Here is a 72089-nt window from a genome sequence, read left to right on the forward strand (position 1 = left end):
CTTGGAGCTGATGCCCGTACCTGTTGTTTGGGAGGACGAGCACATGATTGAGCATTAAACACTGTATATTGTGGCGGTCCCACAGAGTACTGAGGAATTGGTGGGGAATAGTAATGTTGAGGGTAGCTGGATTGCCCCTGCTGAACTTGCACATAAGGGTGCGATGCCCCTCTTTGAACTTCCCTGGATCCCGAAGTCATCATGGACCCTTCATCTCTCTTCTTTCTATTTGCCAAACTTCCCGACCCATTTTGGATAGCTTGGGTGGTGGCTTTGAGAGCAACTTGACTTACAATTCTGCCAGTCTTGAGGCCATTTTCGATCATTTCTCCTATTGTGATCGCTTCCGCAAAAGGTCTACCCATTGCAGACATCATGTTCTGAAAGTAATCAGGCTCTTGGGCCTCCAGAAAAATAGTGATCAACTCGTGGTTATCCATGGGTGGCTTAACTCTAGCTGCTTGCTCCCTCCACTTGATTGCATACTCCCTAAAGCTTTCAGTCGGCTTTTTCTTCATATTGGACAGGGAATTGCGATCCGGCGCAATATCTATGTTGTATTGAAATTGTTTGACGAAGGCTTGGGCCATGTCGTCCCAGACATGCCAGTGAGAGATATCTTGGTCAATGAACCATTCGGAGGCTACCCCCACAAGACTTTCCCCAAAATAAGCCATCAGTAATTCTTCTTTTCCACCTGCACCCCTCAGCTGGTTGCAGTACCTTTTCAAATGGGCGATAGGGTCGCCGTGTCCATCATACTTCTCGAATTTTGGGGTCTTGAACCCTGGTGGCAAATGGATGTGAGGGAACATGCATAGATCACTGAACGAAACACTTTTGTGACCCCCTAGTCCCTGTATGTTCTTTATGTTCTGTTCAAGACTTTTCATTTTCCTGGCCATCTCATCCGGCTCAACCGTCTTGGCAGGCTTTTCATTTTCCACTGGTGACTCGTACTGAGGAGTCTGATTACATGGAGCAGAGACCCCGAAAGCCATATTTGGAGAGTAGTATTGGCCATCATAAGCATGAGATGGTGGCTCGTTGATTGGCCTCGTCACAGGAGGTGGAGGCGGGATTGTGTATGTCGGTGCGCCAGACACGACTAGAGGAGTGTTCCTGACCGGTGCGACTGGAGGTCGCACATTAGAGGTACCAGGAGCAACGTGGAGGCTGTAGTTTGGCACATACCCTGGTGGTAGAATGTGGTCGCTCGTTGCATGGAGCGGTGGTTGAGTAGCCAGGGGTACGGTGGAAGTTCCCTCTGAGGGACCCCGGGGTAGAGGCTGACCAGACACCCAAGCTTGATATACATCAGACAATTGTTGTCTCAATTTTCTTATTTCCTCCGACTCTTGTTCAACTGATTGACCCTGGGGGTCGTCACTGATCAGCTCGATCTCATCATGGTTGGCCATTACTACTGCTCCCTTAGATCTAGTGAAGTAATGGTCTGTTGCAAGTTTCACCACAAACCAACCACCTTAAGCTTACTACGTAAGAGACAACAAACGTGTTAGGGTTAAGCATTTTATAGATATGAATCACACATAATGTGCCGTGCTCCTATCATTGTCACTATTTCTAACATACTTTTGGAGGATTCATGTTTCATTCCGGCTTATGAGGTTGCTTCTTATTGACGCTCTTATTTTCTTCTCATTTTTTTTCACTCACGCCTCATTTTGATCCCTCATCTTAGAATCATTGAAAAATATTTTGATCGAACCTTTTTTGGGTTGCCTACATATCATATCGTTGCATGAATCAGATCATTATGTAGTTCAGGGGAAAATAATAACAATTTTGATTTTTTTTTATTATTATTCAAATTGACTCTAAAGACATAAGTATGACTGAAAATGCGACAAATATAAAATTAAAAATACGACAAATGAAAAATGAAACTAAAAACTAATTGACTGCACTAAAACTTTAATCTTCAATGGCATTCTTTCTTAAACTGATATCATCAATGGTCTGCATCCCTTGGCCTCCACTCTCCCCCCAACATCTCGTACAAATTCTGAAACACTCCCGGCAATTGTGGAACGAGGGCACGTGCCTGTTGACCAACTTTCTCATTGTTTAGATGACGATGATCGTCATGAATATATGCTGCTTTCTCTGCCAATTGAAGTACTTGCTCTCTAGCTTGCCCCATATTCACGTGACAATTCTGCAACCATATCTGGGTAGTGTTGAGGGCGTTACCCATCTCAGTCTCGCGTCCCTCGTATTCTTCAATACGGCGGTTTAGCACAGCTCTCTCAATCATCCACTGACGCCGCTCTACCTCAAAATCTGCATGTTGATGACCTCCCTTATGCCTTTTTATTTCTTCCAATTGTGCAAGAAACTGACCCTTTGAGCGTATCCAATGGGCCCTTTCTCTTTCAAACTGCTCTCTCTGCTGATCAAACTCCAATTGTTGTTGGTGCGCATCCTCTTCAATGATACTCAAGTCTTCTTGCAGCTTATGCATTTCAGCATTTTTATTTGCCTCAACTCTTCTAACTAAACCAATAGTGCTTGCCAATTCTTCTTCTAAGCGGGCCGCCTCATTTTTAGCATGCTTTAGATCTTTATCCATGCCCCGTAAGGCCGATTGATAATCTTTCTCAATATTTAAACGAATCTGAGCGACTCCGGCTTGCAGTTGGGCTTGTTGTTTAGATATGGTCATCCGGGAATGCTCCAATTCCTCTTTTAACCTTTCTATAGCTCTTTGATCATTTCTCCTCCTGTTGGATCCTTCAGGCCTATCTCTAAGCGACGAAGGGTCATGAAACCAGGTAATATATTCAGGGATCACCTCTCCATGATCTCGGTCTTCTACCATATCATTCAACTCCGAGACTTTACTTGCATACCAAATTTTCATAATTTCTTCTTCGTCATGAGGTTGATCTTTACCAAAATCATAACAGAACTTGCTCATATCTCGTGTTGGTGGCACCTCCTGTAGTCGTGCAAATTGGCGCATTACCCGAAGTGGAGCATAAGACTGAACACCATCCAATCCTATGAGTACCAAATAAGAATGGTATGCAGACTCACAAATGACCTCTTTAGAGGAGAACCAATCGTAGTTCCAAGTGATCCGTTTGGCAGACAGAGTAAGAAGTAGTTCTTTCCAGGCGCCAATCCCCTCTGGTAAGTCACATTCGTCAATTCTTTTCTGGTGATCATAAGTATGATTGGGCCATAGCTCACTAAAATTAGTGATCGTAGGATGACGATAGAAATGCTCCAAAAACCATATCTGTAACAAAATGTTGCAACCATCAAAGTTTCGCGCGCCCATTTTACATCTAGTTAAAGCACGAAAAATGCAAGAAAGAATCATAGGGACCAAAGTATAATCACCCCCTTCTGAGGTCAGAGCCTCAACTACACCTGCCAAGCGGATGTCAATGCGTCCCTCTCTTTCCGGGAAAACTACACGCCCCAAAAAAGTGACCATAAATGCAAACCTTCTATGTACCTTCCATGTTTCCTTATCTTCCTTTGATTTCAATTTTTCCACATTCCTTTCGAAATTGCATTCTAGGCCATACAACTGAAACAAAAAGCCCAACTTAACCCATTTGCCTCCTAGACCTTCATATTGTCCGTAATTTATGTTCAAAAGCTTCAGAAACCTACCCTCGTTCACATTTTTTGGTACTATGGGCCTTTGGCGGCGAAGATTGCGGCCCCACCCCTGGAAATGGGCGATTTCCTCCAAGGTCGGAGTCATTTCACAGTCGGTAAAACGGAACACATTATTTTCAGGATCCCAGTGCGGAATCAAAGCTTCAATCACATCCCTCCTGGGCTTTATCGTAATCATGTGAACCAAATATCCCAAGTATTTCTTTATCTGGTTTCGCTCATATTCCTTAAAGTCTCTCCACCAATCCCACAACAACTGTGGTATCTGATCGACAATCAGAAAATCTGGTATCCCTTCTGATCTGGGCCTCTTTTCAGACTTACCTCTTTCCCCACTCATGGTATACCTGTCTACCCAGACACGGGGTTAGGCTTTGATCAAACATACTATTGACACACAAAAATTCTGATTTTCAGGTTTTGACTCTATAAAAGAATATAAATAAATAAATAAATAAATAAATAAAAGCTAAACTGTGGGACTATAAAAAAAATATTTCTGGATTTAGTATTTTTTTTAAAATTATTTTCTAAGGAAAAAATTATAAATAGGGAATTAAGGAAAAGGAAAATATTTTTAATTTTTTTTTTGGAAAATTGGGGCCGGAACCGATGAGGTTTGCCTACGTATCTCACATCCGGTGAGAATCAGACCCGCATAGTTCGGTCAGATCGACTATGTTCTTCTTCCTTTTTATGAAAATTAATCTTTAAAAACCATATGCACTAGACCACATCATTTTTTCTCTGTTCGTTCAACTGATTTATGCTAAAGTCAGTCGACATGCAAGCCTCCCAAATAATGCAACAAGTAGCGCATAACATAACATAATGGTCTCAACAAGGCCTGTCCTAAAACAGAACTCGGCCCCTGTGTCGAGCGCTGCTAAGTCAAATACACATGATGCAAATAAAGCGTAGCCTACTAGGGATATTCATTGTTTGTGGCTTGTTCTTCTAAGTTTGTAAATCCTAAAGGAGATGGTATCTAGACCTGGCTTACCCGGACGAACAACCCGAGCCGAGGAGCGTCAAGCGTCACCAGTAGTAGAACAGCACTGGCTAGCTAACGGCTCTCCCGCCTAAACATGTGTGACTAAATCCTTCACCAGAAGCTGGTAGGCTAACTGGCTTTATCTCAAGACAGAAATTTTGTGATGCCGGTATACAAACACAACATAACTAATTATGAGAAGACTCAGAGGGATGCGAGAGAGGATACAATTTATATGTACAGTTCAATGATATCAAAACGGTAAAAACTGGATAAGTAACATATTGGGCCCAAATAAATCACAATATATACAAAAATAAATAAAGCCAAATAAAGTCAATGTGCAAGCTCGAATTCTCTGTTCCCCAGCAGAGTCGCCAGAACTGTCACACCCCCTTTTCACCCCACAAAATAATAATATGTGCGTTATGGATTGTGGGTTAAAGAATTTTTTTAATTAAAGTGACAATTTTGAAATAGAGATTATTTTATTTACAGAGTCGCGCACTCAAAATTGATTTTTTGGGTGTTCCAAGTCACCTTTTATTTGAATCCCTAGTCAAAGGAATGTTTGACTCTATTATTATTGGTCTGCAAAAATAAAGTCCGGGTAAGAAATTCTGTTGACCGGAGAGAAGGTGTAAGGCATTCCCCGAGTCCTGTGGTTCTAGCACGGTCGCTTTATTGACTACAACTTGGCTTGGATTAATTTTGGCATACTGTGATTTATTGGTTTTCATATTTTATCTATCCGATTTTAATTATTAAAATATGAAATTATCTTTGAAACGGATCACATGTATGTAAATCCGTTTTATTTAGTGCACTAAAATCATGTCACGCGTACGTGTACACAATTAATCACGCTTTATTATTTACTAAGATTATTTTTGGTCAAAGTTACGCGAACGCGTACCTTGATTTTTTTTGGGAATCATAATTATGTCACGCAAACATGTACATAATCACGATAATAAGTTTAAAATGCGCCTAAATGTGTACTAGCGGTATTCATTATTATTCCTAAACTTTGAGATTATTGTAAAGTCATGTGGTATTAAATTATTTGTGGGATAAGTACATGATTTTAGCTATTTTGAAATCGTAGTGTCATTTACACTGTGGTTTCCGTTTACACCTTAAAAGTTAACTGTTAATCTAACAAATAAAGATACTATTTTGACAACTATATGAAGTACGTAAATAATTCACGTTAAGAGATAAACAAGGATATGTCTAAACAATTAACAAAGCTTTTCAACTTTAACTAACAGTTCACATAACTTTTTATTTTTTTTATTTTTTATGTTTAAACTTTGGATTTTAAATTTTAAAAAAAGAAAAACATATACTTATTCAACAATCTTCAAATAAATCAGAAATCCAAAAATAATAAAATATTCTATGTGAACTAAACATGTAGATGCAAAATCAATAACAACAAAAATAATTAGTTAAGAGGTGACCACTCCGATGTAGTATTATTATCAAAAACAAATGCTACAAAACAGAAGCTGACCTTTAAATGAATCAACCAAAGACCTCAAACGCAAACCTCGAACAGGGGGCCTCGACGACCTTGACGGACTGAGCTCAACTTAAAAGAACAACAACAATTAATGAAGGTGGAGCTACTGCGTTATAGTGAAAGAGAGCTGGCCGGAGATGGTGAAACTCCGGCGAAACGCCGGCAAGACAGTGAACTAGCGGAAATGCATTTACATGACTTCAGAACTGATTTTAAGAGTGGAATGGAGAAGCCACAGCTGCTGCGTTTTGCTAGATCTGTTGCTGCGTTTTATGCTGTATTTGGAGGGCTTTTGGAGGCGATTTCGTGGCAGCAACTATGGTGGCTTTAGAGCTGCATTTTTGGGGGCTGAGTTTGAGGTTTAGGTGGGCTTCTTTACAGCTGGTTATGAGCAGCAGTCTAGTCGTGGTCGTTGGAGCGACACGACTAATTTTTTGAAGCCCCATTAATGTAGGTTTTGGTGTGTTTTTATAGCCGAAACAGGCGGTATTTTTGGGATGGTTTTATTGTTGGCTTTTGGGTGAAGAACCTCCAGCTTTCATGGCTATTTTTGCTACCTTTTTAGAGTGATTTCAGCTGTCCCCTTTGAGTGATTTTTGGACCTCGTTTTTAGCTCAAATTTGCTGCCAAAAGGGTCCTGGTTTGTTGGCGTTTGTGGCTAATTTTGGGCATGGGATTTGTGAGTGGGGAACAAGCATGAGAGACAAGGGAAAGTAGAGTGTGAAAGATGGAGTAATAAGTGAGATAAGTGGGGGAAAAATTCGAGCACAGTCAAAAATTAGGTGCTCACACTTTTCCCGCAAACTGGATCGGGGATCCATGGGCATGAAGCAGTTTTCCAAGGCTATCCATAGCCGCAATAACAACACTTGCACGTCTAGCATCCACCTGTGAACCTGCATCAGTAAATAATAATATACCATCTTGGTGGTTTGTTAGTTGAGCCGCTAAGCAAATTCCATTTTGAGGAGAAGTAGATGAGCAAGTAGACAAAATATCCTTATATTCATGATACTTATAAATAATATCAATCGGTTCGAACCTATCATGATTAAAGTACCATGCATTCCTAGCTTTCCATATTTGCTACATAATATTAATGTCACGATCCAATTTCTCCTATAAGCCGTGATGGCGCCCAACGTTACCGCTAGGCAAGCCAACCTTGAACTAACTTTGTGATTATCTCTTTTAAAGATTTGAAATAGTTGATTTTTAGTTTATGCATAAATAAGAAGTAAGAGTTTAATGAAAATGAGAGATCAAAATTTTTAAAGCAAGTGAGATAAGTAAAATAACCCAAAACCATCAAGTGTCTACTAGCATAAATCTCCAAGACCTTGTGTCATAAGTGTATGAATTACTAGTAGAATATACAAAAGAGTACTACCCTACTGTCTGAGACGAAATAGACAAAAAATAAGGCAAAAGAAAGACTTCGGCTGTTGCAGAACGGGCTCGAAAGACAGCTCACCGCAAAGTCTCGTAGTAGTCAAGGATGCGCGCCGGAATGATATCCAGATGCACCTACCTCAGATCATGCATATTCAACGCAGAAGTGTAGTGTGAGTACGTAAACAACATGTACCTAGTAAGTATCTAGTCTAACCTCGAAGAAGTAGTGACGAGGGGTCGACTTCAACACTTACTATGGGTCAACAATAAAATATATAAAATTCTAATTTAAACATGGGATATATATATATATATATATATATATATATATATATATATGATAATAGAACTCGGAAGCAGTAATAAATAAATAATCCTTTCACCGATAGTAAGTACCAAATTAATTTTCCTCATTTAACCATTTAACCTCTCAAGCCAATAAAATAATATCAATTATAATTGGGCTCCCAGTATTATTACGCACGAAATATGCCGAGGACGTACGACCCGATCCAAAATACATATACATATACTGTGTGCACTGCCGAGGGTCGAACGGAACGAACCATAGATATATTTATTAATCTGCCGAGGCGAACGACGCGCTCCCATGAGAGTAGTAAAAATTTACACTGCTCGCGGAATATATTTTCGACGCTGTTGAACATAGATTTCTCAAGTTATCATAATATCCCTCAACTTTTTCCAAAACAAGAAATTCAACTAGAAACTTTTAAAAATATTGAAATCCTCAACCTCAACTCTATTCATGGCAATTAGTAAGCATAATCAATTAACGGTGTCAACAAAGCATGGTGTAATCCTAAAACTACCCCGACATAAGCATAATTAGTAGCTATGTACGGACTGTCGTCACCTCGTGCGTACGTAGTCCCCACAAATAGAAGCACATGTTAATTAAATTCACCCAAGGGGTTAATTCCCTCTTAGAAGGTTAGAAAAGAGACTTACCTCGTCTCAAAACCTACTTCCCGGTCCAAGATTGTGCTTAAACCCTTAATTCGGTGCCAAACAACTTGAAACTAGTCAAATATTATATAAAATAGTCAATACATGCTCCAAAGTTCATATCCTAATTATTAAAGTGATTACTCAACCCCAATTGAAGAATTCCTAAAATTCACCCTTCTCCCCTCCGGACCCACGTGCCCGGATTCCAATTTTTTTTTGAAGAAAGTTGTTACACATAACTTCATGAACTCAAATATATGATTTTTCACTAAATTCCATAACCATTTTCGTGGTTAAATCCCATTTTTATCAAAAACCTAGGTTTTCACCTAAACTCATGATTTTCACTAATGTACATGTTAAATCTATCCCTAAACTATGTATTTAACTCACATTGTATAGAAATTACTTACCTCAAAGAGTTAGGTAAAATCCCCTCTCTAAGAGCTCTAAGAATCGCCCAAGCAATGAAATAAATGAACCCAAAATGGTTGAGTCCCAACAATAAATGATGGTTCTGCCCAGCAGAACTTCCGCACCTATGATCATTGGGCCGCATTTGCAGCGCCGCTTCTGCGGCACTAGTCCTGCTTCTGCAGAACTCCACATGCCCAGCGCAGGCCGCATTTGCGGACGGTATCCCGCTTCTGTAGTCCCGCTTCTGCGGCGAGCGTGCCGCTCCTGCAGCTCGGGCCGCTTCTGCGGTTTCCCCAATCGCACCTGCGCGTTCGCAGGTGCGCACGATCACCCGCATCTGCGGTCCATGGCCAAACGCTCCCAAGACGCTTCTACGGTAAAATCATGCACCGGCGGGATCACACCGGCTACCAAAAGCTCGCAGGTGCGGGCACACCAGAACTGGTGCACCAACAACCCTTTTTAGTCTTAACTCAATCTACGCATCGTCCGAATGGCATCCAGGGCCTCTGAGGCCCCGTCCAAACATACCAACAAGCTTGAAATCGTAAAACGGACTCGCTCGAACTCTCGGAACGCACAAACAACATTAAAACTAAGAATCACACCCCAAACCAATTGAATCAGAAATATGAACTTCAAGTTCTTCTAACTCACTCCCAACGCGCCGAAACATACTTAAACTACTCGGAACGATACCAAAATTTGCGTGCAAGTCTCAAATGACATTACAAAACTATTCCCGATCTCAGAATCCAAATTAGACCTCGATAACCCCAAAACCTACTCCAAACCAAATTTAAAGAAGTTTAAACCTTCAAAGAGCCAACTCTCACTATTAGGCGCCGAAACGCCCTTGGATTATCCAAAACCCGATCTGAACATACGCCCAAGTCCGAAATTATCATACGAATTTATTGGAACCGTCAAATCTCGATTACGAGGCCGTTTACTCAAAATATTAACCGAAGTCAAACTTAGCCCATTTAAAGCCAAACCATGGATTCAAGTGTTCCGATTTCAACCCGAACTTTTTCAAATCCCGAACTAACCATCCCCGCAAGTCATAAATTAGTAAAAGCACATACGAGGAGCCTTATTTAGAGGAATGGGGTTCTAAAAAGTAAAATGACTGGTCGGGTCGTTACATTCTCCACCTCTTAAACAAACGTTCATCCTCGAACGGGTCTAGAATCATACATAGAGTGGTGAATAAGTGTGAATATCTGCTACGCATGTCCTACTCGGACTCCCAAGTCGCCTCCTCGACTTGTTGGCCCCTCCACTGAACGTTTACTGTGGAAATCCTCTTGGACCTCAATTGGCGAACCTGCCTATCAACAATGACAGCTGGCTCCTCCTCATAACCAGGCTCTCATTTAACTGAATCGTGCTGAAGTCTAACACATGTGACCTATCGGCATGATACCTCTGAAGCATAGACACGTAAAAAACCGGATGAGCTCCCGACAGACTCGAGGCAAAGCAAGCTAATAAGACCATGTTAAAAGCTTTTATATCCCTAAATCCTAATCCTCCTCTAGATATAGGATCACATAACTTTTCATATTTCTCATAATGTATCTTTCTTTTTTTCTTTCCCCCCACCCCCCTCCCCCCTCCCCCCAAAAAAAATTTTTTTTAGCAAAAAGTGATGTGATTTCCGTACATAGACCATCCGGAATTTGGAAGCAAGATAAAGTATATGTAGGGATTGCCGAGAGAACCGACTTAAGTAAAACCTCTTTACATGCAGTACTTAAAAACTACCTTTCCACCTCTTGATTTTAGCCTTACCTTTATCTTTAATAAACTCTAGCATCTTCTTTTTGAGCGGCCGGCAACCGCATGTAGTCCTAAGTACATTCCCATCTAATTCCTTTGAATCTTCCTAATAAAGAATAAATTTCAATTGTTTCATCATCATGTACATTCATACTAAAGTGAATAGCCGATTTATCAAGATTTATCACTTGTCCAGAGCTTTGCTCATATTTTCTTAATATAGCACACACATTGCTCGCATTCCTAGTATTAGCTGAACAAAATATGAAAGAGTCATCGGCAAAAAACAAGTGAGTAATAGTAGGTCCATTTCTATTCAGCTGTAATCCTTGAATTTTACCTTGATCCTCAACAATATTCAATAGAGTAGAAAAGCCTTTCGCACAAATTAAAAATAAATAAGGTGAAAGTGGATTCCTTTGGCGAAGCCCCCTAATTGGTTTAACAGATCCTACAATTTATCCATTTGGATTAAATCTATATGTAGGAGTAGAGATGCATTGCATTATCCAATTCACAAACCTATTATGCAAATCCACACGTAAAAGTATTTTTTTAATATAAACCAATTCAACTCTATCATATGCTTTTGACATATCCAATTTTATAGCCGTAAATTTCTGTCTATCCCTTCTTCTGTCTTTTTGCAAATACATAAATTCATGAGTCATGATAACATTATCTATAATTTGGCTATGATCGATAAACGCAGCTTGATTTGGAGATATAATGTTGGACAAAAATACTTTTGCAAGAATTTTAGCAATAATCTTATAAAAAGTAATACATAAGCCTAAATTGAGATATTCCAGTTGAATTTTTAATTTTTGGAACCAAAGCTGCTAGAGTTTCATTCTATTCAGGAAGGATATATATTACAATATTGGAGAGGTACTTTCTATTCGTGGTATTCATATAGGTATGTCAAGGAAATATTACAATATCGGAGAGCTACTTTCTATTCGAAGTGCATATGCATTAATTTTTTTCAGAAAGCTATATTTAACGTGAGGAAATGGTTTTATGGTCAACTACAATGTGAATAAAAAAAAAGATATTTTTAGATTTCTTGTGTGTTAATTTTCAAATTCTTATGCATAAAAATAAAAATTTCTTGTAAAAATAACATAAAACTAAAAACTAATTTATAAAAAACTACAAAATCAATCGATCCGACTATTCATTTGGACTAGGGGTGTCAATGGTTCGGTTCGGCTGGTTATTTTATAAAATTTGTACCATATCAATTTTTCGGTTATTCTATTATGTATAACCAAATTAGACTTTTCAAAATTGTCACAATCATGCAGTTTCTCTTCGGTATCGGTACGGTTCGATTAATTTTCGATATTTTTTTTAAATGTCATTTAAAAGTCATCAATAGAACTAGAATGCAATAAAATATGTTCTTTTATAGGACTTAGCAAAACTCTCTAGACATTTTTACTGTTTAAAGGGTGATGAATTAAAAAATATAAAAGATGGCCAGAGTATAGATCCCTCAACTATTCTACAGTAACGTAAAATAAACTAAGCAAAAACAAAGAAAATATAAATCATATGAGTGGAAAGATATTAAGCAACCTCAGACTCAAGAATAAAGTCTATAGAAGATTAAATATTCAAAAAGATAGATCTAAATTATATGAAAGGAAACATATTCAATACACTGTAGTTTGCTACTCGTAATCACTAAAATACTTTGTGTCTTGCCAATGAAGATGCTGGAAATAACTTAGTTTAAGTAAAAGTAGCATAATGAATTTAGGAATTAATATTTTGAGTTAAATTACTCGTTGACTTGTAACCGTTTTCATAATTTCAAGGCCCAAAGAAAAATTTAATAATTTATTATTTTTAAACTTACTATATAAATATATTTTCTACATGTAAAATTTATTCGGTACGGTTCGGTATTTTTTCGGTTTATTATTGTAAAATAAAAAACCTACCCTAATTATCGGTACGGTTATAGATTTATATAAAACCTACTTTTTTAAAAAAAGAAACCTAAAAATTGGTTCAGTGCGGTACAGTTCAATCGGTTTAGTCGGTTTTTAAATATTCATTGACACCCCTAATTTGGACCCTTCATTGAAACATTGCATTGGGCAAAAAGTATAAATAATATATATGGTATATAAATATAAATTATTAAATGACATTAACATAAGAGAAACTTCTAGTATTATGTCAAAAATGAGTTAAAATTTATGGTGATTCCTTCATTTTTTGAATTCCCTAACTCCGCAACTAGCTGTCGGAGTATTATTTAATACTTAACTCCCGTTTGGCCATAATTGTTTTTTACTTTTTCAAAAATATTTTAAAAATATTGTTAATATTTGGTTGTGAAAAGTGATCAGTTTTTTGGTAGTTTTAAAAAATGAATTTTTCAAGTTTTTGAAAAATTTTACTCACAAAACTTTAATTTTTTTTGAGTAAAAATACAATTTCAACTTTCAAAAATTATTTTTCATCTCATCTTCAAAAACTCTTTTTTTTTTCTTCAAGTCTCAATCAAATTTATGTACGCTGGCTTACATTGTTGCATAATTGAGGAAGATTTGGTTTTGTCATTCATTAGAAATATATATTTCGCAAAGATCAATTAAAAATAAAGCGTAAGAAATTTATAAGAGCATTTTATTTTATTTAATTCGTAGGTGGATATAAAGATCATTTTGTCATCATTATTGTTGTATGTCTATACGAAATTTGTAGTAGTATATATAATATCATGCTTTGCGCTTAATGGTGTAAAGTCCTAGATTGCCTAACGAAAATAACGTAAAAAAATATTGAACATTATTGGAGTAGTTTTGTAATTTGTGTAATTATCAATGGACAAATGTGATGTGAGAGACGTGAGGAAAGAAGAAGGAAATTAAGAAAGTAAAATAGTACACTGCTTAAAAAAAGAGAGCAAATAAGAAAGTAAAAATAGTACACACACTGCTTAAAGAAAAAGAAAAAGAAAAAGAAAAATAGAAAACCCAAAACCACCGCATCAGTACATGTACAGCTGAGCACACCCACTACTCCCCCCCCCCTCTATACAACACGCTTCCTTTCACATTCACATTCCTCTCTAATCTTATCATTCATCCGAACCTTTCGCTCTCTCCCCCCCTACCCCCACTCCCCAACTCCCTAATCACTTTCCTTTGTCCTTTCTTCACCGTCTGTCGCCGCCGTCCGCTTCTTCCCGCCTTTCTTGCCCACCGGAAAGAAGCTATTTCTTCTTTGTTGAGCTAAATTATCTGAATTCCCGTTCTAGATGCTTCAAATTCACGAGTCCTTTCCTTAGTCAACGCTGAAATTAGGTGTGGGTATGTGGCTTGCTGTTAATTTGTATCATGGTTGTCGACTCTTTGTACTCGACTTTTGGGGTCGTACCGAAGCTGATTAGTGATTAGTTCTCATCTTTCTTCTTTTTTTTATTTCTTCTCAATTTTGACTTTTGATCTGTAATTCAAACTTGTCCGATCATCAATCACCTAAATCTCCGGATTTAGATCTTCAAACGCGCGCGTGCACACACACACAAAAAGGAGCTTAGATGGAAGCGAGTGTGGGAGAGCGTTATTACCATATGGGAGGACCGGATCTGCGAGGATTAGGGAAGAGGAGCTTAGAGTGGGATGTAACTGATTGGAAATGGGACGGAGATCTTTTTATTGCGACTCCTCTTCGTCAAAACCCTTCTAATAATTACCAAAGCAGGCAGTTTTTTCCAGTCGAAACTGGGAATCTGGTGGCTTCATCCAACAGTTCATCTTCCTGTTCAGATGAAACAAATCACGGGATAGAACAACAACGGAGGGAATTGGAGAAAAGGAGGAGGGTGATTGTTGTTGATGAAAACGAATCCGGTGGGACCCTTTCGTTGAAGCTTGGTGGACAAGTTGAGCCTGTAGCTGAAAAGAGGACAAAATTGGCTGCTGCACAACCTGTTACTTCTACTCCTACTACTACCAGAGCTGTATGTCAGGTTGATGATTGTGGGACCGATCTAAGTAAGGCTAAAGACTACCATAGGCGGCATAAAGTCTGTGAGATGCACTCCAAAGCTAGTAGAGCTCTCGTTGGGAATGTTATGCAGCGTTTCTGCCAGCAGTGCAGCAGGTATTTCTTTTTTACTTTATACAAATGACTAATATAACTGATCTATATAATCTGGGATTGAGTTGTAGTTGAATGATTAATTGATTGATGGCTAGTCTTGTGAATCCTTTTAAAAAAATTCGATCTTTTTCTGCGTTTGGTTGTTTGTGTTTGGACTACTGATTTCTGAATAATTCTGTGTTTATTATTCCAAAGATTCTGCTTTGATAAAACACGGGTTTCATCCTAGCCCGGAATAATAAAAGAATGAAATGGGTGCGAATAGAGTAATAATGATGTGAATGACTAATATAACTGACCTAGAATAATCTGTGAATTTTGAGTAGTAGTTGATTGATTGATGGCAAGTCATGTGAATCCCTTTAAAAAGAATTTAATCTTTTTCTGTGTTTGATTGCTTCATCTTGGGCTATTGCTTTTTCAATAATTCCGTGGTTATATTCCAAAGATTCTGCTTTCGATACACAGGTTTCATGCACTTCAAGAGTTTGATGAAGGAAAACGAAGTTGTCGTCGACGCCTAGCAGGGCATAATAAAAGGAGGAGAAAGACACAATCAGAATCTGTAGTGAACAACAATTCATCGAATGATGGACAGGCTAGTGGTTATTCCTTGATGAGCCTGCTAAAGATGCTCTCCAATATGCACTGTGAGTAATTCCTAGTTTTCCTTCTGCTATGTTTTGACTTTGCAAATAGTTTTACATTATTTTATTGGTTCTGAGAATTTTGCTTCTTGTGCTATAGTGAGGATTCATAAGCCGACCCCAACTTGTTTGGGACTGAATAGTGGAAGTAGTAGTAGTAGTTGTTGTTGTTATTGTTGTGCTTTAGAATTAACTGCAAGGTGATGATTTTCATACATAGCAGCCAGCGGAACTAACCACACTGAAGATCAGGACCTTTTGGCTCATCTACTAAGAAGCATTGCCGGCCAGGGTTCGTTGAATGGGGATAAAAGCTTATCTGGACTTCTGCAAGAATCTTCAAGCATGCTGAACAATAGGTCAATCCTTCGAAATCCAGAATTAGCTTCCTTGATCTCAAATGGTTCACAAGTACCTCCTAGAGCCAAAGAACATCAGTTCACTAATTCGGCAGCTGAGATACCTCAGAAAAGGTTAGATGCACATGACGTCAGGCTTGAAGATGCGCGGACGGCTTCTTCTCAAAGCCCAGGCATTTTGTTTCCCCCAACTCAAAGTAATTCTCAAGCTTATGCACCAGGCAGGGGAAGTACCACTGGCAGGAGCAAGTTGATTGACTTCGATTTGAATGATGTTTATGTTGATTCGGATGACAATGTGGAAGATATAGATAGATCTCCTGGGCAGTGTCCATCTTGGTTACAACAGGACTCTCACCAGTCAAGTCCACCTCAAACAAGTGGTAATTCAGATTCCGCTTCTGCCCAGTCACCTTCCAGTTCCAGTGGTGACACTCAGGTACTCCTATAATCATCTATGGTTTAACAGTTTTGCTTGTGCCGCAAATTTCGTTTTGTTGGTTTCTTCTTTTTTCGTTCTTTACTTTCTACTTTATAATCTTGTTTTTTATTGAAATGGTTTATTTGAAAATAGGATCAAGTTATCTTTTCTCAGCTGGAAAGAGACTTAGAATTGGGAACATCTTTCAGTGGACTAAGTTTGATAAGGGGACAGAGGCAATAGCTTGAATCATAATAGTTTTCTCGAATTCTTTAGCCTGTTGAAACCTATCAATGAAGTCTCTCTTTCTGTGTGAGAAATACGTTGCTAACATTAGATCCATATTTATACTTTTGGTGTCTGAGTATTATAAAGTCGATTTCTGTCTTAAGTGGTAACACTTGAGTTTCTATTTTCATCTTTAGCTCACCTCTTTCTTTGGTGGTCTATTCTTGCTTTTGAAATATCCCGCTAACATTGTGATAAACTTTCTGAAGCTGATTTGTGGAGATTTCTGGTTTTCTCCCCTTCCTTTCATTGGAGGTTGATTTCTGCGCTCTAGCAAGTTCTGTCTCGAGTTGTCTCTGAATTTGCCTTGTCTATCCTACTTTCACCTTTAACTATCTTTTACGTTCTTTTCACATACAGTGAGTAAAAACAGGGGTAAGAAAGTGAGGGAATTAAATATTCATCAAGAGTGCAATAATTATCGTTCCCTGGGTTTCAAAATGATCATTGAACTATTTAATGTCCCTTGCTGGTCCTTTTCTCCAAGATTGATACTAGGCAACTCGAACAAGCTGGTTGCTCTGCAATCACAGAAGCTCTAGTTCCAGTAACCAACATCAAATTTTTTACTACTATTTAATTATGGTTTCTCAGAACATGCGGCATGCCAGTTTCTGAGTATTGCACATTGGTCTTATTTGATGATGCATTATGTAGTATAGATGAAGGTTGAATGTCATCAAATTGCCAGTTCGCTCAGTATTATTAAAGGTCATTTTTTGTTGTTTAAAGTGATGCGAAGCAAGGTGTTATCGCTTCATTGGAAAGTTATGTGCTTTAGAGAGGTGTGTGATTCAAACAGGTGATGTGTTGAGTGATACCAACAAGATGCAGTTGATTTTTTGAATCTCAGCTTTGAGGAGTTAGATTAATAAACAGCATCATTGTATTTCGGACGCTAAAATTAGTTTTTTAATTGATACTTGTTTGTGATAGTACTCATTCATATACGCGTTATACTTTGTCCTTTTGTAAATTTTGTACATCCCTTCTAAGAAGGGTGTGCTTTACTTCTCCCGTTTCACTTCAAGCTTCGCTGACCTTGTCGCTTCTTTGTGCTTTTTACTTTAAAAGCACTCTCTGCCAACTCATATTTAGTACTTTTCAGTGCTCAAGTTTGTGGTTTTATTATAAAAGAAAGAGCATCTTACAAAATGAAAGAGAAGGAAGATGACAACAACCAAGACTAGTTAACTTGATATCCCTTTCTTTTCCGAACTGAAAATTTATTTTTGTTGGATGCAGACACGCACGGATCGGATTGTTTTTAAACTATTCGGGAAAGATCCTAGTGATTTTCCATTTGTCGTACGAGCTCAGGTATTTCATTATCTTCAGTACACATGGTTCTTGTTTTGTTGTACTCCGTGTTACTTTTTCTCTGAAATGCTCTTTGAATTGTTTGAAATTGCAGATTCTTGACTGGTTATCTCACAGTCCTACTGAGATTGAGAGCTACATTAGGCCTGGTTGTGTTGTGTTAACAGTATATCTGCGGCTTCCCGAGTCTGCATGGGAGGAGGTACTGCATGTTCATTGAAATCCAGTATTATGTAGTGGGCTGTCTGTGGAATCCTGTTTGACATGTAAATTAATTGCTTTGTACAGCTTTGTTATGATCTGAACTCCAGTTTGAGTAGGCTTTTGGATGTCCATGGTGATGATAGTTTCTGGACAAAAGGATGGATTTACATTAGCGTGCAGGACCAAATCGCATTTGTGTGTGATGGTCTGTTCGAATCTAATGTCTTCTTCCATTTAAAGTTCCTTCCCAAACCCAAAATATAAAATCAGCTTCACTAAATCTTTTCTGGCGATTTTTGCATCAGTACTGTCCTTCACTGAGATTTTACTTTGTTCTGTTTATGTGCTGCAGGGCAGGTTCTTTTGGATATGTCCTTGCCCTCTGGGAGTGATGAGCACAGTACAATTTTAAGTGTCAGACCAATAGCTGTGCCAGTATCTGGGAGAGCTCAATTTTTAGTCAAAGGCTATAATTTGTCAAAGCCATCCACAAGGTATGCATCAATCATCATTATTATGCCTGTGATATTGCACAAGCTTCTTTTTCTGTTCTCCCACTGAGGAGGATTTTGGTGGTATATTCCTAGCAAAATATGTTAGTGAAGTGCAGTAACTTAAGTCTTTGTTTTTCTGCTTTCATTTTTTGTTGGCAGGTTACTTTGTGCTTTAGAAAGTAATTACCTGGTTCCAGAAGCTAATAATGAGGTAGAAGAACATGTTGATGGCATTGACAAGGATGATAATCTCCAATCCCTTAATTTCACATGTTCAGTTCCAGCAGTTAGTGGAAGAGGATTTATTGAGGTGAACCTTTTCTTTCATCTTGTTTCTCTTTTTGAACATGATTCGTCAAAATTGACTAGGGGAGGTTATTCTGTCTCTCATTTTCACTGCTGTTACCGGCCAAGTTTGGTCAGTACCAGCTCTTTTTCTTTTATTTTTTGAAAAGGAACCTTTTTACTGTCTTGAGGAAGCTCGTCATGATTTTAGTCTCTTAAAAAGTTCAGAAATGGCTCAACAGAGTAATAAAAGTTTATTAACTCCTTGCGAGATACAGAAAATAAAATTGAGAACACCAAGTCAAATGGATTACATAAATTACTACGGTACAAGATGTTGAGACATTTATCACTTTTTTCTTAATTATAAAATGACCATGAGGTAGTGCATATATTGCAGAAATGTGAGTCTTGCGCATATCATCTTAGCTATATCAGTTGCTTTTATTTCTACATTACTGTGTGTATGCTATAAAAGATATCTGGTGCCTATATGATGTGTACGGTATGTAACAGTCGCAATGTTATGCATTTTGTAACTTCAAAAGAATCTGACACATTCCCGTTCAAGCGATGTACACTCTAGTCATGCTGAGATTCTTTTGTTTATCCAGGTTGAAGATCATGGACTCAGCAATAGCTTCTTCCCTTTCATAGTTGCAGAGGAAGATGTTTGCTCTGAGATCCGTATGCTTGAGAGTGAACTAGACTTGACTTCAGCTAATTATGTCAAGGGACAGATAAATAATATGGAAGCAAGAAATCAAGCCATGGATTTTATTCATGAACTGGGTTGGCTGCTTCATAGAAATAATTTGAAGGCTAGATTAGAGCATTTTGGTCCTGATACTGTTCTCTATCCTTTGAAGCGGTTCAAGTGGCTTATTGATTTCTGCGTAGACCATGAATGGTGTGCAGTAGTTAAGAAACTGTTGAACGTTCTTCTTGATGGAACTGTGGGTGCGGGAGACAGTTCTTTCTTGAAATTTGCTCTCACTGAGATGGGTCTTCTGCATAGAGCTGTGCGTAGGAATTCTAGGCCTCTGGTGGAATTGCTATTAACATATACTCCAGAGAAAGTAGCAGATGAACTAAGTTCTGAATACCAATCCCTGGTTGGGGTTGACGGGGAATTCTTGTTTAGACCTGATTGTGTAGGGCCTGCAGGTTTGACACCGCTTCATGTTGCAGCTGGCATAGATGGATCTGAAGATGTACTAGATGCATTGACAGATGATCCTGGAAAGGTATTTAATTCCTCTTTTTGTAAACCTCGTTCTTATCCAACATCATTCTGTCGGATGCAGTTATTACCTTTTTTGTGACGCTATGATCTATTTAGTTATCTGTAGTGACTAAACATGCTAAAATTACCCCATGCAGGTGGCAATTGAAGCTTGGAAGAATACTCGTGATAGCACAGGTTTCACACCAGAAGATTATGCACGCTTGCGAGGACATTATTCTTACATTCACCTGGTGCAGAGGAAGATTAGCAAGAAAGCAACCAGCGGACATATAGTGGTTGATATTCCTATTGTTCCATCTGTTGAGAACAGCAACCAGAAAGAAGAGTTTGCAACCACCAGCTTAGAGATATCAATGACTGAGAGGAGACCCATTTCTCGGCCCTGCGGGCTATGTCATAAGAAGCTGGCTTATGGTAGTCGGAGCCGATCCCTATTGTACAGGCCTGCGATGTTCTCGATGGTGGCCATGGCGGCCGTATGTGTTTGCGTTGCTCTTCTATTCAGGGGCTCGCCGGAAGTTCTGTACATTTTTCGTCCATTTAGGTGGGAAATGGTGGACTTTGGAACAAGCTGATTTTACCACCCCAATAAATCTGATAAAAAGTATATTAGTTACTTGTACCAGTACTCGTCTATATGAAAAAAATGTAGGGTCTGGGATATGCTGTAGGAATAGCCCTTCAGGCAGTTGTTATACCAAGTGTTAACATATTTATTTTGTTTGATCAAATGTATCTTTCCATTGGGACCTCGTAACCAGGTCTCAAACTTTCTACGTCGTTTAATCTGCCCTTTTTAACTTTACTTGCATTTTGGTAATATTGGATACTGTAAAAATATAAAATTTATTTGTGAAACAACAATACTGCGTCCTTTTCTTTTTTGGTCGTAAGATAGAGCTTACGGTACTCTTTCGGTCCCATTTTGTCCTTTTAATCTGTTCTAAGAAATTGCACCTTCCTTTTTCCAATATCATTTAATTTTAGTATTTTTATTTTATTTTTGACGACATGAGAAGAAAAAATTGAAAAGACGTGTAATGATGGCAAGCTTATTGGTACTTTGTAACCCTTCCTTTTTAATTAATGAAAACCTATTTGGTTGAGCATTGAGTATAAAAAAAGAAATGAATACTTTTAAATTTGTGGTCTTAAGCATGTTCTAATATTTGTGTTGTAAAAAAAAATTCATTAAAGATAAAAAAAAATTAAAAAAAAATGCTAACATAAATTAAAACAGAAAGAATATATATTTGATTTAATGTGACTTTTTTTACATTTATTTTATTTTTTGCTCCTAATCAAGTACATTTATATAAAATGGGACGAAGGCAGTATGAAGGGAGTATGTAAAAGCTGGGGAAATAGTCAAAATCAACGCAACTTATTATTGGACACAACTGATTATTTGGACTTATGCAGGTCATTTTCTCTTTTCTTGTTTATTTACTTTAATACCTTTTTCCACCGAAAGGATGCCACGTAAGTAGCGTCTGTTATTTACTTTTCGGGAATGGATAAGATTTTGGCGCCTGTGTTCGATCAATGTTATGCCAACCAATATAAATATTGATTTACGATAGGAGGTCAGTTCAATAATTTAGTTTTATTAGACAATTCATATTTGATTTTATTTTGCGATAGCATCTTTAATTCAACCAACAGTATAAACAGACGTCGTTTCTTGTACCAACACAATCATTGTGAACGGATTCCGGAGCCAATCTACTAGGTACGGATTTGGCCGAAAAACTCATTAAATATATAAATATTTAATTGAGAATCAAATAACCAAGACGAGCTATGAAATACATGATAAATTTAAAACTTGTAAAATTTAAATTCTAAATACGCTTTTAATTATATAAATATAAAAATAAGTTCTTATCCTCATTGACATAGTCAAGTTCTGATGCATGCATAAGCAACAACCGATCTTGACTAAATCAAAAGGATAAACCATTCTCCTATATGTGTGAGGTCACACTATTTAAACGGTGAAAACTTATTTGCATGAGGTGCATGTGTAATCAAACTGACAAAATTAAATTGCTTGGTTTAACATAAATACCGAGTTCAAATAAATATTGGCGAGTAGCTAGGTTATTTTTGGCTTGGTTGTAGTGAAGGGAAACTCACTAGGCTGGGATGACAAACTATGGCTCGACAATAGTTCTGCTGAAGTTAAAAGAAAAGAAGGTTACAAATTTGATTCTCAAAGTATTCTTTTGGTTGCGCAAATTTTGAAATAAAAAAATAAGGTAAGATCAAAATCGTGTGAACTAACAGTTACTAATTAGTTTTCCTTCAAATGCTCTTTTAATATATTCTTATTAATTCTTCCCACAAAATTTTCAAGTTCTACCAAAAAGCTAGCTACCTGTTTTCCCATTTAGCTGCATAGATAAATAGCATGGCCTAGGTCTTTGAAGTAGAGAAGATTTAGAAGAAACAAGAAATGGTAGAATATTGTGTAACAGGAGGTACAGGTTTTATTGCGGCTTACCTTATTAAGGCCCTACTACAAAAGGGTCATATTGTAAGAACCACTGTTCGTGATCCAGGTTTGTAAAAATCTTTTCTTTTCTCCATCCTTAAATATGAATACTTATTGAAAGTGTTTTTTTGTTAGCAGAAAATGTAGAAAAAGTGGGATTCTTGTGGGAGCTAGAGGGTGCTAAAGAGAGGCTCAAGATTATGAAAGCTGATCTTTTAGTTGAAGGTAGCTTTGACAATGCTATTCAGGGAGTTGATGGAGTCTTTCATACTGCTTCACCTGTATCTGTCCCTTACGATGACAATGTTGAGGCAAGTTTTACCTTAGTACCCTACTTGTTCTTTTTTTTGTTAGATTGTCCCCCCATCAGTTAATTAAAAGATTGGGTTGTTATCTCCTTATATGGTTTTTAGACAATTCTAACATCATGTCGGGTTGAGTTTGACCTAATATTCATTTTCTTATCACAGTACGAGAGCCAACCCTAACGTATTCTTGATTTCCTTATTTTTGGACCCCACATGTTATGTTATACACACTCCAGTTACGACAGTTGACAGGAGTGGGTGGATGTAGTGTAAAATTTATGGGTTCATCCGAATATAATAACTTTGGCTAGAACTTTGTACATGTGTTAAGAAATATACTAAATAAATATAAATATTATATTCCAACCTTGTAAATCAAATGGCTGTCTTTTACGATGACAATGTTGAGGCAAGTTTTACCTTCACCTTCTTTATTTTTTTCTTAGATTGTCCCGCGTCAGTTAATTAAAGGGTTGAGCTGTTATTTCCTTATATGATTTTTAGGCAATTCTCACCTCATGACTTGGCTTTTCGGGTTGAGCTTGATCTAACATTCATTTTCTTATTACCGTATGAAAGCCTATTCCTATTCATGGTTTACTCAATATTGGATCCTCATGTTATATGTATTATACATGCTCCAGATATGCAGGGGCACATTTATAGCCCCAATATGGAGCACTCTCTTCGTCAAACTAAATAATTTATGTACTATTTTTTAAAATTAGTCTAATATTGTCTGTTGGCGCCCATGTCCCTAAAAGATCGAATGGTGCATTTGGTTGAATCATAAGCTATTTACCTTGAGGAATAGGGATTGATTCCCACTTAATACTAATTTTTCTATTTTTTTAGTGGTGCACCCATGTTCAAGAAATCTTAAATCCGCTTCTGCAGATATGGCAAGGGACAGATGTTGTGTATAACTTTTGAATTCATCCGAATCTAGTAACTTTAATTCGTATTTTGTTATGTATTAATAAAATCACTAAATAAGTAATAAATTAAATGAATTTGGTTAGAATTTCGAACTCAAACCCATAATATTCAAATTCTTGATCCGCCTCTGAGTTCTGGGGTTGTTTGTTAAATTTTCTTGCATTGGTCGAAAGAATAAACTATTATTTCTTTATATAATCTTGGGCAATTATCACCGCAAGAGCAACTCGAATTAGCTCACATCTATTCTCTTATCAATTTTCAATACAATGACGCCACACCTCTTAAATTCTTCATTTCTGCTTTTGAGTAGTGAGAGTACTCTCCTCAAACATTCAATCAATCAACTTAACCAACTTATACTTGCAGAAAACACTGATTGAACCAAGCGTAAAGGGTACTTTGAATGTCCTGAATTCATGCAAAAAAACAACCAAGTTGAAGAGGCTTGTGTTGACATCATCTTGCTCTTCAATCAGATACAGAGATGATGCCCAACAAGTTTCCCCTCTCAATGAATCCCACTGGAGTGACCTTCAATATTGCCAAAGATACAATGTATGTATGGACTTCAAATTCTTTTTTTCTTGCTACATAGAACAGAGAAACCTCATGAGAATTGCTTGATATTTAACTTTGTTTTGTTTGACTGCAGCTATGGTATCCTTATGCTAAGACTATAGCAGAAAAAGAAGCGTGGAGAGTAGCTAAGGAATGTGGTATCGATTTGGTGGTGGTAAATCCATCCTTCGTTTTGGGTCCTTTGCTTGCTCCTCAGCCCACCAGTACATTGCTAATCATATTGGCTATAGTTAAAGGTTGTATTTATTGTCCATACAAAGCAGGTCGACTATATGAATCCCCACGGACCATATTTCCATTTATCATGCCATTATTATAAGAAATGAGGACAAAAAGTACTAGAAATTCAATATATTTTTCACTGGCATATAACTTTCTGACATGACTAAAAACTGCTGGAAAATATAGGACCTAACTTAAACGTACTAACATGACACAAGATATTTTCAACTAAATGATACTCTCCGTTTCAATTTGTTTGAACATTTTTAGAGTAGGAGGGTCAAATTGAATAAATATCAGTGTGAATTCGAACATATATTCTTTAAGTTTTTTTAAATAACTTTTACATATTTAGAAACTAAATAAAAAGTAGTATAAGTCACAACAATTAACAATTCAAAATATTTAAAAACTATGTGCAAAAAATATGGTCAAATAAAATCTTGTTTGACTCCCTAAATAGTAAAAAGTTCATTCTTTTTGAAATAGTGGGAGTATGGTGAGAAAAACAAAAGGATAGTTTATATGAATTTGTTCTTTCATTATGCTTATTTTTCGTCTAGATCTGCATTAATTCCAAGAGATTATAAGTTTTTCACTTCATTTTAGTTTTACCTCGTTTCATTTTCAAGCTGGTGCTATATGAAAGGCATAAAAAATTCTTGTTTGTATCTTTCTTTTTACCCTCTCAACTAGGTGTGCTTGGAGAGTATCCCAACAAAAGGTTGGGGTTTGTTCACATTGAGGATGTTGTGGCAGCTCATATATTAGTTATGGAGGAGCAAAAAGCTTCAGGTAGATACATATGTTCAAACTCAGTGCAACACATGTCACAGATCATTGACATGTTAAGGACTAAGTATCCATCTTATCCTTTTGAGAACAAGTAAGCAGATCAACTGAAGTTTCAAACCCCTTTCTTTTTGGATTTAGGTTATATATACTGACAGTGTAACGATCAGTGAGTTTTTACTTGTGATAACAGGTTAATTACTGTTTTTATCAGATACTAATTAATGTTTATCAAGAGATTTATCTATTATTACTTAATAAATGACCTGATTGTGTAAATAATTTTATATCAACTCTCTTTTATTTTTCCTTTTTAGGTGTAGCAGCCAAGAAGGAGAAGACATGCCACATAGTATGGATACCAGCAAGATAACTGAATTGGGGCTCCCTCCTCTAAAGACTCTCACTCAAATGTTTGATGACTGCATTAAGAGTTTCCAAAAAAAGGGATTCCTATGAGAAATGTCTAAGTTGTCACCTCTATATATGGCCTACAAGTTCTTTGTGCTTGGACAAAAAGGTTAAAGTAAAAATTGAAATGTTCCACTCCTTTACAAGAAATAAAAGAGTTATTAATATTCCTTTATGCTGTACTGGAAAAAAAACTTGATTAGCTTATTTAAGAGGGAAATTCAATTTCAAAGCTTAAATAAAATGGCTTATTTAAGAACGTGACTTTGTGGGATGATGCTTCTAAGTGAAATGTGTTGCTGCTAATATTGGACCTAACTCTACCCCAAGAGGTTAGGATCAGATAGGATCGGATATTTAGTGCATGGACAATAACACGGGGGCTCAACACACTATTAGAAAAACAGGAATTAGCTTGGAACTTCGTCGTTGATATGTCTCTAAATAGCTCCTAGCTAATGATAGCTCTCGCTAATCCCTTGGTAAATAGGATTAGTCAGGGAATTTTACTGTTTACGAAATGCGTCCATTGCGACCTAATATCATGTCAAGAAAATAGACCTTCGATCTAGCTCAATCTAAAAAATCTAACAAATGAGATGTGGATTGCCGAATGCCCATATATAAAGAGTCAATAACCATTCCCTTGACAAATGCGGGACACTAAAACAAATATTATATGCACATTACACAATAAATAGAGGGGCAATATGAGTAATAGTAAGGGGTCGTTTGGTAGGGCGTATAAGAATAATGCTAAATAAGGTGTATTAGTAATGCAAGGCTTAGTAATGCAAGTATTAGTTATACAGAGATTATTTTTTATTCATTGTTTGGTGTGATGTATTAAAAATTAAAATGCATTGCATAATTTTGAAGAAATTTAATTGTTTACAAAAATGCCCCCCCATATTCTTTAATTTAAGGGACTTTAAGGATAATTTTGTCTTTAACCATGCTAATGCATACATTAATAGCCTTTGTATTGCTAATGCCATGATTTTCTATGCATTAGCTATACATAGGATAATACCAAATAGAGTGTATAACTAATGTTTGTATTAGTTATACATAGGTTGAAAAGGTGTATCAAACAAAGCATTACTAATACACAAAGCTAATGTTATTTTCTCCTAACACACTCTACCAAACGACCTCTAACAGTGATAACATTATTACCACTAGTATTTTAGGTGAAGTGTTTTGTTGTGTTGTGCAAACATTATAGAATGGCAGTCCCCACGAGGCCAAGACCGAACAATTTGACTATTGATGTGGCCATGCCATTATCCTTGCCCCTGCCATGCTGCAAAACACGAAGGGTAGCCCACCCCTTTCTGCCACTAAATGACTTGTTATATAATTTTTATATATAGTCATACAGTCTAGGATTCTCTATCACCCTCAGTAGACAGTAGCCAGCACCCATCCTTAGCACTGATTCCGCTTGGCACATCACTGTTTCTGCTGCCTCTGACTTACCTAAGTAATGGGAAATGTGGAACCTACTTAAAATAAAGACATAAAAGCGTTCGCTCGCATCGAGAAACCAATATGATACTCGGATAAAGAAGAAAAGCTAACTGTAAGAATAATTACAAAATAAATTTATTTTCTAAATATTGGAGAATTCATATAGGCGAACTCTACTAATTTGGAACTGAATAGTAGTTACTGATGCATATATCTTACCAAGTGTTTTCTTCTCCCTCTCTCTTTACATGTATCTACCAAACTCGCTGCGAGTTACTCACTCCACCTACTACAAGTAGTACATAATTGCAATAATCCAGCATTTATCCATTCATAAAACATCCAAGTTTTATCTATCACATTCTTTGGGCAATGAAAACTGGGATGAGAGTGAGAGAATCCATAAAAATTGCTTTCCTTCCAGTGGCCTTCTTGTTCCTGCTTTCTTTTGTAGCTTGTGCAGGTTAGTCTCCACTCTTCACTCAGAACTTATGGATACTTGATTCTTGATTAACTTCAACTGGGGTTTGCTTTTTTGTGTTTTGAAATAGGACCGTTGAGGTGGATTCTTCTATCAAGCTATCTCATCTACTACCTATCTCTGTCTCTCTGGATTTTCGCTGCATTGTATACTACTTGACATTCCATTCCATCAATGAGGGAACCAAGAATGTTTTGAAATGAGAGATTTCACTGTCTCTATTTTCTTACTTTTTGCTTTCTTTTAACCACTTTGACTGATAAAATCAACAATCTCTCTGTTCTGAACCATACAGAGAGTAATGTGTAATATTCATCCTCGGCTTGTTATTTTTAAGAACATACTGTCTTCAACCTTTGGGGCATCTCCATACCAATCCAGTGCTTTTGGTTGAAGTTTTATGCAGTATTGAGCAAGTTCAGTTTTTTTCATTTTTCTGGAAGTGCCAATTTTTGTAAAACAATTGCCATGGCATTCTCCCTATTCTATTTACACATCCAATTTGATATGGCTTTGTAAGACAATTGCCATGACAACTTGGTTTCAGGTTATATATGGTTTTCGCTAATTATTCCAACGCAATCACTAACTTTGATTCAAAACATTCTACAACTTAATTTCTGAGATTTTTAAAGATGTTACTACATTAGTATAAAATAAGCAATCAAGTTCATGAAAAATAAAAAAGAAGTCGTATCTCTTCCATAAGACGTCATTAGTTGCTTGAACTCACATGCACATGTTTTAAGTTTTCGCTTTAGTTAACGGCATATGCCCCTCAAGCTTAATCAAAAGAACGAAAACTTATTCAAAGTGAAGAGTCGCTTATCAACAACATTACAAGTATTAGATTCAACTGAAAATCTACACGATAAATCCCACATATGCCCAATTATGGAAAAGAAAACCAAATAAAACGACATCAAAATATTCTAAGAATATCTGTACAACAATAATGATAAGACCACACATTCAATGCGAATAACAAAGAAGTTAGAAATGATAATACCAAAGTAATTGGATGTGCATAGACAAGAAACACATTATACAACAAGCAAAAAAAATGAATATAGATAAAATAAAATAAGATACAAAGAACAACAGCAGTACTACCACTACAATGCTATAGTGAAAGATACATCAAACATTTCACCTACTAGGATGCCTCAGGATATTCTACAGATTCTCGGGTATTTCACTAATCACTTGTGTTTTCTTGGCTTACAAAAGCTAGCTAAAACTGTAACCACAAAATTATTTTATTGGGACAAGTATTGCACTAATTGTTGATACCTCATATAATTCACCTTCTGCATGCCTAAGAAAGTATCAAATATCATGATTAAAAAAATATAAGAATTTCCTCGTACGTAATAACAGACGCTTCACACTTCATACCCGAAACAGAGGAACCTCATTCATTTTGCATTCTTCAAGTTGTGTTATACAATAGGGAAAAACCTTATTTTCCAACCTTCATGTCATCAGGTGCAACAAAATCAAACATTTGCATTCCCCTCCCAGCGACTGCAATCTGATAATGGTTCCTGAATACAACATATTAAAAAATAAAATTAAAGCTAGGTGGAGGTTGGTTTTCAGAAAGTGAAAAATAGAAGAGTAAACAAGAAAATCAATAATACAGTATGAAAGAAAGGATTACCCACCTTCCGCAGGCCCTAGCATCCAATGCCTCGGGCTCCGGTACACTAACAACCATATGTTTGTGCTCAGTTAGTTTGCCTTGCTGTTCGAGATGCCAACACCTGATGCGCTGATCAAGACCCGTAGAAAATACCCAACAACCATCTGTCCAAACACCTATAGTGAACAAGACTAACATCAGGTCCAGGTCCTTTCTTATGTGCAAATAATGATTTCATCAGTCATTTGACAATAGGTAGTAGGGCAACCCCCAAGATAAAAAGTGAGACACAATTCAAACTGACTATTCCCAGTAATAATTGGCAGTATTATCAAAGGCGAAAAGCAAAAAAGTTGTAAGGTCCGTTGGGGCTTTAAGCGCAAAGCGCAAATAAAGTGCGAGCTTTAATGAAAAAAGGCGCAACTGGAGAAAAAGTAAAAATATATATATGTAGTCCAAGACCAATAATTATAAGCATGAATAACACATATACGGACAAAAAAAATTGAAAAAGAATTACAATAAAATGAAATATCAATTGTTTAGTGTCGCCTTTTCAGGATTACACTCTATGGTAAGGAAAAGTATGCCTTAGAGCCTTGATGCGACACTGAAGCGCCCCCAAAGCGAGGTGAAGCGCTCAACATGTTTTTAGCCTCACTTCAAAACTTAAGCACACCTTTGACAACACTGATAATTGGTGTCTTATCAGTGTGGCCAATGCCTAACGAACAAGAAGGAGAGAACTATAGTTCAGAACTACAAGTACTTTTTTCATTTTACATAAAACTCCATTAGTTACCACAATAATAAAACTTACATTGACTTTATTTGGAGGCTCCATTAGTTCGTTATATTAGCTCCAAAAGGATAAGTCGCGTAAAAATTTATAAAGGAATGAGGTAAGGCACGAGAAAGGTAAAGAATAGGGGCCGTTGTTGCATAATAGATTTTCCTACAAATGATCTTTCTCAATGCATAAATCAGCCTTCATAGCCTAAGGCTACCATTTTTTTCTTGTCAAACAGTATCACATTAGTGGCACAGCTTTTTTAGAACGAGAATGACCATGAATGAACGGTCACCAATAGATGTCATGGGATGGATGGAATCCCTCCGTCCTTAACTGCATGCCTTGGGTTTGATCCCTCCTAATGGAGAAAATTCTGGTAGTGAGCGCTTCTCCTTTAAATGAGCCTTACTTGATGTGAATCTGGATTAGTCAGGTTAGTGGATAGGTTCTGGATACCAGATCGTTAAACCCACAAAAAAAAGGAGAATGGCCATGAATGTTTAGGGTGATCTAGTAAGTATGACGTCACTGAAATTGATCTAGTAAGGATGAACTCATTGAAATTCCTCACCCCATTTTGGCAGCTGTCTATCATCATTCACAATACAACTGCAAATTCAGTACTTGCTATCGCCCTATTCTCTCTCAATTGCCTATCCTTTCTAGATGAGTGGGAGTCCCTTAGCAGTAGCTTCCAACCCTCTAGCTCTCATTTCGCGCATGCGCTTTGCGCTCTTGGCTTAACAACATCAAAGAGGAATCGAACCTCTTCCAGTTCTGTGTTAACAAAAATCCATTTGATGTCAGGTGCTGGTGAAATTTCAGAAAGCTAAAAAAAAAGTGAGCATTTAATGAGACCAAAAGAATAACTTATGCATTACATGATTACAAGGTTTCAAAATAAGGTTGATTAAAAGAAAGCAATGTGGCTCGAACATTTGGAAATTGGATGGAAGTTGGGAGTGATTCTACGGGGAGCAACGAGTAAAATACTTAAGGTTGGGTAAGGCCAGAAAGAGCAGCAAGTATTTTCCCAATTACTTCTCTTTCCAAATCATTATCTCTGCTTTCTGGCACTACAGATTGGATGTCAGTAAAAAATGTAATACAGGGATGTGGAGAATCCAGAAAATCATGCTTTATAAGAGTAGTCTTTTAAATAGGTATGAACAGAAATATCGATTTATGAGGGCATTATAGAGCCAAATGAGCTTAGAACACTATCTTTTTTTCCTCGTTTTAATTTAATAAGCTTACAACACTAATTAAAAGTGGGTGGATGAAGCCAAACTGAGCACATTTGAATGGTTGTAAAATCAACATGACAAAGAAATCAATTAAAAAGGGCTGGTAGAAGCTTCAGATCAAGGGCAGCCGGAGGTGAAATGAGAATGAACTAAGCTGTGTTTATATGTTAGCATAAAAGATGGCACGCACGGTAGGCATCAAGGAACTAGAAGCTCTCAACCTTCAAGTGTTTACGGAGTCTTGAGAGATCCTTCCAAGAAGATGAGAAGGCATATAACATGTTAAAGTGGAAATACAAGAAGAGGGGAGCAAGATTCAAGGCAAGAGGAAGGCTAAAATCACATTTAGAAGCTGCAGTTTTTGGCTACAGTGAAGACCGTGATAGCGGAGGCTCAGACTGCAACCGCAAAGAAGGCAGCACCAGCAAAGACCACGATTGCGATGAAAACTCAGCTGCCCAGGTCCGCGATAGCAGACTTTACACCTCGAACGCAAGGGAGGCCTGGGAGTTCAGAATGGCAATTTCAGCACACCTTATCTTAAGGCCTAGCTTAGGGATAGTTTGGGAATTTGTAACCTAAATTAGAACCTAGTTTAAGTAGTTCTTTTCTTACAATTTTAGGCAGCTTACCTTGAATATTAATGTTTTCTTTTAGTGAGATGTATGGTGGAATGCCATGGTTGATGACAATTCTTGCAAGAGTGTTATCAAGTGGAATTCTTCCACTTGAAGGTATTCCTATCTATAGTGTAGGTTCTTATTGGTGCATAATTACTCATTTTCCTTTGAATGTTCTCAATTTGGGTCTATTCTAAATTCTTTACTTGCTATCTTTAATTTTCTTGTTTATCCTATCCTTGTTCCTATCAATAAAAGATCAGATTTGACACAGAGACTGCAGACTCTACTTTATATAGATATGATATGATAGAAAAATAAACTCTAGCTTGTGCAAAAATTGGACACTCGGACATTGAAGCTAGAATGGAGGAGATGACCCTTTTCGAGAACCTTCAGACAAAAGGCCAAACTTTGGGTTTACACTATCCCTCTTCAACGGTTCTATGAACTTTAGTCCAACAGTTCTATGAACTTTATTTGGAGTATAGCAGCTGTGGATCCTACAATGAAAAGGTAAACAGAGTTTTCTGGCAGCTAGAATGAAACAAGGCAAAATCACAACGCAAAAACCAAATCATATGCACATTTTAATGAAAAAACAAATCAGATTATCTACCTTTAACCGCAGAGCTGTGAGCTGACATGACTTTATCAAGCAACGCAAATCTCATATCATAATTTCCGACTTCATAATGAACATGACCGCCTACTCTCAGTGATCCAGTGGTGCTATGTTGCTCCGAAGTCGAACTTTCACAACCCGGCCTCATCGATTTCAGAGAGAAATCTAATCTAAGACAGTTAAGTGACTGGTCGTCACCTCCACTTAAAACACAAAATGTAAACCTTGAATCAGAAACTTCAGGACCTTTTATATCTGAAACATGAAGACAGTTGACCCCTGACTGGTGGACATCCTTGAAGATATCCAAGGGCCCTGCTTTGTGTAATACTTCCTTTATGCCAGTGAAGGTGTCTGGAGAAAATGCATGTGTCTTTTCTACCAAATGAGATATCCCTCGCAGAGTATGATCTTGCACAGTTTTGTCAGTTCCTGGGACAGTTGTCGCACACAAACCATTATCAGGCTTTCCCTTTGAAACAGGAACTCCCAACAATTGTTCATCACCTGTTATTTTATTAGACACTTGACTGCCCAATGATCTCCACTGCCGTCCACCTTGGCTTCCTCTACCTGTACGTGGTCTTTTCTGGCTGTCTAGACCTTTTCTGATTTGAACTGCTGATAATTGCCGCATAAAATTTTCAACATGTTCCGTAAGATCCCAAAAGGCAATACTTCCATCAGTAGACCCACTAATAATAATATACCGACTTCCAAACCGAACATTGCCTGCAAAATCAAGATTTCAATCAGAATAAAAACACAGAAAAAAAAGAGCTATACAAGACAGGAGCTAAAAAAAGAGTTATCATCTACCTTTTATCACATAAGAAGGAACAAAAAATGTATATGACTTCTGTACAAGAATGTAAATGCAAGCAAAGACCTGTAATTCCGTAAGTAGTTGCAACATAAATACCACAAACTGAGAGAACTAACTAGAGTTTGTTTTGTCTCCCATAAAGAAAGAAGTAAACATTTTGTTTCCTCTAAAAGAAAGAAGAATCAATCCAACAGTCTCTATGACAACATAAAGGTAAAATTCGTTGTGGTTCTTTTTTTTTATTTTTTAAATCTGAAAATCCCAGTAGACATATTTTCAAAATTCCCATAAAGCTGACAAGTAAGTGCCTGGAGTACTGTGTGACAAGAAAGTGTCTTCGTTACTCAAAGGTAAGTTTTATAGAGCGGTGGTTAAACCGGTCATGTTGTATGGGGCTGAGTGTTGGGCTGTTGGCCAGTTAAGCACTCACATAACCAGAAGATTAAAGTAGCAGAAATGAGGATGTTGAGGTGGATGTGCGGGCACATCAGGATGAATAAGATTAAGAATGAAGATATTCGAGAGAAAGTGAGTGTGGCTCCTATGGATGACAAGATGCGGGAAGCGAGGCTCAGATGGTTTGGGCACGTACGGAGGACAAGCCCAGATGCCCCGGTAAGGAGGTGTGAGCGGTTGGTTTTGGCGGGTACAAGAAGAGGTAGAGGGCGGCCTAAGAAGTATTGGGGAGAGGTGATCGGACAGGACATGGCGTGACTTCAGATTTTCGAGGACATGGCCCTTGATAGGAAGGTGTGGAGGTCGAGCATTAGGGTTGTAGGTTAGGAGGTAGTTGAGCATTTTTCTACTTTGTAGAGGTGTGAGGCTAGTCTGATAGGGTTTTGTCTTAGACTACTAGTGGTTAATGTTGTGTTCACACTATTCTCCCGTTTTTTCGTTGTGCCGGACCTCATCTACTGGTTGTTGTTAGTGCGTTTCATCTATTTTCTGGTTCTTATGTTGTTGTCATTATTTCTATTGTTTTATGTTGATAGTACTGATATATTGTCTCTTTTTTCGTCTTCTTGAGCCGAGGATCTACCGGGAACATCGTCTCTACTCCCTCGGGGTAGGGGTAAGGTCTGCGTATACTCTACCCTCAGCAGACCCCACTTGTGAGATTTTACTAGGTTGTTGTTGTTGTCCCAGAAAGCTGACAATTTTAAGTGTCAATCCCATTATGTAGAATACAGAATTGTCATAAAGACTTTTTTGAACTGGACAGAATTGACATAGAAACTTACTGATCTCTTGAGAAATTTCTTCTTTTTCATAATCGTACATTCAATCCCTTTGGGACGACTCCAACTGAAAGATCCTTTTGCTTTCAACTGACTAGAAAGTCTAATTTAGTATCTCAAGTGTAATTCCTAGCACATTTTTTTAGTTTATCGCCATTTAAGGTTAGTATTTCACAATAATATTTTTGTTAGAATACATTGAATTGCAGAATCTTCTCATAGAAAAAATTCGCACAGCACTATTGTTCCCCATTCTATTACTATTTTTAGCTAGGGAATTTCCGCATCCCCCTTTCTCTCCTTTTGTCAATATTGAGAATATACCCTGTACAAATATGAAAAGCCACGAGTGAAATATGTCTCCATGCTTCTCCCCAAGCTGTGGTACGGTTCGGTCTAAAGGAAGCTAAAATTATTGGACCTGGTGATTTTAACCTCTGTGGTCCTACTCACTGGGCTGTCTGCTCACCAATCTCTATCCAGTTCTCGAGGAGAAAATGGCATAAAGCATAAGCACGTCTTCTATATAGTCATTCAGTACTGAGGATGGGTCACTTTCTTATTTGGTACCCCCCCCCCCCCCCCCCCAAAAAAAAGCCTCACATGTCAATCCACGTCCTACTACAATAATTTTGAGAGAAACATCTTATTTTTCTAACCTTCATAAAGCTCCTTTATCTTACCAACCACGAGCAACTGCATTTGATGGAAAGCACTCACAAAGTAGTAGCTATTCTCTTCTTCTACAGACAAAGACCCCTCTCCCTCTCTCTGGTACTACGTATAAGCTGCTTCATCACCTCCCTCAGATCTTCAGTGTGTGATGTGTCATAGATCAAATATAGAAGAAAATACTGTCGTATATGTTGAAGGTTTGAACAAAAAATCAAAAAAAATCAAAAAAAAAAAAAAAAGGCAGAAGATTTCAATAGTTTAGTGCACCGGGATGCCCTTAGTTACATAAATAATACTAGAACACATTTTATCTTACTCCCTCCGTGCCATTTTATGTGACACTCTTTCCCTTTTACTATGTCTCAAAAAGAATGACACCTTTCTATATTTAGAAACAATTTAACTTTAAACTTCCTATTTACCGTTAATGATATGATTTTATAGCACAAAAATGATATGGCATTTTTAAGACCACAAGTTAATAAATCTTTCTTCTTTAAAATCCATGTCCAGTCAAACACCTTCATATAAAATGAGATGGAGGGGTATTTAATAGCATCCGCTTTGACAAGTACAATCCGAACTACTTCAAAAAGGTAGGTATACACTACTTCCACAAGCTCTGAAACAAGAAAGAATATAGACAAGCCCTGGCCTCTCATCCCTTAGGTAAAGGACAAGGCTGTTGGTAGCAAGGACAGTGCTTCTTAATCAGCAATAGCCAGGTCAGTTACTTCAAGATCTTGGCCAAGGGTGATCGCCACCCTCCCAGCCTATTTTGATGAAGGCCAAGCTCATCTCAAAGACACTAAGAAGAAGATTAAGGAGGCTGGCGGTGCCATTGTGCTCACTGCTTAGGTTTGCTTGTTATTAGTAGCTTTTAGATATTTGTTTAAATTCCTGGTTTAAATTAATTAATGCAGAATTGACTGCGAGATTACTGGATCTTTGCTTTGAAATGCATTTGGGAACATTACTATGCTCAAAATTCAATCTTAACCTATAGATCCTACAGAGTCAAAATATGAAAAAAGTTGTTAATCAACCAAACCTAAGTAGTAAATCAACCTTGAAGTGGGGGATATGTAGGAACAATGATATGTTGCAAAGCAAGCACCGGAGATGACAAAGGAGTCAGTAAAGCAACATCAAACCTGAAATTGATATTGGAAATAAGACCAGGTCAGAAACAAGAGAACAGCATGTTCCATAGTACCATGCTGCAAAAGGGAATACAAGGTATTGTTATTTGGACATCATGAGATAATGGGCGTACATACCAGAGTCGGTAGGGTAATAAAAGAGCTCGTAGTGTAACTGTGGCATCTGAACATGCAACAACTACGAAACAGACTGAACTCCTGCAGATGAATAAACAGGATGCGAACTTGTTCATATTCGCTTAAATTGACAGAACACGATGATGGTTACTGTTGATTTACTGACCTTGTGCCTGTAACTTGAACAAGAAAAGCAGTAACTGCGAGATATCTCCAATCATTTTCACATATATCTGGTACACATGGTTCTGAATAGCTTCTTTTGTCTTCTGAGGGAAGTGATCCACCATTTTCGACCATTTCACTAACTTTTTTATTGTTTTGTAGTTTTCCATGATTTCTTTCTCTGGTTGGCATATCTGTAGAAAGCCACTGGAAATCATTTCTAATGTTGCACTCTGGGTCAAAGGTTCCTTCCCTAATTCTCATCTTACTTTTTTGCTTCCAAGCAGTTACCACCCTTTTTGCACCTACTGATATTAGTAATGAAAGATCCTCCGGGTCCTCTAAAAACCCTTTTTCACTGTTAACGCTGTCAGGCGTTGCATTTTCATCCAGCACCATTCTATGTAGCCTCGAGACAAAGAATATAGATCTCACAGCTGATCCGCCAACATGTTCACCAAGCAGCTTGGAAGTTGACCAATTTTCAATTTCTGAAGCATACCTGAGACATCAGCAAAATAACTAATTTGTCACAGAACTTCAAAAAGTCAAATGACAAAGAAAATGCGCAAATATCAAGACTCGTCGAAGGAAGCCCAATTAGGTAGGGAAATGGTTGAAACAAAACTAAAAAAACAGACAAAATCCACCCCCCAGGATTTAAGTAATGCATAAAAATAAAAATCGGAAATGGCGTCATACCTTGTCAATCTCACAGTTCCATCTTCACAACCTGTTGCAACCCAAATCATTTCAGAAAAAATATCCTGCTTTTCATTTAGACTGCACGATGAATCTTGAGAGATAAAACATAAGGTATGTATCTCCCTGCCATGGAATTGCAAATGAAGATTTTTGGGATACATAACCCTCTCGCCAGTGGTCACCCAGTGTCTATGAACATAAATAATTCCATCCTGCAAAGAAAGAGCTATGGTGTGGTCACGATATTAATCCAGTCATTAGAAGAATTATTAGTCTGAGGCCAGCTAATAACAACAAGTGGTGCAATTCCACTTCCCAAAGCAAGCTGGACTAAGCCTCCTGTTGCCTGTACGATCATTTCCTATCTTCTAATCGTGGAACAGGAAACTAACAGATTTGGAAAAGATTATACCTTGACATAGGCAAAGCAATTTTTCATCTCTGGTACATCACCAAGAAAATAAGAATGAGGACGCCTCCATCCACCACAGGTTACTTGCAAAACCTATTCCAGCGAATGTAAGATCATTATGATGTGGAAGAGAACGAGAAACAGAGAGACAGGATATCGACCGAGTAGGCAAGAGAGACCAAACCTTTGTCTCGGAAAATAAATTCCATATGATAAAGTCTGATGAAGAAAATCCTATTGCACAACTGCTGCCAGGTAAATCGCCTTGTTGGTCAGCATTAGTGAAGATTGATCGTACTGTACTTAGCTCTTTCACTTGCTTGATCCCTACGAATTCCAAGTTATGACGACTTCTATCATGTTCAAAGTAGCATATGCACCCATCTCCTCCAGTCTGAAGAAAATAAAGAACAAAAAGAAAAGCTACTGCATTGGACAACACAATCGCATGTTCTTGCATCAAGTACTTTCAGGGTCTTGAATCCAAGAAAGTCCTAATATTAACGGTACATTTATATGTAAAAATTTGAATGAATTTGTGTGTACATAATAGAAACTTAAAAAGAATCCTCTTTCTCTCTCTTTTTTTTTTGTAGACAAGATAATTCAAGGACAAATAATCGGAACTTAGAGGATAATGGGCCCGCCCCTTTACCCTTCTTTACTTAAACACCACGTTTTTGTTTGTTGCAGGCTTTTGTCTGCAGCAGATTAAAAAGTGTGACATGTGTCTAACTCACACATCACGTGCTACGATCTTACCACTAGACCAAAGCCTTTGGGGGCAATAGTTTACACATTTTTGTAGTATCATTTCTTACTACATGACCTTGTCTCGCCTTTTTATCTCTGATTTATATTTGCATGGAACAGAGAAGTCTAGATTACAACAACAACAACAACAACAACAACAACATACCCACTATATTCCCAACAGGTGGGGTCTGGGGAGGGTAGTCTGTACGCAGACCTTACCCTTACCCAGTGTTATAGCGCTCGCTACAACGCTAAAAGCGTGTAGCGACACTTACCCCTACACAGTGTTATAGCGCTCGCTACAACGCTAAAAGCGTGTAGCGACGCGAGGCGGGCGTGTGTCGCTACAGAGGGACTGTTGCGTGGCGATTCAAAATAGCGGTCGCCTCTGCTTGTGTAGCGAGAGGCGACAGTGTGGCGAGAAGCGAGCGTAACGTCGCTATTTTAAAAAAAAAAAAAAAAAGCACTTAAGTCGCGATTAGGGCTTGGGTGAAATCACTTCTTACGAGCAGCGATTCTTACGAGCAGCGACCCTTCTTCTCTGGTTCTCCTTCAGCGACAAAATTAGGGCTTGGGTTCACATCTTCTTCTTCTTCTTCCATCGTCAGCCATCAGCGACCCCTTCTTCACCAGGTATGTTTCTTTCTTTTCTTTTCTTCTTCTTCTCCTTTTTTCTTCTACTTTCTTCTTCTTCTGGTCGACCACCATTGTTGGTCTTATTTTTTCTTTTTCTTCTTCTTTCTTCTTTCTTCTGTAATCGCTGTTTTTCTTCTTCTTTCAGCTCTGTTTTTCTTCTCTTTCAGCCCAGCTCTGTTTTTCTTTCTTCCATCATCTCTTTCAGCTCTGTTTTTCTTCTTCTTTCTTTGCTCTGTTTTTCTTCTTCTTTCTTTGCTCTGTTTTTCTTCTTCTTTCTTTCTTTCTTTGCTCTGTTTTTGGGTTCATCTCTTTCAGCTCTCATTTTTCAATTTGTTGCTCTATTTTTCAAAATCGAGCAGAGGCAGTAGCTGTATTTTTTTTTGTTGCTCTGTTTTACAAAATTGAGCAGAGGCAGTAGCTTTATTTATTTGTTGCTCTGTTTTTTCAATTATAGATTTATAATCTTATAGAGTAGAATTAATTGCATATTGACTTGATAATTTTTTTTCCATAAAACAACGTTGAAATGGCGTCATCCGATAGTAATAAACGAAATGATATAGCTTGGAATTATGTTGTACAAGGCTCATAAAGATCCGCAATTAATTTTTGAATGATATTTATTAATATATTATTGTTATTGAGTTTTTAGTTATATGTATATAATATTTTATGTTTTTGTTGAAATTGTCGCTTCACATCAAAAAGGCGAGCGCTTCGCTGCGCGCCTCTCGCCTCAGTGAAGCGGGCCCTCGTCGCTATTTGTCGCCGCACGCTATCCAAAACACTGCCCCTACCTAATGAAGGTAGAGAGGTTGTTTCCAATAGACCGTCCTCTCGGAAAGAAGAATAAGGAGAAGAAGAAGAAGAAGAAAAAGAAAAAGAAAAGAAAAAGGAAAGCAAGAAAGGAAGAGAGAAGAAAAAGAGGGAGATGAAGGATAAATAGTACCAAATAATAACAGAGAATACAATACCTGAGCCAAACAAAACCATATAACGCAATTAAGATCTGAGAATACGAAGGGACATGCGTGTTACTAATACTATCGGTGAGCAACTAAGAAACTCCCACCTACCTACTAACCTTCTACCCTAATGCTCGACCTCCACATCTTCCTATCAAGGGTCATGCTCTCAATGAGCTGAAGCAGCGCCATGTCCTGCCTAATCACCTCTCCCCAACACTTCTTAGGCCTACCTCGACCTCTTCTCAAACTCGCCATGGCCAACCTCTCATACCTCCTAACGGGATCTTCAATGCTTCTCCTCTTAACATGTCCAAACCATCTCAGCCTCGACTCCCGCATCGTGTCCTCCACGGAGGCTACTCCCACTTTGTCCCGGATAGTTTCATTCCTAATCTTATCTCTCCTGGTACACCCACACATCCATCTCAACATTCTCATTTCTGCTACTTTCATCTTCTGCACATGGGAGTTCTTAACTGGCCAACACTCAGCCCCATACAGCATAGTCGGTCGAACCACTACTCTATAAAACTTACCCCTAAGTCTAGACTCCAACCAAAAAAAAAAACAGGAATACATACTCTGATATGCAGTTAAAGACTTTCAACTATACTTCGGCCAATGTTATAATGCAGGGACTCTCCATGTAACACTTAAAGTATGGGAAAAGATATCTTGAGGTTAACAGCTACAGGGACTAATAAAAGGTCAACCTCCATCTGTATATTTATTTTAAAATATATTATGAGACTTATTACAGATTTTTTTCTCTATTTTAGACTTAGTTCTTATATAGTTTCCGAAAGCTTTATCATATAAAGCAGCGTATAAGGCCTGAAAATCAAATATCAACGGATTCTTAAATCAACATATCACAAAGGGAGAATGAAAAGATCACCTCAAACCCAAGCAGGAAGTTGCTTAATGATTATAAGTAACTAGTAGAACAGAATAAGCATCCAAGTAAGGTCTTACTGAATGAATTTCAAGTTGTGTAGGACCAAAACTAGCAACGGAGATGCTACACACAGTTGATATTCCATGAGCTCCTCTGAAGTTGCTGAAAGGACTTATATTTATTTCGGAAGCTGTAGACATGCTAAAAAGAATGTCTCTTTGCAACGGAAATAACAAAAGATTACCACGAATGTCACCGCACACTAGGACCTACAAAAAGGGAAATAGATCAAGAATTTTGAAACTTACACAGTAAGTAATATTTCATACTGATGGGTTGTTCAAACTTGAAACAGACAAGTCAGGATATATTATTGCTTTCCAGAGATAGAAAGAGAGAAGGAATATATATTTGAAGCAACTCCTCTTTTATTTAGGAACATAAAGGGAACACCCCATATGTATGGAGGAACTTCATCTTAAGAGTCACATAGCAGAGTAATTGAAGAATTATTTGGAACAATTTAATCTGTACAATGTAAAACAAATGCTACTTCAAGGATACTAATCAATAATGGGAACATGACAATTGCAGTAAAAGAGCCATATGCCCTGTTTCTAACTTACTCTGTCCCAATTTGCTAGTCTTTTCTTTTTTGACTTGGCACGAATATTAACATAAGAGTATAATATGATTTTTTGTCTGCCGATGTGTCAAAGAATATAAAATAAAGGATAATTTTGAATTGAGAATGATAGAATGAGTCCTATAGAACTTTTGCTGGTATTTAAAATGCATTAGAACTTTTCATTTCATTTAAGGAAATGAACAATATTTTGGAAAAATCCAAAAAAAGGAAGGCGATTTGGGAAGGAGTAATACCCAAAGAGTGTTTGAGGCCACACACACACACACGTGCACACACACACGCGCATATATATATATATAGGGAGAGAGAACAAATTTGAAGCCATAGAGAGAGAAAGAGAGAAGGAACATGCTAAATTTCACAAAGCATAAAATGTAAAGGGTATTGACCTCATTCTCTACTGATGCATCCAAGCACATTATCCGCATTCTAAAGCATGAGCGGAATTCTGCTATTAAAGATACACAACACCTTCTCATGACATCCTGAGAAACAGAGGGCAAAGGGTTGAACAACCTCCATAGTTTCAATGTGCCTCTAGGATCAGAAGTGAAGAGGAACCTACAGGATAAGGTAATCAGAATATATGGCTTTCACACGATCAGACGTATAAATGATATATTATCCCTACCAACAGATGCAGATTTTATCAAATAAAATGTGTTTATGGGTTTTTTTTTTTTTTTTGGGTGGGGGGTGGGGGGGGGGGGGGGAGGTCTCTGCTATCCAGGCCAGTGGCATACTAATGGTACTGAAAGGAAAGATCTTATCGGCCAAAAGTCAACAGGATGTCGTCAGGATAGACTTAGAAAGACGTTCATCAATCTTCTATCTAAATATGTCAAGCATATTCATCGTATCATTATGACTTCTGGCATCATCAATAACTTACCTCGGTCCCAAAGATTTGCACCAATAAGTCCCAAGTAGTTGCCTCTCTGGTTCAGCTGACCATGTAGACGTGAGTTCCACTCTAGGATTCAAGACATCATCAACAACTCTGGCAATCACCATAGTGCCTTTACCATTGCCAACAGCAATCCAATTTTCAATGTCTTCGGTAACATCAGAACAGTGTGACAACAAATCCATGCAAACAATTGGTCCTTCCTCCCCAATATGGAGAAGTTCGGTCCATTTCACATCCTCAGTATCATATAGTTTAGCATGGTACACATATCCATTGTTTGTGGCAACATAAAGAGAATCTTCCCGAGAAAAATGCAAGCATCTTACATATTCGCTTTTGCTGCATGAAATTTGATAAACCAAATGATCAGCCAATAAGCACTTAGAAATCATGGGCTTAAATGTGAACAAGTACGTTGTCAAGAACTAAGATAGGATGAGTTGCATTAGCAATATAAGAGACTTCTCCTGAAAAATACAACTTGTTTTAACAATTACTCCTGAAAAATATAATACATACAGGCTCAAAATTCTTTTTTGAAAAAAAAAATATTTATCAGTGGTTTCCGACCAGCTTGCGCATACCTCAACCATTTCATTGAGTACATGCATCCTTCACCAGGACAAGTATTGGGTAACTCTGCCCACCAAGTCTTAGGCACATTAGAAGAAATTACCTAACTTTTTTCTTTGCTGGGATTCGAACCCTAGCCTCTCATGGTCTTCATTTAAGCTTCATCGACTGCTAGGCCCCACGCCCAAAATTTTTGTTCACAACACACTTTACCTCAATAAAGTTAGTTGGGGCCAAATCTACACATCCCCTAGATCAATATTTGCATTTCAAATAGGGATCCATAGTATGAATTTCCTATCATAATACAGTTATTTCCATTTTCATCCAAGGCCAGGTGTCAACATAACTAAGACAATAATTAAATGAGAAAGCTTCTACCTTTTCAACGTGTAGTTGTTTTTAGAGAAGTAGGTTTAGTATTTTTATAAGTAAAAGCACTTTTAATTAAATCATCCCACACTCCCAAAGAGGGTGTAAGAAATGTTACTACAAGTGATAAAGGTACTTCAACTACCAATACTTCTCAACTAGATAACTTACAAAATAAAGTAACAAGAAAGTGGCATATGTGATATGTTAATATATGGTTTCTAAGAAACTGATTGAAAAAACATCAGTTTGTGATCATCAGATGAGCAGCTTCTTCTACAAGTAACTGAATCCACATGGGTTCGCGCCACCGTGCCAATGTTCAACGTGTCACAAACGCAAGGTTCACTCATTAAGATAATCCTTAACCCGCCACCCCCTTCTCCCCCAACCCCACCCCACACCCCACACACACAAAGGATATAAGAGGCCATCATGTGCTTTGACAATCATCATCACTGGGAAATTGAAATATCAGCTATACCTGTTCAAGAGGCCAACATGCTCTCTAAAATTTGGAATATAAAGAGCAAATTCCTCCTTTTGGACAGTTGAGTCTTGTACTTCCACAATACCTCCTTCTGACCCATTAGACAACAATCCTTGCAGATGTTGTACTTTTATTGCAGAATCAAATCCCGCAGTCACAAGGAGTGCTGCATCAGGATCGTAGAGACATCGCCAGATCCCCCTTCCACTGTGCCAATAAAATGTGATATAGTTATTATATCATAAAAACCAGTTTATTCTAAGGTGTACAATGCAAGCAAAACATTTTGCACCACAGAACATAAAGTGACACTAATGAAGTCAAAAATGAGAAATAATAATTTAATTGGTACAATAATATAATTAAGAATTCACTTCCATGATGAAACTTTCCTTTCACTTACACATGCTCCCTGATTCTTGTAAGTTGTGTTCCATCCATTCCCCATACACGACACGTGCAATCCTCGCCAGCAGTTATGATTAACTAAAGCAGAGTCCCACATATAGACAGACAAAGCCAAACTTAGAAGCGAACCTCACATGTCCCGCATTTGAAGGAAAGGAATGCACAAATTCTTAATGAACCATCACAACGTACAGTTCTACAATAAAAATTACCGCATAGCATCATCAATATATAAAATGTCCCCCTCATGAAGAACATAGAACCGTCTGATACAAGAAAACTATTTCGGGCATTAAATCCGCACATAAAAAAAAAGCAACCGCAGTTGGGCTCTCTTGACTTTCTAAAAAACCCCATTTACATGTCTTCATTATCAATGTGCATATTGAAGATTTTGGTTTGCAATGACAGCGCTACGTGATTACATGTAGGTTTTCCATTACTTCTTGCTTGTCAGATTGTTCCCCAAGTATTAAAATAAAGTCAAAGATTGGCAAGATAAACGTATCGATATTCATACTGATAAATAATTGTGAGATTGGAAAATGCAGAAGCTCTAAGTAAGCATATATTTGTCGACTTGTCAAGCTACACAACATGTGATATCATTTTTTTCTTTTGATAACCGTGGTGTCGGGGCAGCTTGCGCGCACCTTGACTAATTCCACGGGGTACCTACTACCTCCCACCAGCACAGGTACCACGTAACTCAGTCCACCAAGCCAGCTTGGATAGATGGGAAGAAATCACCCAAGTGTTTTTGCCTCCACTAGGATTTGAACCTAAGACCTCGTAGTACTCAACACCTTATTGACCACTAGGCCACACCCTTAGGTGCTATAAAATGTGATTTCATTGTAGAGAAGAAGTTTAACCAAAACCCAAGCGATCATCCCTATCTTCTCCTCTTCTCTTTTTACAAGCTTATCCATCTATCATCATCATAAATTGTCCCTAGTTGTCTAAAAGTTCATTAGTTCTGAAGGAACTGGGACACTGGACAAGTGTTTTTAGCTGACTTGTTGTATTCTCCTGCAAACCCCTAGTCAACCCCAGCCATAAAATGCTTTAGGCCATTTAGACAGCTTTTATTACAAGGTTGCGGAGTTATTTTTGACATCTGCAACTTCAGTACTTTAGCCTGCTGAACAGCATATTCCCCGATGCTGTGTAAGTGAATTACAAAGTACTTTCATGAACTTACAGAGTCAAATATATAGCAGTCCCAAATTCTAGCACTGTGACCAAATAAGACAGAGTCAACCACGTGGTTGGAACCATTAGCACCAAGCGTCCAGATACGAGCACTGCACTAACAAAAAAGAAGAATAACCACCTAAAGTCGCTGATTAAATGTTTCTATGGATCAATATATACATAGATGTTAATTAAGAAAAATATGAACCTTCGATCATCAGATACAGATACTAGTTTAAATCCATCAGCAGACCATGCAAGGCGGAAAATTGAACCTTCATGTCCAATTAGTTTACATATATTTACAGCTTCATATTGCTGATAAGGAAGCTGGCGACCCTCGTGACTGGTCAAATGTAAAAGGTCTTCTGTAAGACTTCCAATAACATCAGGATCAGCCTTACAACCCACTTTCCAAACAAGAACCTGCCAAACCCAGATCAAGACAATTAAGCGCCTGTCAGAGGACATGCATATATCAAGGAGCACACAAAAGGCGTTACGAACACCTTTGAACAGATCTATTTTACAAAACAATTAAGTGATAATTTTGAACTGGCAGAAACTGTAGAAACAAGAGAGTCAATACAGGCTATAGAGCATATCTTCAGTTATTGAACAATATCCAACCAAAACTGTAGAAGGAGAACCATAAAATCTGTTTATAGTATGCAAAAATAATCAAAAGGAGAAGTTTTCAGGAAAACAGTCAAAGTAGTAAAAAGAAACTTCTAAAGAATGTGCATTCATCTTTTCTGATAGCAGAACAATTTTAACCATGTACCTTATGACTCAAATATCTGAAGCATCACTAAGGTTTATATCCTAGTGGTATTTGTGGGACTCTCCCACACAATAGATGTGGGTTTGATTTCCACTGCACTCTTTCCCTTTCCCTTTCTTGACCCCCCTATAAAACTACCTAGGGGTATTGGCGGGATGATTAGGATTCTCCACTTTAAACCAGAGGTCTCAGTTTCGAGACCTGAGAATGTAAAATGAAAACCTACCAGTGGGGAGCGTTTTGCCTGCTTTAGTGGGCCTATTCGGTGAATCCTGACTAATCAAGCCAGTGAGTTTCCGATAACGGATGCATAAAGCAAAAAGATCCATGAAGTTTCATTTGAGGTTATATTGATAGATTATTTAATTTATTTAGAGACAAAATTAGGGTTAAAATTATCATAAGTGATGGAAGAAACTTCTTCGATGACAGATGAACATATCTGCAATATATCAAAATACTCCTAAGTTTGGACAAAATACTAGAGCAAGGGAAATATGATAAGATAGAGTGGGAAAAGGTATAACCTAAATATCGGTACCTCATTAAAGATAGTGCCAGATGCTACACGGAGAGATCCAACATCATCGCCCCAAATCCTCATGGAGTACAACAAACACCTTTCTAAAAATTAGATGAAGAAAAAAGTCAAAAGCATGAACCGTGGCATCCATGGTTGAATTAAGTCTCCTAATGAACAATAGAACAGAAAGCACTGGTCTAGTATGATAACTGATAAACCAACCTGAGCATCTTACTCTGGAAAGGAGAGAACATCTCAACATATCCCAAATATGTACAGAATTGTCACTGCATCCTATGGCAAGACAATCACCATTGTTTGAAGAAGTAGCCCCATCCCACTACCACCACATGTTCAGTATCATAATAAGCATAAATCCGACAAAAGGGGTAAGGAGTTTCACAATTAAGAAAGAGTTTAACTTTTGTGTACTGTCAGTGTAAAGAGTTTTTACACCATCAGGTTAAGTTAGACAATCACCATTGTTTGAAGAAGTAGCCCCATCCCACTACCACCACATGTTCAGTATCATAATGAGCATAAATCCGACAAAAGGGGTAAGGAGTTTCACAATTAAGAAAGAGTTTAACTTTTGTGTACTGTCAGTGTAAAGATTTTTTACACCATCAGGTTATGTTGACTTAACAATAGATAAGTCTTATCAAAAAACAATAGATAAGTCTTTCCTATGGACTATGGTAACCTGGAAAATAGAGTAATAATGTGCTATAACCGATTCAAATTGAACTGATGGTGTAAAATTTCATTACACTATCAGTGTATATAACTTAAATCCATTGAGAAAAAAGTTTACCTTCAAAAAGCTAACGTCCAAAACCCAGTGGCTAAACTTAGGTAGCAGAAGCAGGAGACTTAAAGTTAAACGAAAACATGCTTGTTGCTCAGTTTGAGAATTAAAGACCCTCTGAATTTGCAAGCTGAAAAGTTTAACTCTCCTCTCACCATAGACTGCAATCTTAAAAGTAACATGTGAACCCGACAAGTGTTCGTTAAATGTCTGCAAAGAAACTCCATGCACTCGAATTCCGTCGAACACATCAAATGATTTTATCATCTTCCCAGTCGTTAAATCATAGACAAGAATTTGTGAACCAGTTCCTGTGGAGAGTGGAGACACATTAATTGTATGCTTAGAACCGTTTCAGTACAAATATAGTAAGTAAAGAAAATGTTAAAGGAGAACGGACCAGCTAGAAGAAAAGGAAGAGAAGAGAAGTCAGGAGGAAGGTGTAGAAAGCAGAGGGCAGAGATTTCTCCAAGGTAATGTCCTCTTTGGAGGCGACAGCTGCTTTGCTCCGCCATGGTTAGGAGCCACAAGCAGTCGACAGTGCACTGGAGAGGTTCACTTGCGGCAGTGTTCAAATGCTAATGGCCAATTGGGCTAGTCGCTAGTATTTAGTTTTAATGGCCCGTCTGAGACCTCCTGGCCTCTTACCGATCATAACCTCGTCAGAATAACCCAATTTAGGCAATACAAATGTGTTTTCTTTTTAATAAGTGCCGTGCACCTCAATTATTTGAGGGCCAAAATATAAAATTGGCACCGAAACTAATTGTATTTTTTAATCAAAAAGTTTATAAAGATGTAATATATTGTTTTTTTTGTCTGATATCATTTTGTAGAGCGGCTAAAAATATATATTTTTTATTATTTTTTTAAGGGAGAAAGCCTAAAAATGATCTTGTGGTATTCGAAATGGATCAATTATAACTCTCGTTTAAACTTGAGTCCACAAATGACTATGCCGTTATAGAATGGGTCTAATAATGTCCTTATGTTATTCGAAATGGATCAATTATAATTCTCGTTTAAATTTGAACCCACTAATGACCATGCTGTTAAAGAATGGGTCTAATACTGCTATTTTCCTCAGTTAGTAATGATTAGGAGTTTAATGGATATTTAAAAACCGACTAAACCGACAGAACGGTACCGTGTCGAACCGATTTTTAGGTTTATTTTAATAAAATCGTAGGTTTTTATATAAACCTATAATTGTACCGATAATTAGGGTAGATTTTTTATTTTATAAAAATAAACCGAAAAAATATTGAATCGTACCGAATAAATTTACATGTGAATATATGTTTCACATGTAAATATATCGGACCTATTATTAGACCCAGTATAAATATATGTTTCACATGATAAATTTATTCGGTACGGTTCGATATTTATATATTAAGTTTAAAAATGATAACGGGTCTAATATTTATAAAGGATGGGTCGAATAAGTTTAAAATGTGAGCCCACTAATGACCCTGCCGTTAAAGAATGGGTCTAATATTTATATTTGTAAATAATAATGTATTAATATAAATAATGTATAAATTTTAATACATTATTATTTTTAAACTTAATATATAAATATATGTTTCGCATGTAAATTTATTCGATACGGTTCGATATTTTTTCGGTTTATTTTTATAAAATAAAAAAATTACCCTAATTATCGGTACGGTTATAGATTTATATAAAAACTTATGGTTTTATTAAAAGAAACCTAAAAATCAGTTCGGCACGGTACAGTTCTGTAGGTTTAGTCGATTTTTAAATATTCATTTACACCCCTAATCATTACTAACGGATGGAAATAGCAGTATTAGAACAATTCTTTAACGGCAGGGTCATTAGTGGGCTCAAATTTAAACGAGGGTTATAATTGATCTATTTTGAATAACACAAGAATATTATTAGACTCGTTCTATAACGGCAGTGTCATTTGTGGACTCACGTTTAAACGGGGTTATAATTGATCCATTTCGAATACCATAAATATTATTTTTGGGCCTTTTCCCTTTTTTTTAATTGCATAATTGTTACATCTCATCACTTAACATAAATATTAGTGACACTGACCATCAATTTAACTCTGAAACAATCACTGACTTAAAATCACATCAGGTTTCTAAGATGGAAAAGTACAAGTTAATCGATTGCAGAGTTTGTTTAAAGCACTAGGCTCTAATTCACCGTCCTCATTTCTACCTTATCTGTTGGTTTTCCTCAATTATTCAAATAACTCAAAATTCTACTTGAAGTTAGACAGAATTATATCCACACAAAAAATTAAAAAATAATAGAAGCAAGACAAGGTTACAAAATCCTAGCAAAAACTGACTTAAGAGATATAAAAACAGTTTAACAACTTTCACCGTGACTGTAAAAGTGTGACAATTAGGGGAGAATGGTTAAACACTTTGGTGAACTATAAGAAGTAGGGGTGCTTATCGGGTGGATCGGGCGATTTATGCTTAATGGTTCGGCTTATCGGTTATCGTTTTTAAATGTAGTAATATGTTGATATCGGTTCAGCGATTATCGTACGATTTATCGGCTAAATCAAATATAAAATAAAAAAGTAGAGAACTAGAAATAAGGGAAAATCTAGGTCCAGATTTATTTATATAATATTTTCTAATCCATGTGACATGTAATATCCGGTACAAGGGAGAGCAAATAAGTATGTGGTAAGGATTCAAAAAAATTGACAACTCAATTGAAAGAAAAATTATTTTTTACGAGAAAAACTAGTTAACTAATGCGCAAACAAGTCTCCTTCTTATCTCGTACAAAAATTCATGTGACATGCAATCCATATCTGACCAAATCCATGTTTGAATTTTGAAGAGCTGACTACTAAGGGAGACCATCGATGCCAATGTTGAATTGAGAAATTAGAGATTTAGGGTTTCAAGTAGTACTTTATATACACAGGGGTAAAAGTATAAATATAAAAACTCGGGTTAACAGTTTATTCGATAAGTAAATTGAATAATCTGCCCTTATTATAAAATAAATATTATAATTATAAACTAAAGCACCAAAACAGAAGAAGACAAGAATAGATAAACGGAACTTTTCTCCTTATTTCAAGTATATCATCCATGAGCCAAAAATGCTCTATTTATAGTTACAATAATTAATGGGTTTATTCACGTGGTACATGAATTACTAAAGAAGTTACTGAAAGGACATCTACATTCACTGAATTTATAACACTCTCCCTTAGATGTCCACTTAAAAAATAATGTGTCTCGGTTAAACCTTATTAGGAAAAAACTAATGAAAAAAAAACTAATAAAGAAAAAAGAGTACACACATCTTATAATACGCATTAGAGTTGCCTCGTTAAAAATCTTACCAGGAAAATCCAATTGGGATAAAACCTTAGTTAGGGAAAAGAGAGTACATCACGTATTTCTCCCCATGATGAAAACTTTATTTGGTATCTCGGAGACGATGCATTCCAATTTATCTCTTTTTCCAACTGCTTATTTTCTCTCCCTAATGTTGGGTATATCAATATATATCCAATCTTTTTTGATGACTCATCTTTGTGCATTGTAGTAGAGCAATTGAAATACATACCGCATATTCAAATATTCTAAAATGAGAAATATTTGGCTTATAGTCATAAGTCAATTGTAATGGGGATACTTTATGATAATTTGTGGCTTGATCCGCACAAGAGTTATTGCATCCAAAATTGCATGACCACATACCGAGAAAGGAAATTTGATTCTCATAAATATTGGTTTAGCAATTAATTTGAGGCGTTTGATTAATGATTCTGTTAGACTATTTTGAGTATGAACATATGCAAGCGGATGTTCAATTATTATCCTAGTTGATATACTATAATCACCAAAGGTCTGGGACGTAATTTCACCCGCATTATCAAGACATAGTATCTTAATTGCATAATTTAGAAACTGTGCTCTTAATCTTATTAATTTAGCTAGTAACCTCGCAAAGGCCAAATTGCGGGATGATAACAAGCACACATGTGACCATCTTGAAGGTGCATCTATCAAAATCATATAATATCTGAATGGTCCATATTGAGGGTATATGATCCCACATATATCACCTTATATATGTTCCAAAAATATAGGGGATTCAATCCCAACTTTAATTGCTGATGATTTAATAATTCATTTGCCTCGAGAACATGCAACACAAGAGAATTCCTAAGTTTTTCTAGTTCTTCAATGAATACCATGTGAATTCTTAATTATTTTGTGAACCATATTATAACCACGATGGCCCAACCGATCATGCCAAATAATAAAATTATTAGTAACCCCTGATTTAATATGGCATGTGATTTGACTACACTACGTGTATAGTACAAGTCGCATGAAAAACAGATAATCTTTCATATTTATATTTGTTACCGTCCATATGGCGAAACATCTCCTTTAAAGAGAAAGTCATTATCATTATTGTCATGGTAAAAATTATTATAAGCAAGACATGTTTCTTGCTTTACTTTTGTCCTTTAATAATTTTTCATAAGGCATGAAAAGTATTTTTGACGTAAAATAGGTCTACGACCAATGACATAATCCTACAACTAGATAATGATATTTATCCTCTTTATTTTTCTCAAATCTCTTTAGAGGTGAGCTGTGAGATTTCAACAATCAAGAGCGTATCTGTATTCATGAGTTTATGTCATACGTCCACATTCACTTTTGGAACGTATCATAATCATCTGAACATGCCTCGTGATTTCTCAATACAAGCTTATTGTGTTGCCTTAACATTTATCATATTCGTTTTTATGGCCACCCTCAATATCATCTTGTAAGGCTAAGTGTGCCATTATTTTTCTTTATTTTGATAGAGGATTGATTAAAGATTGGCAGAATATTCAGGTGTATGATATTCTTGTACCCAATACTTTATCATACCACATCATGGTAAATATTACCTTCACCTTTTGAAGGATAATTTTAATCTGAGAACCCTTATTGTTCACCCTTTCATAATTAAAATCGTGAGGACGATTATTATTTCGTCTATTGCCACGTCCACGTATATTCATACGGTCCCGATAATTATTCAATCTTCTTTTTCAGACTTTTGATCTATTGCTACCACATTCGCTTCAGAAAATATAATGGAGCAGATCTAGTGGGACATGCTTCATTAAAAGTATATTATTTTGTCTCATTCATCATTATATCATTAATGTGGTGCATTGGGACTCAAACCCAATGTCTTACTCTCATAAACGCATGTTAAGCCATAATGCATTGGGACTTAAACTCAACGTTTTATCATCATGATGCACCAGGACTCAAATCCGGTGTCTGGACACCTCTTCCGTAATATTGCTACTACATAAGCAAATTCGAGCCATGTAGAATGAAAAATATTTTCTAAAATGTTATAAGTGATTATTTAAGCACATAATTTTAAACGAGAAATAATTATAAACATGATTGAGTAATGTAAAAATCTCCTAAGCACAAGCGTATGATCCAAATTCCAATCACTTAGATCTTTAGAATGCATCATCACTTATAAATCAAATAAATGAATTCAAACGGATGTTGCAAAAGGGATGTGAATTACCTTGACTTTCATATTACCAAATGCTTCAACAATAAAATTATTATTCAAATGTGAAGTACTGAGATAAGGGATCAAAATACTTAAGCATTTGGTGCCCTTGGTTTTAAGATCTATAATTGGATAGAATAGTATATCTACGCTAGTAGTTGTGCATTCTGAAGTTCGGTCTAATGCTATCATATTTGCTGGTTCATAGGAACTAATATAAAAATAATTATTCTATACTATACAAGTAATAAGTATAGTCTTGACCAAAAATTAGACATTAATATATAATGTATAACCCAAGACGAACGTTATGTCTGGTAGTTAATGTGAGAAAAATTAAATTAAGTGGTATATAAACATAATACCTTAACTATGATAATATTCTATTACTATATTAATATGTCATACAGGCAGTAGCCAACACTATTGTAATTAATTCTGTATTAGTGAATTATACGTACCTGCACATATAATAACTTCATGTACTGATTAGTGATTACCTCTCGTTTACCTTTTTTTCTTTTTCTTAAGAAGCATATTGTAAACTTTTGGTCATAGATTAGGTGCAAATTTAAATCAAATGTCATTCACAATATAAGAATCACATCTACTTTTGGTTAACAATCCAAATTCAATAGGTATTAGGACATCAACACAAAAATCTCCGGCAAGTACTAATTTAGAAAAAACTATGGTTTATAACGGCCTAATTAATGAAGTAGGTGTTACTTCATAATGTAACAAGATAAAATTATTTTGTAACTGACAATGCAAATTTTATTTATGAATATAGAGAATATTAGGACCTACTAAAGATTATTGCTAAACACGATTATAATTACAGGAGTAAAGACAATTAACATATCACAAATCCTACAAATTAGAAGTCAAAGTTTATAACAATCATTTAATTGAATTGAAGAGTTTCTTAGTGCAAATGTTTGTCAACTTCCATTTCGTTACTTCTATTATCCCAATTCTCAAGTCATGATCCTTAATGAAAGTAAATTATTTTTCAAGGCAAAACTCTTGATTTATAAAAGATCTTAAGGGGGCTGTTTACCCGAAAAATGGTACAGTTGAATTTGTTCGTGGTTTCTAGACAGATGAATCAATTTGATCCCAAGAGACAATAAATTAATCAATTTTCGTGCAAGATACTTAGCTCAAATGTAGATAAAAAGATAGATTTGGAGAGCCCAGGAACATGGTTTTCGGGCACGATGATGATTAGAACAACAAGCTAGAGAGAGAAATAGTATGTAGATGTTGTATTAGAATATGTTCTTTGATGCCCAGAAAATTCTGTCTTACAATGATAGTTGAGCCTATTATTTATAGCTCAGCGGTCGTAATGGTCGGGCCCACCACTAATGACAATTATTAAAGTGCGATAATGGAAACATAACGTTAAACATAAATGCACAAATTCCTGTAATGGGTCATAATTCTTTAATGTTATTGAATATTCTTCATTGAATGCTACCGGGCGCAGCATGCTCAATACTTTTATGGACTTGCCTTTCTCGGTGACACACGAGGTAGGTGTGCCCGGTTTTTCGTCCTCCCGAGTTCGATTCCACGTATCCCCTTCTTTAATGACCACGTACCGTGACATATTTTATCCAATACAGATAGTCCCCCTGCTTTTCGGTGACATAACTTTATGTTACCGGAAAGTTGGTGAGAATCTTCTTTTGGCGGAAATTACTATAATTTCTTTTCAAGGTTACTAACGGTTGATTAGACGCCGGTCTCTCCGCATTTAACGCCTTGAACACGCGTTCTCATATGATTTAGCACGCCCTTTTGTAACGATCCGGTCGGTCATTTCTAGAGTTGTAGCCTCGTTACCCCATTTTCTGCTCATTTTTGTGCTTTACTGTTATTTTATGACTTACCGGGTTAGTTGGTTCGGGTCCGGAAGGATTTCGGAATGAATTGAGACACTTAGTCTCATAATGGAAAGCTTAAGTTAGAAAAGTTGATCGGATGTTGACTTATATGTAAACAATCCCGGATTTGAATTTTGATGGTCCCGTTAGCTTCATTGGGTGATTTTGGACTTAGAAGCGTGTCTGAACTGTGGTTTGAGGTCCATAGTGGAATTAGGCTTGAAATGACAAAAGTTGAATTTTGGGGAATTTGACTGGGAATGGACTTTTTGATATCGGGGTCGGATTCCGATTCCGAAAGTTAGAGTAGGTCCATGGTATTATTTGTGACTTGTGTGCAAAATTTGGGGTCAATCAGATGTGATTTGATAGGTTTCGACGTCGGTTGTTGAATTTGAAAGCTTCAAAACTCATTTAGGCTTGAATCTATGTGCGATTTGTGTTTTTGATGTTGTTTGAGGTGATTTGATGGTTCGACTAAGTTTGTATCATGTTTTAGGACTTGTTGGTATGTTTGGTCGAGGTCCCGGGGGCCTCGGGCTGATTTCGGGTGGTTAACGGATCAAAGTTTGAAGCTGAAGAATTACTGAAGTTGGCAGCTACTAGTGTAATCGCATCTGCGGAGTGGGCACAACATATGCGAGCTCGCAGGAGTGAGAAGGGAGTCGCAGAAGCGGGCAAGAAGAAGCTGAGCAGAGGTCGTAGGTGCGAGGTCATTTTTCGCACCTGCGTGATCGGAGATGCGGCGCTAGGGGCGCAGGAGCGGAAGTCTCGCAAGTGCGATGGTGAATTCCGCAACTGCGATTGCGTAGATGCGGGGCAAGGGTGTCATGACCCAATTTTACCTCTGTTGGGTACCGTGATGACACCTAGTCTTAGAGACTAGGTAAGCCTAACATTTACGAAAATAATAACCATATTAATTAATGCCTGACAAATGCGAAGTAGAAATCTCTATACAATACTTACAATCCCAAAACCGGTAGTACAAGCAATAAGCTCTACTAAATTACTAGAAAGCCTATAAATACAACTGTTTTAAAATAGAGATAAAACAATGCAAGTACAATTTCAGAAGGTGACTCCAAACCCTGCGAACGCAACAATAGGTTTACCTTGAGTCACCACAACCAGATTTGTACCGTTAGCAAGCGGTCAACTGACTCAGTGGAGTAGTGACGAGGTACAGTCAAGACACTCACTAGTCAAATAACACGCGTCATACTAAAATAATCGAAAATAAATAGCAGTGATAGCAACAATAATCAACTAATGATATAAACGGTTAGGCAACAAGAACACCATAATTATTACTCAGACGAATAAGAAAAACACAAGTATAACCAATTAAACAAGTCTTTCATATATAATTTCTTCAAATAAATATCCTCCAAATATATTTCTTCAAATAAGTATCCTTCAAATATAAAACTCTTTCAAATAAATATCTTTAAAATATAATTCTTCAATTTAAAAGTCACCCTCTCACATCTCATTTCATAATCATAAAATACGGATTTCAACCCACCTTCATATTTTCACAACACCTCGTGCCCATATTTCTATCACGACTGTACGGACTACTCACGTGCCAATAATATCAATGTATATAAGATCCACGTGATCAATTTATTTCTGATAAAGTAAGTTTAATTTTTTTAAATCAAGTAAGAAAATCAACAAAGAAATGAATTTATTTTAGAAGTTATTTGGGTGAAGAAAATAACATTTCAATTAAAATGAAGCACCGATAGTTGCTGATTTGGATGTAAATCTTATAAGAATTAAAGCATACAACAATTTCTTTTATTCAAAACAACTTAACCTTGAAAACTAATAAATACTAGAACCACAAATCCTCAGAGTCTCGTACAAGAGCCAAAGTCAACACATTACAACAAGGGATACAAACACATAATAAAATCAAATATTACATCACAGAAGAACACAACAATTTACCTATCACGAAAATACAAAATAACCGAAGACAAGTGCAACCATAGAGAATGTCAACAAAGGCACTCCCGAGATACCGTCTCGTAGTCCCAAAAGTAAATATGCAACAATAACAATGCCCCCAGGCTATCACAAGTCATCACAATTCAATCCCCGACATAGCCCACCTTGTCTCGCCACGTGCGCAATAATAAAATAAATTGCCCGCCTTGTCTCGCCGCATGCGCATAATAATATTCCTACATTGTCTCGCCAAATACGCAAGCCCACGTGTGTATGTATATATATATATATATATATATAAATAGCCCGCCTTGTCATGCCGCATGTGCATAAATTAATAGTAATAATAGCACGGCAAAAATCTCGTGCAAACACCCGAACATAACTCCCACAATATAACGTGCCAATATCACATTTCATAAACTGCAACTCAAGTGCTCAAATATTATAAATTATCACAGATTGCACATCAGGTGCTCAAATATTACAACTTGCCACAAAAATTAAGAATACCTTATTTTTCACAATAAGGAAGCTCATGGCTCGACCATAATATGCACAAAATCTTAACAAAATATCCGGAAGTGAACAACTCAACAAAATAATATTTCACATAAAAATCAAGGTGGCAATCACACCAAATCATCATGTAAAAATAATTTCAACAAACAAGGATCTAGGCATGACAAATAGAGGATTTAATAAGCGCCAATAATTTTCAATTTAATACATAAGGGCGTCTAAGGATTTTTAATCAATGAAATTTGCACATATAAACCAAGTACGTACTCGTCACCTCGCGTACATGGTTTTCAATTACACAAATTGCACATACGACTCAATGCCTAAGGGGAAATTTTCTCACTCGAGGTTAGGCAAGATACTTACCTCTAACCGTAAAATTATTTACTCTGTTGTGCCTTTGCAACGTGAATTGGCCTCTGAAATCCTTGTATCTAGTCACAATTAATTCGATACAGTCAACAAAATTTATATAATCAATTCCATAAGAAAATACTATATTTTTCAATAAAAATTCAAAATTAACCCAAAAATCGCATGCGGGGCCCACGTCTCAGAGTCCGCAAAAGTTACGAAATACGAATAATCATTTACTCACGAGTCTAACCATACTAAAATCACTAAATTCGATACCATTTCATCCCTCAAATCGTGATTTTTTTTATTTTGAAAATTTTTTTCAAAAAAATACTCTTTTCCTCAACTCAAAACATAAATTAAATGATAAAAATAAAGATAGAACCATATAAATAATTAAATTCTAGGTGAATAACACTTACCCAATCGATTTGCTTGAAAAACCCACAAGAAATCGCTTAAAATCAAGCTCTATAAGTCAAAATGTAATAAAAATGGTCTAACCCTCGATTTGAAAAATCTTATATTCTGCCGAGGTGATTGTGCATCGCGAACGCGGAGAAAGGATCGCGTTCACGAAAAAGAAACATGAAAGCTGCCCAGTTGTGCTTCGCGAACGCGACAACACTTTCGCGAACGCGTAGAGGAAAAGTCTGATGGCCCAATGACTGCTCTTCGCGAGCGCGTGAAGCAGTATGCGAACGCGAAGAGTGAAATGGCATAGCTACGCGAACGCGAAGATACGGGTGCGATTGCGAAGAAAGGAAAAGCAGACCTTCGCGAACGCGATAGCTTTATTGCGTACGCGAAGAACAAGTATTCCCTCCTCCAAAATTACTCTTCGTGAACGCGAAGGAAGGGACGCGAACGCGATTAAAAAAAAGGCAAACCTTCGTGAACGCCAGAGGTTGAACGCTAACGTGAAGAAGAGTTATGAAGTGGTCAGCAGTAACACTTCGCGAACGCGAGAGGCGCTTTGCGATCGCGAAGAAGAACACCAGAAGACAAAAATAATAGTTCAAAAATAGGGAAAAAGGACCCGTAGCCCAGCCGGAACACACCCGAGGCCCCCGGGACCCCGTCTAAACGCACAAACAAGTTCCATAACCTAACACGGACTCGCTCGAGGTGTCAAATCACATCAAACAACGCCGAAAATACAAATCGTACCACGAATCGGACTTATGAACTTCGAAAACTCGTGCCGAAATCAATCTAACTAACCCGGAATGATGTCAAATTTTGTAGGCAAGTCCCAAATAACATAACGGAGTTGTTCCAACTCTCTGAATCGCATTCCAACCTCGATATAAAAAAGTCCACTTCCGATCCAAAACTCTAAAAGTTCGACTTTCGCCAATTCAAGCCTAATTCAGCTACAGACTTCCAATTCACAGTCCGGACACGCTCTTAAGTCCAAAATCACCCAACGGAGTTAACAAAACCGACAGAACTCCATTTCGGTGTCGTCTTCACACAGTTCCGACTACGGTCAAAATCCTAAAACTTAAGCTTTCGTTTTAAGGACCTAGTGTCCCAAATCACTCCGAATCATCCGGTAACTGAATTCAATGACACACGCAAGTCAATACACATAATATAAAGCTGTTCAGGGCCTTATGCCGCCGGACGGGACTTAAATTCTTAAAACGACAAGCCGGATCGTTACAAAGGGTCGTAGAACTAAGGCACGCTGGGTAAGTGAATTCTGCAAATGCGGAGATTTCATCGCAAAAGCGGGATCGTGTCACGCCCCGAACCTAGGAGCGAGACCAGCACCCGATGCTTCACCTAACCTGGCGTACCAAATTGCGACTAAGGGACTCTGAACATATAATGTTATAATTTGGCCATGGGTCCACCTTGCAAGACAATTTGCGAAGCAAAATATAAAACTGAATGGAAATTAGCGCTAACTAAACATCAATATAAAGCTAGGCCGACAAGGCCGTCATAACTACTACAGCTGACAAACCACCAAAATATACATACCAGGCCTACAAACCCAACATACTGCACTAACCAACAGGATATGTCTACAAGCCTCTACTGATAGATATATTATGATCGGAACAGGGCCCCGACCTACCCATAATATATATACATATATACAGAAGATGTACACGAAAACCTAGACCCGATAACTCCGAAGGATGTGGAGCTTACCGATCAGGCTGAACTCTGAAAACACCTACTTAGGAGGTCTACCCGTCTGTCTATCTGAACCTGGATGCATGAAATGCAGCGTCCCGAGAAAAGGGACGTCAGTACGAAATAATGTACCGAGTATGTAAGGCAATAACATAACTGAAAACTGGAACTAAACTGATAATACAATAACTGGAAGTAACTGGGAGTCAAAGATGATAGGGAGATATACTTACCTGCTGATACTGACTCAACTCCTTCAATATATTAAGTAAGATAAATGTCCGGCCATATAAGGCTCGGTACATGTAACTGCTCGGCTGTAGTAGGCTCGCTCATAGGCGCTCGGCCATACTAGGCTCTGTATCTCGACCATCCCGGGCTCGCTCATAGGCGCTCGGCCATAGTAGGCTCGGTATATAACTTACCATCTGATTAGAGGTTGCCCAATAGGGGGCTGCCCACTGATTATATCTCGATGGTGGTAAAAATACTGTAATACTGTATATGTATAGGCCTTTTGCTCTCTTGACTGGAAGAAGACAATACTAAATTGAATATAGAGTCCCGATAAGGGAGAATACTGTAACTTATGAGACTAGGATAATGTATATAAATTCATGAATACGAACTTTCCTTTATGTCTCGTTGTCAAACATATGTAGTTACGGGATCATGCCAAAATGAAGGAAAGGTTCAGCCTTAACATACCTTATCACAATCTTTCCAATCACCAAGTTGAACTCGCCTCTTCTCACCTTAATCTACAACAACGATAATAATACTATCATTAAGTTACGAAACGTATAACTATCGCACAACGAACGACATGCTTATTTTGTATTAAAACGGACAGCATTTCCCCTATAATCCTTACTTCCTCCAAATTCAAGATAACACCAACAACACCAAAAATAACAATAACAACATATATACATTATTTTTCAACCTTATGTACACCACATAATACTACAAAACAGCCCAACACACCCCAATCTTTTCATACACAAAACGACCATCGTAGTAGTGTCAACAACCCGAAAATATTATGACAAACGACCAGCCCAACATCCTGCATTTTATGTGGTGTTTCTCCACACCCTTCATCATCCAAAACTCCACAAAATAATAATAAATCACGCAGCCCAATAGCAACACCAAACAGTCCACAAAATAGTCCACTACAAGTGAATAACTCGAACTCACGGCTTCCGATCACCGTCCCGTGAGTTCTTACAAATATAGAACAACTTACCATGCATCTACAACTGTAAAGAATGGATGAAAGAGAGCAGTAAACTTACCTTATTTGTGTGATAACTCAGCTCCTATCTTGGTTCTTCAAAACTCTAGGCTTTACCTCCAATTAGAACTTGAAAGGGAGAGAAAATCAATTGGGGTTTATGGGGAATTTTTGGGAGGATTTTTGCAGAGATTAAGTCTAGTTATTTTGCCCTATTATCATCCTAATATATGAAGGGGATAGGCCTTTAAAAAGTCCTCTTTGAACGACCCGAATTGGCCCAATTTTGGACGACCCGAATTGGCCCAGTTTTGGATTCTCGTTTAAACAAGTAGGTAACAGTCTGCGCAGTCTTGCAAAAATGCCCATATCTCTCTACTCCGATATCGTATTGACAAACGATTTAATGAGTTAGAAAATAGACTCATATATCTTTAATGTGATGGGTGGAACACCCCATAACTCTAAGTATATTGGGAGAAAATCGCAGTTACATTTGACCCAAAGTTTTAGTAAAACGTATGAACGTAAATTGTGATGACTTTCATCGACTTTTGTTCAACCACTCGCTTGACTTCAAAATATAACACACGACTATCATACGAATAACATAACTCATAACATAACCTTCTTATCATGTTAAACACCCTGGTCTCACCCCAAAAGTACATGCCATAATATTCCCAACTTGTCGGCTTTCTACGAAACATTATTTTCTTCAATTCCTTTAGCTTCTGAACCTTCCAACCCTCTTTGTACTTGTTGTTCATGATCTTCAATATTTGTAACTTCCAAGGTAACATGATTAACTTGATTTATATATTTTCAAAGATGATCTAATTTTTTTGGGTCCTACATTAGTTTGCTCACGACGTAGTTTTATGTACGAAAATATAGGGTGCAACATCATTCCCCCTTGAGAACATTCATCCTCGAATGTTTACTTTTAGAGACTTTGGAAAATTTTGTCAGAGTTTCCTCCGTACACTAGACTATAACCAACCTGCATGCAGCCAGAAAACATACTATGCATGCCACACATGGCCAATGTCTATAAATAACAACACTTTGCCTCAAAGAGTCGTAAATCATAAATACTGAAAGTCAGGAAATAAGAGTAAACCTGATGACCTACTAGCCTAAATAGAGTTGTACTGTAGCATCCCATCTCGAGCCATATCTTCAGTTTGAAATAGGTGGGGGTATTTATACTTCATTTCTTCCTCCGCTCCACATGTCATATCTTCCACATTATTACTTCTCCATAAAACCTTCACGGAGACTACCTCCTTATTTCGTAGCTTGCGAATTTGTCGGTCTAAGATGGCAACTGGAATTTCCTTGTATGATAAGTCCTCCGTAATCTGTACATCATATGTGGACACCACTCTGGTAGGATCGTCAATGCACTTCCGTAGCATAGATACGTGAAAAACCGAATGGACTGACTCCAATTCTGAGGGAAATTCTAACTCATAAGCTACTTGGCCCACTCTCCGAATAATCCTGTAAGGCCCAATATACCGTGGGCTAAGCTTTCCTTTCTTGCCAAACCTCATCACGCCCTTCATAGGGGATACCTTTAAGAATACCCAGTCATTAACCTCAAACTCTAAGTCTCGTCGCCGCATGTCAGAATATGACTTCTGGCGACTCTGAGCTGTCAACAGTTGCTCCCGGATAAGCTTTACTTTCTCTACGGCCTGCTGAACTAGATCTGGCCCATGTAACCTAGATTCTCCAACATCAAACCACCCTATAAGAGATCTGCACTTACGCCCATACAAAGCCTCGTAAGTGCAGATTTGTACCCTATAAGAGATCTGCACTTACTCCATTTGGATACTGGAGTGGTAACTATTATTATATGCAAACTCAACAAGAGGTAGATGTTCATTCCAACTTCTTTTAATATCCAACACACATGCTCGTAACATATCCTTGAGCGTCTGAATTGTGCACTCGGCTTGTCCATCAGTCTGTGGATGAAAAGTTGTGCTGAGATTCACCTGAGTCCCTAGACCTCTCTGAAATGACCTCCAAAAAAGTGTTGTAAACTGAGCCCCACAGTCAGATATAATAGATATTGGTACTCCGTGTAGCCGCACTATCTCCTTAATATATTACTTTGCATAATCTTCTGTTGTATATGTAAATCTGACCGGTAGAAGATGAGCTAATTTAGTGAGCCTATCGGCTATCACCCATATAGAATCGAACTTACGATGAGAATGAGGTAAACCCGTAACAAAGTCCATGTTTATCGCCTCCCATTTCCATGTCGGGATCTCTGTAGTCTACATTAGCCCTCTGGGCTTCTGATGCTCTATTTTCACCTGCTGGCAACTAGGACAATGGGCGACAAACTCAGCAATGTTCTTCTTTATATCGTTCCACCAATACACATCCTTAATGTCATGATACATCTTCGTCGACCCAGGATGAATGGAGTACCGCGAATAACGTGCCTCTGAGATAATCCTGTCTCGTAGCCCTGCTACATCTGGAACACACAAACGACCCTTGTATATGAGAACCCCATCTCCCTTGAGCTCTAACAATGGATTCTTCTATTGCGAAACTCGCTCTCTCAACTCTACCAACTTTGGGTCCTCGTACTGCCTTTCCTTGACTTCAGCTATGAGAGATGATTTTGCAGTGTTTTGGAGTACAACTCCACCATCGTCGGAATCTACTAACCGAACCCCCAAACAAGCCAATTGATGAATCTCTTCTAGTTAATTGTCTTTTCTCGGCCTTTACATGTGCTAAGCTACCCATAGATCGGCGGCTTAAGGCGTCTGCTACAACATTAGCTTTCCCTGGATGGTAGAGAATGTTAACATCATAATCTTTCAATAACTCAAGCCATCGCCTCTGTCGCAAATTCAACTCTTTTTGCTTGAATATATATTGCAGACTTTTATGATCTGTAAATACATCAACATGAACACCATATAAATAATGCCGCCATATCTTAAGTGCGTGGACAACCGCAGCTAACTCGATATCGTGGGTTGGATAATTCTTCTCGTGCTTCCTTAACTGCCTTGAAGCATACGCAATTACCTTCCCATGTTGTATCAGGACACATCCTAACCTGTCACCTGAGGCATCACAATACACGGCATAACCCTCTGGACCCTCTGGAAGTGTTAGAACTGGCGCTGAGGTCAACATGTTCTTAAGCTCTTGGAAACTCTACTTGCAAGCTTCCGTCCACTGAAACTTAGTTGATTTCTGCGTCAACTTCGTCAGTGGTGCCGAAAGGGAAGAAAAATCCTCTACGAACCTCTGGTAGTATCCTGCTAAGCTTAGAAAGCTACGAACCTCTGTCGGAGTGGTAGGTCTAGGCCAAGATTTCACGGCCTCAATCTTCCGAGTGTCTACGTTTATACCTTCATCGGATACAATATGCCCCAAGAATGCTACAGACGTCAACCAGAACTCACATTTAGAAAACTTAGCATACAACTTACGATCACGGAGGGTTTGGAGTACCGCTCGCAAGTGGTCCACATGCTCATCCTCTAAACTTGAATAGACCAGAATATCATCAATAAATACTATCACAAACAAATCTAAAAATGGCCGGAATAGGCTATTCATCAAGTCCATAAATACGGAGGGTGCAGTCATCAACCCAAAGGACATGACAAGGAACTCAAAGTGGCCATATCGGGTCCTGAAGGCTGTCTTCGGAATATCTTTCTCCTGAACTCTGACCTGGTGGTATCCCGATCTCAAATCTATCTTTGAAAAGAATCTAGCCCCCTGCAACTGATCAAACAAGTCATCGATCCTTGGAAGTGGATACTTATTCCTAATAGTTACCTTGTTCAGCTGCCTATAATCGATACACATCCTCAACGAGCCATCTTTCTTCCGCACAAAGAGTACCGGTGCACCCCAAGGTGAGGTACTGGGCCTGATGAAACCTTTCTCCAGTAAATCTTTTAACTGCTCCTTCAACTCTTTTAATTCGACAGGTGCCATTCTATATGGAGGGATGGATATTGGTTGAGTTCCTGGAAGCAAATCAATGCTAAAATTAATCTCTCGCTCTGGAGGAATATCTGGAAGCTTATCTGGAAACACATCTGCATACTCTTTGACTATGGGAATAGACTGAAGTGTAGTTATCTCAGCATTTGCATCTCTAACTTGCACAATATGATAAATGCACCCTTTTGCAATCATTTTCCTCGCCTTCAGATAGGAAATAAACCTACATTTGGGTGTCACTGTATTACCTACCCATTCAAGGACTGCCTCACCCGAAAAATGAAATCTGGCTGCCTTTGCTCGGCAATCAACTGTGGCATAGCAAGCTGCCAACCAGTCCATGCCCATGATAGCATCAAATCCATCATCTCTAGCTCAACTAGGTCGGCTGAGGTCTGACGACTACAAACTGTCACCGTATAACCTCGATAAACCCATCTAGAAATAGTCGATTCTCCGACCGGTGTAGATACCGCAAAAGGATCACTTAGTATTTCAGGAACTATACCAAACTTCCCCGCGATAAATGGGGTAATATATGATAAAGTAGATAATGGGTCTATCAAGGTATAAGCATCGTGAGAGCAAATGGTCAATATACCTGTCACAACGTCTGGTGAAGACTCCTGGTCTTGTCGACCCGCTAAAGCATAGATACGGTTATGATTAACACCTGAACCGGAACCTCTACCTCTGCCTCTGCCTCTGCCTCGACCTCTACCATCCGAAGATTGAGACTCGCACCCAGAAGGATGCACAGACATAGATGATTCTGTCGCTGAACTTACTGGTTGTGCCATATCCCCAGAATCTCTATTTGGGCAATCTCGCATCAAATGCCCCGGACGCCCACATGTATAACAAGCATCAGAACCTGCTCGGCATTGGCCCAAGTGTCCTCTACCACAAATGTCACACCGTGGCAAAAATGACCATGTTTGCCTTGAACCTCGTTGTCGTTGCAAAACCGACGCCCGTGAGCTCTCACCTGGTCCTGACTGAGTATAGTGGTCATACCTGTAGCCCTGTAACTGAGGTGGCGGAGGCCTAGGTGGTCGTCCGAAGTACTGGGGCCTATAACTACCTTGAGACTGCTCCTGAGACCTAGGAAATCTCATCCTCTTACGCTGGCCTTGCTCAGTCCTCTCTGTACCCTGCTGTCGACGCCTACCCCTTTCTATATTCTGAGTGAATGCCTGAATCCGAGAGATATCCATATTATCATGCAATGCAACGGTGGCACATGCCTCGGTCAACTCTGGGGCTAACCCTGCTATAAACATATGGATCCTGTCACGCATAGTAGCAACTATGGATGGTGCATCTCTGGCTAATGAGTCAAAACGGAGACTATACTCTCGAACACTCATATTGCCCTACTTAAGGGCTAGAAACTGATCGACCCGAGCCTGTCGGATCTCCTGCGGTAAGTACTTGTCAAGGAAAGCATCTGAAAAATTCTCCTAACTAGCTGGAGGTGCATCACGTGCCCTGGATCTCTCCCATCCCTCGTACTAAAGGATGGCTATATCTCGGAGTTGAAAAGCTGCTAGCTCAACTCTTCTTTCTCTGTGGCATGCATAACCCGAAAGATCCTGTGAAGCTAATCTATGAAATCCTGTGGGTTCTCCCTCTAATCTGACCCCATAAACTCTGGGGGACTCAAAGCAATAAACTCTCGGACCCTTGAACTCCCAGACCCCTCAGAAGATACCCCACTAGCTGATGCCCTAGCTTGTTATTGGGTAGCTACCAATTATGTCAACAAATGCACTGCACTCCTCAAGTCCTGATCTGGTGGAAGTGGAGGAGGAACTGGATGTGCGGTATCCCTAGGAATCTCCTCAGGTGGTGGAGGAGCCGGTAATGGCTGAGTAGGGGTCTCGCCTTGGGCCTCAGACTGGGACCCATCTACCGGGTGTACCCTGCTGGTCCCCTCATCTGTTGTTGTATCTCCCCTCTGGCTAGGCGTAGTCTTCCTAGTCACCGTCATCTATGTATGAAAACACCAACACTTAAGTTTAACTCAAATTTCCTATAACTAAGTTCTACATCACGATTTAGATTTGAAAGAAGGGTAACCAACTCCTAAATGCCCTGTAGCTCCATGATTATATAATGTGGTGCACAACACATCTATAAACAAGATCCTACTAGACACGGCTTGTAGACTCCCTAGGACAGAACTGCTCTGATACCGAGTTTGTCACGCCCCGAACCTAGGAGCGAGACCAGCACCCGGTGCTTCACCTAACCTGGCGTACCAAATTGCGACTAAGGGACTCTGAACATATAATGTTATAATTTGGCCATGGGTCCACCTTGCAAGACAATTTGCGAAGCAAAATATAAAATTGAATGGAAACTAGCGCTAACTAAATATCAATATAAAGCTAGGCCGACAAGGCCGTCAAAACTACTATAGCTGACAAACTACCAAAATATACATACCAGGCCTACAAACCCAACATACTGCACTAACCAACAGGATTTGTCTACAAGCCTCTACTGATAGATATATTATGATCGGAACAGGGCCCCGACCTACCCATAATATATATACATACATACAGAAGATGTACATGAAAACCTAGACCCGATAACTGTGAAGGATGTGGAGCTTACCGATCAAGCTGAACTCTGGAAACATCTACTGATGAGGTCTACCCGTCTGTCTATCTGAACCTGCATGCATGAAATGCAGCGTCCCGAGAAAAGGGACGTCAGTACGAAATAATGTACCGAGTATGTAAGGCAATAACATAACTGAAAACTGAAACTGAACTGATAATATAATAACTGGAAGTAACTAGGAGTCAAAGATGATATGGAGATATACTTACCTGCTGATACTGACTCAACTCCTTCAATATATTAAGTAAGATAAATGTCCGGCCCTATAAGGCTCGGTACATGTAACTGCTCGGCCGTAGTAGGCTCGCTCATAGGCGCTCGGCCATACTAGGCTCTGTATCTCGACCATCCTGGGCTCACTCATAAGCGCTCGGCCACAGTAGGCTCGGTATATAACTTACCATCTGATCAGAGGTTGCCCAATAGGGGCCTGCCCATCGATTATAGCTCGATGGTGGTGAAAATACTGTAATACTGTATATGTATAGGCCCTTTGCTCTCTTGACTTGAAGAAGACAATACTAAATTGAATATAGAGACCCGATAAGGAAGAATACTGTAACTTATGAGACTAGGATAATGTATATAAATTCATGAATACGAACTTCCCTTTATATCTCGTTGTCAAACATATGTAGTTACGGGATCATGCCAAAATGAAGGAAAGGTTTAGCCTTAACATACCTTATCATAATCTTTCCAATCACCAAGTTGAACTCGCCTCTTCTCACCTTAATCTACAACAACGATAATAATACTATCATTAAGTTACGAAACGTATAACTATCGCACAACAAACGACATGCTTATTTTGTATTAAAACGGACAACATTTCCCCTATAATCCTTACTTCCTCCAAATTCAAGATAACACCAACAACACCAAAAACAACAATAACAACATATATACATTATTTTCCAACATTATGTATAGCACACAATACTACAAAACAGCCCAACACACTCCAATCTTTTCATATACAAAACGTCCACCGTAGTAGTGTCAATCACCCGAAAATGTTACGACAAAAGACCAGCCCAACATCCTGCATTTTATGTGGTGTTTCTCCACACCCTTCATCCTCCAAAACTCCACAAAATAATAGTAAATCACGCAGCCCAACAGCAACAACAAACAGTCCACAAAACAGTCCACTACAAGTGAATAACTCAAACTCACGGCTTCCGATCACCGTCCCGTGAGTTCTTACAAATATAGAACAACTTACCATGCATATACAACTGTAAAGAATGGATGAAAGAGAGAAGTAAACTTACCTTATTTGTGGGATAACTCAGCTCCTATCTTGGTTCTTCAAAACTCTAGGCTTTACCTCCAATTAGAACTTGAAAGGGAGAGAAAATCAATTGGGGTTTGTGGGGAATTTTTGGGAGGATTTTTGCAGAGATTAAGTCTGGTTATTTAGCCCTATTATCATACTAATATATGAAGGGGATATGACTTTAAAAAGGCCTCTTTGAACAACCCGAATTGGCCCAATTTTGGACGACCCGAATTGGCCCAGTTTTGTATTCTCGTTTAAGCAAGTAGGTGACAGTCTGCGCAGTCTTGCAAAAATACCTATATCTCTCTACTCCGATATTGTATTGACAAACAGTTTAATGCGTTGGCAAAATAGACTCATTGATCTTTAATTTGATGGGTGGAACACCCCATAACTCTAAGTATATTGGGAGAAAATTGCAGTTACATTTGACCCAAAGTTTCAGTAAAACGTATGAACGTAACTTGTGATGACTTTCATCGACTTTTGATCCACCACTCGCTTGACTTCAAAATATAACACACGACTATCATACGAATAAAATAACTTATAACATAACCTCCTTATCATGTTAAACACCCTGGTCTCACCCCAAAATGACATGCTATAATATTCCCAACTTGTCGGCTTTCGACGAAATATTATTTTCTTCAATTCCTTTAGCTTCTGAACCTTCCAACCATCTTTGTACTTGTTGTTCATGATCTTCAATATTTTTAACTTCCAAGGTAACATGATTAACTTGATTTATATATTTTCAAAGATGATCTCATTTTTTGGGTCCTACATTAGTTTGCTCACGACGCAATTTTATGTACGAAAATATAGGGTGTAACAGATCGCAGAAGCGGATTTTGGACCGCATGTGTGGTTTAACTGGGCAAAACATATAAACATAAGGGTTCGCGATTTTCTTTATTTTCAAATATTTTGAGCTCGGACTAAGGCGATTTTTGAGAGGGTTTTCGAGGGGATTCTTGAGGTAAGTCCCTTGTGCTTGTTTTTTATCAATAATCTTGTATCCCCATTTATTTTCCCACCTAGTTTGGGTTTTTAGAAATGTAATTTGTGAGTTTGAGGCTAGGGATTTGGAGAGTTGATTTGGGGGATTTGGGTGACGATTGGGTGTTGGATTGTGATAGAAATTGTATGATTGGACTCGTGGTTGAATGAATTTTCGTATTTTATGACTTTTGTCGAAATTCGAGACGTGGGCCCGAGGGCTAAGTTTTTAACCAATTTCGGATTTTTGAGTTATAACTTAGTAATTTATTGTGAATTTGATTCTTTTAGCCCGTATTGATTGTATTGTACTGTTTGTGGCTAGATTTGGGTTATCTGGAGGCCGATTTGCGAGGCAAAGACATATTGGAGTAGGGATTTGCTCGGTTTGAGGTAAGTAACACTTCTAAACTTGGCTCTGAGGGTTCGAAACCCCGAAACATGTGTTATATGATTGGTGTTGAGGTGACGCACATGCCAAGTGACTGGCGTGTGGGCGTGCACCGTGAAAATTATGATCTGGTCAATTCCATGGCATTGTATAGTGGACTTATCTTCTTGATGTCCGTGTTTTCATCATGTGATAAAGTAATTAAGATGTTAATCATGCTAGAGATCATGTTTAGGCTATATGCCGGTACTGTTGGGACCCATAGTGGTCGTTTCTTGCTGTTGTCTTACTGATATCATTGATATTTCGTACTTAGTCATATTCATTCATTTCACATCATATCTCAGTCTCTATTGTTATTTATTGATGCATCATATTATTATTTTCGGGCTAGTTTTATTGACATAGTGAGCATGTGAGAGAGACTAGAGAGATTGATGACTGAGTGAGGCCGAGGGCCTCATTATGAGTGACATTTATGGGATCAGGTTGCATGCCGCAATATTTATACTGATTATGATAGCGCTTGGGACCCATAGTGGTCGTTTCTTGCTGTTGTCTTACTGATATCATTGATATTTCGTACTTAGTCATATTCATTCATTTCACATCATATCTCAGTCTCTATTGTTATTTATTGATGCATCATATCATTATTTTCGGGCTAGTTTCATTGACATGGTGAGCATGTGAGAGAGACTAGAGAGATTGATGACTGAGTGAGGCCGAGGGCCTGATTATGAGTGACATTTATGGGATCAGATTGCATGCCGCAACATTTATACTGATTATGATAGCGCTTGGGTTGAAGGAGCCCCTCCAAAGTCTGCACACACACCCTAGTGAGCACGATTGATTATATTGAGGGATGGATCTTCCTTGGACATGGATTTTGTCCGAAGCATTATATACATGGGGATGGATCTTCCCCACGGGTTGGATTGCCCTACTCAGTACTAGGTGACTGATGGTCAATCTGTGTATATATTCCGGGATGGATCTTTCCTGGGCCGGAATGGCCATATA

At 37.9% G+C, this 72089-nt stretch overlaps 3 protein-coding genes and 1 long non-coding RNA gene across 9 annotated transcripts; 3 read left to right on the forward strand and 1 right to left on the reverse strand.

Annotated features, from left to right (window-relative positions):
- Window positions 1-13855: 13855 nt before the first annotated feature.
- Window positions 13856-20951, forward strand: LOC104088994 (squamosa promoter-binding-like protein 1). Of its 2 annotated transcripts, none has more exons than XM_009593791.4 (10): window positions 13856-14879; window positions 15348-15529; window positions 15747-16324; window positions 17840-17914; window positions 18009-18116; window positions 18203-18323; window positions 18471-18612; window positions 18772-18922; window positions 19512-20144; window positions 20281-20951. In XM_009593791.4, the coding sequence occupies exons 1-10, from the start codon at window positions 14314-14316 to the stop codon at window positions 20719-20721; spliced, it is 2997 nt and encodes a 998-aa protein (XP_009592086.1). In that variant the 5' UTR covers window positions 13856-14313; the 3' UTR covers window positions 20722-20951. The 2 variants fall into 2 exon arrangements, with proteins under 2 accessions (XP_009592086.1, XP_009592087.1); XM_009593792.4 differs by having other exon boundaries at window positions 15750-16324.
- Window positions 20952-22106: 1155 nt separating this feature from the next.
- On the forward strand, window positions 22107-26067 carry LOC104088993 (tetraketide alpha-pyrone reductase 2-like). 4 transcript variants are annotated; one of them, XM_070187559.1, is made up of 6 exons: window positions 22107-22710; window positions 22782-22954; window positions 24260-24448; window positions 24546-24735; window positions 25391-25580; window positions 25804-26067. In XM_070187559.1, exons 1-6 carry the CDS (start codon window positions 22605-22607, stop codon window positions 25943-25945), a joined length of 990 nt encoding a protein of 329 aa, XP_070043660.1. In that variant the 5' UTR covers window positions 22107-22604; the 3' UTR covers window positions 25946-26067. The 4 variants fall into 4 exon arrangements, with proteins under 4 accessions (XP_070043660.1, XP_070043671.1, XP_070043676.1 ...); XM_070187570.1 differs by having other exon boundaries at window positions 22108-22407; XM_070187575.1 differs by having other exon boundaries at window positions 22109-22345.
- A 1543-nt stretch (window positions 26068-27610) lies between these two features.
- LOC138910525 (uncharacterized) lies at window positions 27611-28224 on the forward strand. The gene is made up of 2 exons (XR_011415717.1): window positions 27611-27833; window positions 27922-28224. It is a non-coding gene; the product is annotated as an uncharacterized lncRNA (long non-coding RNA).
- A 683-nt stretch (window positions 28225-28907) lies between these two features.
- Window positions 28908-48711, reverse strand: LOC104088992 (uncharacterized). 2 transcript variants are annotated; one of them, XM_009593786.4, is made up of 20 exons: window positions 48455-48711; window positions 48061-48365; window positions 47469-47586; window positions 47265-47347; window positions 46148-46365; window positions 45947-46049; window positions 44738-44820; window positions 44329-44541; window positions 42882-43238; window positions 42379-42550; window positions 41418-41609; window positions 38267-38476; window positions 38083-38175; window positions 37668-37882; window positions 36967-37467; window positions 36801-36881; window positions 36589-36674; window positions 32776-33513; window positions 29519-29672; window positions 28908-29398 (listed from the first exon to the last, which is right to left on the reverse strand). In XM_009593786.4, the coding sequence occupies exons 1-20, from the start codon at window positions 48567-48569 to the stop codon at window positions 29314-29316; spliced, it is 4122 nt and encodes a 1373-aa protein (XP_009592081.1). In that variant the 5' UTR covers window positions 48570-48711; the 3' UTR covers window positions 28908-29313. The 2 variants fall into 2 exon arrangements, with proteins under 2 accessions (XP_009592081.1, XP_033510109.1); XM_033654218.2 differs by lacking the exon at window positions 48455-48711 and having other exon boundaries at window positions 47482-47586; window positions 48061-48172.
- Window positions 48712-72089: the final 23378 nt, after the last annotated feature.

The sequence above is a fragment of the Nicotiana tomentosiformis genome, chromosome 1 (assembly GCF_000390325.3).
Source record: "Nicotiana tomentosiformis chromosome 1, ASM39032v3, whole genome shotgun sequence".
Classification (NCBI taxonomy): domain Eukaryota; kingdom Viridiplantae; phylum Streptophyta; class Magnoliopsida; order Solanales; family Solanaceae; genus Nicotiana; species Nicotiana tomentosiformis.

Bases quoted from the DNA above. Each gene is read 5' to 3' on its own strand.
- LOC104088992 (XM_009593786.4), bottom strand. From the start codon at position 48,569: ATGGCGGAGCAAAGCAGCTGTCGCCTCCAAAGAGGACATTACCTTGGA. The intron at 42,551-42,881 runs GTAAGTTATTGA...CTTATCCTGTAG, and splicing joins TGCAAATCTTTGGGACCGAG to GTTCCTCTTCACTTCTGATC. The intron at 36,675-36,800 runs GTATGTACGCCC...TATCAATTTCAG, and splicing joins TTATTACCCTACCGACTCTG to GTTTGATGTTGCTTTACTGA.
- LOC104088993 (XM_070187559.1), top strand. From the start codon at position 22,605: ATGGTAGAATATTGTGTAACAGGAGGTACAGGTTTTATTGCGGCTTAC. The intron at 22,711-22,781 runs GTTTGTAAAAAT...TTTTGTTAGCAG, and splicing joins AACCACTGTTCGTGATCCAG to AAAATGTAGAAAAAGTGGGA. The intron at 22,955-24,259 runs GCAAGTTTTACC...TTATACTTGCAG, and splicing joins CTTACGATGACAATGTTGAG to AAAACACTGATTGAACCAAG.
- LOC104088994 (XM_009593791.4), top strand. From the start codon at position 14,314: ATGGAAGCGAGTGTGGGAGAGCGTTATTACCATATGGGAGGACCGGAT. The intron at 14,880-15,347 runs GTATTTCTTTTT...TTCGATACACAG, and splicing joins TTCTGCCAGCAGTGCAGCAG to GTTTCATGCACTTCAAGAGT. The intron at 18,613-18,771 runs GTATGCATCAAT...TTTTGTTGGCAG, and splicing joins TTGTCAAAGCCATCCACAAG to GTTACTTTGTGCTTTAGAAA.